This window comes from Haliotis rufescens, unplaced genomic scaffold (assembly GCF_023055435.1).
Source record: "Haliotis rufescens isolate VD_foot unplaced genomic scaffold, xgHalRufe1.0.p SCAF_172, whole genome shotgun sequence".
Classification (NCBI taxonomy): domain Eukaryota; kingdom Metazoa; phylum Mollusca; class Gastropoda; order Lepetellida; family Haliotidae; genus Haliotis; species Haliotis rufescens.
The window spans coordinates 108,842-180,930 of NW_025963860.1; the positions used below are offsets into that span (position 1 = coordinate 108,842).

Sequence of the window (72,089 nt, forward strand, 5' to 3'; positions counted from 1 at the left end):
CACAGAAGAGGCTATGCGTTATGGAACAGTCTTTGTGCCTTCATTATGTGCAGGTGCGAACAAATCTCGCATTTATCTCAATCCCGCCCATAAAGTCTACAATTTAGGAGAGCAGATTCAAGTGCAAATAGATGTGAATGATTTGAATGGCAACCGCAAATTTACGGGAGGTGATTTTTTGAGAGTTTGGATTGAGAACCGAGAGACAGCAGTTTCCGTTGCCGGTCAGGTGAAGGACCTCAATAATGGAAGTTACACTGCTCTGCTGAGAGCCGTGTGGTCGGGAGGTGCTACAATTAAGGCATTCATTGCTACGAGGAAGGAGGAGATTGTTCTCAACTATATGATATACCACCAGCACAACAGTCTCTGGAAGATTGTATCTGAATTCCGGGGAAACAAGCTGACAGATGCAACAACGTGTTCAGTTAGACAAGAGGATTCTTTCAAGACGAATGAGTGGTGTAATTTTACGAATGAGAACAACGGCGCTAGTTGGTATTGTAAGAAGTCCACAATCAACCAGTTAACATGTGATACATGGTCGCGTTCATTTAGTGTCAATGTAATTGGATTTCTGCTCAACAGCACCGAGAAAAGTATTATTGGTTTGTATGTATATTTTATATTTTTCAATTTTGATCATATTAACTTCATTCACCTTCAAAATACAGCTGTGTTAGTTGAGGTTAAAGGTGAAGTAAAAAATGGTTTAACGTGGCGTTCAAGGTTATTGCACTTCTCTAGCGACGTGGATGCACGTCTGTGTGTGTCTATGCTTTTACTAGACTGGACTATGCCGATTTTATAATACTAGCCCACTGAGATACAATGTCGCAGTTTATCATGAATACCCCACTCAGACACAGTATACTGAGTCTGAGCCGACTATTTATTGCTTAACCCCTTGATGCCGAGCGCCAGACAGGGTAATAACAAATACAATATTTTAACGTCTTTTGGTATGACGCAAGCGGAAATCGAACCCGCGACCTTCCGATATCCTGACAGACGTTCCATCCCTGGACAAGGGAGGCAGTCAGTTGATTTTAAAGTTGCTTTGAGGGGTATGTTGGTAATTTCAACTAATATGAGACGAAACCCTAAAAGTCGGAGATTTGACACCTAACACCTTACACATATCCCATTGTGAATCAGATCCTCAATTGTTTCCTTATTAATAACATCCTAGGCCTTGTGATTGACCTTTCCACGGAGTATTTGTAATCAAACAAATGAATATGCTTTTTTCCGAACACAGGTCTGTGAGGGCTTCAAAAGAAGATATGTTACAGAGTCCAGTGCGGGTATATGTTGGAGTAGGTAAGCATTCTGCGTGTGTGTATCTCTCAGTGGACAAATCATCCATTCATAGTGTTAAAAGGAGGGATACAATTGTGCAAGATAGGTGCTGAAACAGTGTCTTCGGTGCTTATACCACTGGCGTCAACCAGGCTACCACTAGGCTACCACTAGGCTACCTCTGTAGCCATGTTACAACAACTTTAAACTGAAGTTGAAATGATTAGTCAATGTTGTAAATCCGGCGATATACAACGCCATCAGTTGATGGGATGAGTAATGTTCAATACCGTCGGGACAATGACCTACAAGCAGCAAGGTCAGAAATTGTTACTTATCGTTCTTCATAAGTACAAGCATTGCTCCATGAGAACCTAGTCTGACCCAGAATCCCTACGGTGACCGCGCTACAAAGTCAGTATATAGTAACAGGTAAACATATATGACTCCGAGGATATATGAACCTTTAGGAACAATGAGTGAGTGAATTAGAATATAAAGTTAGTTATGATTTAATTCCTGTCGACAAAGGACAGTAAAACAGTAAGGTAAATGTCACAGTTTAGATATAAAGCAAACCTGAGCGATATTAAAACAACGAATATTTCTGTAGATTAGTTAATATAAATTAAAACAAGGCTAAAGACCACTGGCAGCCATCTACTGGATCACTTAAAGCCGTTGAAAGAAACCTTTAAATGCTAGAACTGAATAAAGTGACGCAACAAGACTGGTGATCCTGATTATAATGGTCTTGAAATTGTCTGTTAAAAACTTTGATTTAAAGTGTGGCAAGCAGTCTCTCAGACCCAAATCAAGCTAATTCCGTAAAAAGGCCATGATTCAAGATGTCGTCTTAAGCTTTCTCAAGGCTGAAAAATATTAACACTGCATGTTGTTTGTTGACAATAGCAATTTTCACGAAAGATTCGAATCGTACAAAATGATTTAATATATAGAAACTGCATTGAATATTAATCATTAGATGTTTGGTTTCAAAGTACCTAACTAATCTGTTATTTACCATTCGATCCATGGTTTTACAGACACAGCTTGTTAAATATATAGGGCGGTAATTATAGGGATCTGTATGATCCTGACCAGGATTCGGGATAGGGACTACAATAGCACCATACATGCCACGAAGGAGGAAAATTCCCTGAAGTCCATATTTGGTCAATTATATCTAAAAGGGTTTCGAGACGTGATTAAGGCAAATAATTCAGGAGCTGATAGTGAAATATTATCAGCACATCCAGCTGCATCATGAGCTTGCCTAATGGCAGTATGTAGTTAATGTGACGAAATACTTCATTATAGCCTTTCAAGTTATCAGAGGTTTTTTTTCTCTGTTGTTTCTGATCTTTTTTAAATTCAGGGACGTAATGAGACGAGGACGAATGTTTTGCCAAAGTTTCACCAAGTGTATTGGCAATATCTGATGTAACAGTTAATAACTGAACATCTTCCTTGAGATGGTGAACAGACAAATATAATCCTTTTCCTTTTATCTGTTGTATCATGTTTCAGACCTTAAACATAGGAGTGCGTGAATTTATCTTATATACATACCTCCTCCACGATTGACACATAATATGTTGTCTTGCCTGGCCTATGCATTTGTAATATTTACTTGATCTAACTTATGAACTATAGGATGTCGGCGGAATTATTTTTCGGTTTTCTTACTGCACATGCGTGCCTGTTTATAAAACCACTGTTAACGAATATGATGATGTGCAGATAACTTGAGAACTGTGTGATAAGCTATTGTATTGAGCTGGTCTGAAAACAATCGGATCTTCAATATTTCTAAGATATTCAGGGGTAAGGTTTGCTGTACAAAATATGTCATACAATGACCAACTGGCCTTTGTAAAATTACATCTGGATGAAGATAGCTTCAACAGATGTCATCATGGACTGACCATTCAAATTCGTTAAATAGATTTTAATCTGTGAGATTATGATCAGAAATGAATTCCTCAAGTACAATTATGAGACATGGTTTAGGGATCTGATCATACAGATTTTGAAGATACAGAGGGAATATACAGGGAACAAAGAGTAAAGACAGCTGGAAGATTTGTAATGAGAGTAACGGGGCTGTGAATCACGTCCTGCCCCACCAAGATAGAAGACCCTCCAATAGCTTTATCACCTGGAGGGAGGGGGTATTATGAATGATAACAATTGTACTGCCTAATGTCAAATTTATTTAACTGAACGTTTAAGGTATGTTTCTTGAAGACATTAAATGCCATTAAAATGATTTCTGAGTCCTTTGCAATTCCATTGAATTAGGTTGGCTGATTGAGCCACGGTGGTCGAATAGGGGACCTCTCACGTGATCGTGAGGAATTAATTCTACCTGTCTTCTGTTGACTGGGCCACCTCCGTCTCGTGAGGTCCAAACGAGGTACTAAGAGGTCCAAACGAGGTACTAAGAGGTACTAAGAGGTATCTCAGGAAGTGAGGGGCTCCTAGGGTTTGGTTTCGTTTTTTCCTAATTAGAAACAATGAGCATAATGATTTCCGTTTCATTTAAGGTTACGTTCAACCATCACTCGAAGCACGAACATGTACGTAGCCAACTTTGAATTATTCATATAAATACCCGTTTCTCTTCACAGTTTCCAACAACGAAAAAATTAACGGCTCCTAATACTTCCTGCAATACACTACGGGCGGAAAAGACATGGCAACGAAAGTCCCCGAATGGTTTCTTTCACCAGAACAAGTGGCATTCGCTTCTGTGTAGTGACACACTGCCTCGCACCATTGATGCTTACAGACAATGATTGAAAGGAAGAACGCTCTGGCTTCATGGTGATTCCACGAGTAATCAGTTTAAAAGTGCTCTTCATTCAATATTACGCTTTCCTTCCCATACAGATGGTCATGTACCTGTTACTGACAAAGATTTGATACATAATTTCTCAATTTCTTGGCATGCTCACGAATTACCATTCTTTCATGGAAGTCGACACTATGAAAGGCCCACAAACCAGGCCCAGGATAGTATAATGGACCGTCTCCCGAACACCACCAAAGACATTGTAGTGTTATATATGTACGTTCATTTCACACTTGTCCATCCGGATGTGTTTAGGCGACATGTTCAAAGACTTGTTCCATCTGCAGAGAACCTCTTGGCACGCGCTCCTAATGTAACAATTGCAGTTCGTGGCCCACATGCATTTTTCAGAGCGACGCGTGGAGTGTTATCTTACTGGGGTCTTCTGTACACCGATATCTGGCATCAGGAATTTGCTCCATTGCAAGACAAGATTGTTTATTTAGATTTCTGGGACTTGACTATGGCTAGGTCATCTCGGGATTTTCACCCACAGACTGACACAGTGCATGAGATGGTACACAACATGATGTCATTGTTGTGCTTTAGAAAGTGACAGATGTGTTACTTCATGTGGACATATCCACAAGTACCTGTAGTGTAACATGAGGGTTGCATTATTTCATATAAACTGGTGTCCTTTATTTGTATACGAATTGTTCAAATTACATCAATAGGGTTAGCCTTATCGCCATATGTCGATCGACCGTTTTGAGTCATACGTTAACGTGCATTTTATTGATTGTTGGTATTCGTATCTTCCTGGAACGTATATTAAACAAAACTCGCACAACACCCTAAATATCCACATCACATGCACACGCTTGGAGTACTACCCACAAACTGTTATGAAACATGTGTCCTAACACGTGCATGGAATCTGATGAGCACAAACGTGAACATTAACCTTTCATACACTGTATGATAAAATAAAGTAAACATGTATGACTCTATTTTGCCACCCCAAAGGAATCGGCGTCAGCTAAAAATCGAAATTGGTTATTTTTTGGCGTTGATGTTTTATATTTAGTACATAGGTTTCTTCACTGATGCATTTGGGGATATATGTTTGTTTCATTAAAGTTTTATATCTATATTCACATTAATAACATGTAGATGAAAAGAGGGTTCAATATTAAGTAGAAATGTCCCACACTGTAGAAATAAGACATTTCTATCCTATTCGATGATGAAGAATTTAATAAGTTCAATATTGCATTTACATTAATGTCTTTACCTCGTTCATAAACATATACAAGAAAGGTCACGGAAATAATGAATCAGTTATACTTTGTTAAAATACTTATTCTCTAAAGCATGGCATTTTATTGTTTCCCTATAAAAGCCAATTCAAGCCACTGGAAATATATTTAAATAGTTCAAAATTTAGATGGCTATCACCCTCGTAGAAAATGGTATTCTTTGACCATATTTACGCCATAATAACTTCTACAGTTATTTATAAATAAATTCATTATTAAGTATTTGTAAGTTTAGAATCTGACACCATGGTATCAGTTCAGACTTTTTATACAATATATACGATGAAAATAACCGATATGTTATTTGTTGTTTTTCGTGATTTAAATGTGTCATAGAAGCCACAGAAGCTCAAAGGGGATCTATCGAAAGGAAGCGTTTTAATGCATGTAAAATAATATTACAAAGTACATTATTACACCCCAAAAAGAGCCATGTGTAATTTCATTGGTATCCACAAAGCAACAAACGACCGCCCTGACCTCCAATTAGCGCGTCTGCATATTGAAACTCTAGCTGAGGCCAGGCTGTAGGTGGGACGTCAAATTAGTGTCTTGGTCGCCATTTAGTTTTGTTTACACTGCATTAATATACGTGACAACAAAGTGATTTTCTGTTTTTCTTGGCCTGTTGAAGACGCAAAAATGGGTATTGTGTGGGCGTGGGGGTGTACTTGTTCATCAAACAAAAGTACCAAGTGTCATTTTTTGACATTTCCAAGAGAAAACGCCAATCTAGAGACGAAGAAAGTTTGGATAAAGCGATGTCAGCAGGAGGAATATGGAAACCTACAGGACATGCCACTTTGGCACAATTTTGGTGTACATAAATTCCGATATTTAGTTAAAGGTCTTGCGTGCTTTAAACCCTTGTCTGATTCCGCAGGAAAAGTCTCTCTTGTTTTATTCACAAAACAAGCATGATCTACTTACCTACATTTCTCACAGCGCCAACTCTGCATTCCAAAGACCATTTGATTTGTCTCAATTGCTCACCTCTGAAACCAGAATACTTCTCAACACAATTCTCGAAAGCATTAAGAAAAGGTGCGATTTCCCGTAAAATTACTGAATATATTAACAAATTAAACTGTTTAGTGGGGTTTTGTAGCTTGAAAATTTAAATTTAAGAAAATTTACTCGGCATTGGCTAACAAATGTCCAAAATATAACTTGTAAAAAAATTGTCCAGACATTTTGTCATTGGTTGTTTTGGGGAACGTCGCATGACCATCAGGTAAGAAAATGGTTAACCGAGTGAAATTATTGATGTTGTGTAATCGCTTCACGTCATATGATCCTGTGTTAGTTGTACGTCGTTAGGTGGTAATTAATCGTGTGTCAATAACTGTTTGTAAACACGTCACCTGCGTACTTCGCATATGGAAAAAGAAATTATAATATCTTACACACAAAACTGAGATACATGTGCAGTCAATTGAATTATGATTTTTATAGAATTGGTATCAAAGATCACCCGAACTGTACATCTTCAAATACATGTGAAAATGCATATCATTATCTCATGGAATGTACATTGTTTAGTCATCATCGTGAAAATATGTTTAACAACCTTAAAAAATATTGTTCATAACATACCTGTTGATGTACACCTACTGTTATACAGCAATGCGGATCACGTTGCTACAGAAAATGAAGCTATATTTAAGGCAGTACAACGTATATATGTATAACTAAAAGATTTGTGTAAAGAACAGTTCATTCAATGATGCATCTCTCCCCTTCAAACTATTTCAATCAGGCTCCTTCCCAGCGCGTGACACTCTCGGTAACATCGCTACTGTCAGTGTGGAAGCACCATGAAACGAATCTTCAAATTTGCCCTTTAACCCCGAATGTATTCACGTTAATATCTGTGTTTAATTATGTCTTTGGGAATGCCATCATAGTGAATTTTGAAAAGACTTGCGACTGACCAGGTTTCCAAAAAAAAATTAACCATTTTATTTGTTTAATGACATTGATACTAGATAGCAGACTAACAAAAAAAACACGAGACTGGGTTCCTGTCTACCAAAAAAGAATAGCACTAAGCTTGCGTCGCGAATCAACAGTTGAACCAGTTTAATAAAATCACCCAACTTCCCCCTTACATTTCTACTGTTCCAGTTATATGATAGTTGATACGAACTAGAATTCAAATTGACAAACAAAGAAATTAATTTCGCTGGGGTAGGCGTATTCGGCGTCACGGCAGTCATCACTTGTTTGTAAACATAATGGTCAGTCGGTTGGTCAGTAGAACTCCTAGCATGGTTCTGGCCACCTATCACAGTGGGGAGCTTTGACTGGTGACAGCGACAGCAGAGAGAACTCCGCGAATTGGCTAGAGGGGTTTGCATTCCAATAAAAAAATACTGATCTAAGTTTCCTATTTTTCTACGTAATCAATATGGAAGCACACGACTGTGGAAAGTAAAGCCAAGTGAGCGCTCTTAAATGAAATCTAAATGTCCCAATAATTCATACCATTGGAAAGTAACGGTGATAGACATATGGCATTTTTGTCGAAGTACGCATTCATTGAGAATTTTCCGTGATTTTTATTTGCCGACAAAAAATCCCGTTGAAATTGCCAGTGTTATTTGACGTCAAAACAAAATTGACGGAAGTGGTCGTGATTGGTTCGAACGCAGACTGTTTCAAAGACAAAATGAATGACGGTTTTGAATGTATGTCTTGAAGAAATCCCGATTACATCTATGCAGGTTTCAGTGTCCGTGCTCTTTCATTAGTGATAAAAACAACTTCGGGGTAATTGACATGGGACAAAATGTGCAACATCGCTAAACAGCCTTAACAATACTCAAATTGACATCGCTCAATATTGGACATCATTATTATTTCTTAATAATTAAGGAGATTATACTAACGTACTACCACCCAAGAGTAAGTGCACGTATAGATGCAATCAAAATCGTTGAAACGGTCAATATAAATATGCAATACTTGAACAAAACACTTCCGTTGCGGACTTAAAAGCAATATGTCTGACCCGTCTGATCAATTTCTTTTTCAAATTGGCTGTGTGATATTATAATAGTTACGTGTGTGTGGCATTGGTGCATAATAACAAATTCGCCGTCATTCGCATAAAATTCAACATGTCAGAAAAAGGTCGCGAAGAGTGGTAACCACTTCGCTAATCTCACCATATTTCGCAATCCGTAGCATTGTATAAAATATGAGTTAGACGATGTTGAAGCTGGGATGATAAGGGTGATGATGGTAATAATTTTAATTCACAGTTGAAAAGCGACATTTTAAGGGTGTGAAAAGTGAGGGACCATATATGGTCCCGTGGCACCAAAGTGTGGATTAAGCGTAAAAAGTGCTGCTAACAGCTTCAGTAGCAGAGCCATTAGTGATGTCATTTGATTGTGACGTCATGGTAACCAGTGACGTCACAATGGTCTGCAAAGCATTGTGATGTAATTTTCATTGCAGCGATATCTACAGTGTAGATATCGCTTGATCTCATCCAAACGTACGAGATGTGTCCACGTATGTTGTGCCCTTAAACCTACAATGGTCTTAAGTCTACAATATTCATGGGTGGGCGTGGCTTGTGTATGCACACGACACTTATTTCGTACGCACTGCTTCTCAATTGAACCCGGAAGTGCATCGAACTTCTGCCGTGTTGTGACAGCACACAGCGTGCAGTGAGACTGCATTGTTTGCGGTACAGCAGAACCTGAAGAAACTTTCCTTCTTTATCAATCTGTAAACTATCATTATTTTATGCAAAACTAAGAGGAAATAAATCAAAATGTTTGTAAAACGTTCGTGTATTTTGTAAGCAAGTGTGGAATTTTAAGGAATTTTATTCCCAGTATCACCTTCCACTTTGCCATTGTCTCATGGAAAATAAACACTGGGAATTGGGCATTAAAATAGGAAATATTCCTTCTCGTTAGCAGTGTGTCATAACTCCCGTATAGCAACGTATATATCAAGTTCCATACCAACTACTTCTCGTGCACTCCCTGTTTCCTTCAGCGTTTTCAGTTGTGGTGTATTTGGATGGGCTAAATATGGACACGATAACTTTCTAAATATCCAGTATAACATTAAATTCAAAATTCAAATCTTAATCCAGGCTGGTAGTGTTCATATTCATTACATTAAATATGGTTAAATGTCAGTGGTTTTCATTCCCCATCAGATAGTTTGAAAGAGGACACAAGATGATTGATCAATATCAGTATTGTATATTCATAAAAATTATATTGAATTCGTTTTTGTTTTGTTTGCAGGTCTTACCAGTTGGAACTGGTGTTTATATTGGTGTTCATGTTAGGGTCAGATAAAGTATAATTTTTTTTAATCAATAAACTGGAATTTAGTTTTGCATTTTTGGTATGCATTAGAAGTATTGTATACAGGCTACTAGTATATGGCTCCTTGTAATTCTATACTCATTGTGGGCAAGTCTAGATGAATCCAACGTCAAAATGTTCTTACTCTTTACATAATCTAGAAATTCTTATTTAAAACTAATACGTTTTGCCTTCGAGACTTGTGCAAATGTAACAGGCTACCCATTGCACAGGTTCGGCAAATTAAACAGTACAAATGTCTCAGTTGGTTTATAAGACATCATTAGTATATGTAAGTGTTTGGGACATCCCGTGAAAACATAAACAAAGTAAATTGTGGCAGCAGTGAGGTAGTTTGTTTTAATGCTGCTATAAGCATAATGCCAGTCACATCACTGTAGAGGGCACCAAGTGTACACATTTGCATGTGGGTGGGGTGAAGTCACATACTAGTCAGCAGGACCTGTGCCCTACATCTGTGTATATTATTAGTTTTACACTCACATCTATACATAGGATGTGAAGCACATGTATTACCATGAATAGAACACCACCTCTTTACATCAAATTATACATGCATTTTGTCTGCTGTTAAATTGTGTGTTCAAATCTGAAGAAAGAAGAGGATACTCCTATGTAGGAACTAAATAATGTTTGTGTAATTAGAGATGGTGTAAGCTTCACACTGGCTTTTAGTTTGTGACACACGATTGGACATTCATGCAATGATAACTTAATACAAGAAAGAAGTGTATGTAGCTGAACATAGATAAGCTGTTCAAGGTACATTTGTCAAGGCTGACATTGTCCGAGAAGTCAGATTGTAGACATCCATCACCTCCTGGGGTTAGTTGTTGGTGTATTCACTTCACATGACAAAAGAAATGAAGTTCATTGAAGATGATTTATTACAAAAATACAAAACAACCTATGTATATTATTGATGACAAATCTGAGGCACATAAGAAACAAACAAACAAACATATAAGAAATTGTTAGCTAACAACAACATATGCAAACTACATGATCATATATTTTTGATACTTTTTTCACTCTTGTTTAATGCTTTATTCAGCTATGTTCCAGCCACCTGTATGCAAATTCAGACCAGACAAATCAGTCATTCCTATTATGAGCAACGATCCACACCATCGGGGTACGATGACACACAATCAATAAAGTCACCAAATCTAACAACCAGATCTATTTAGTCGCCTGTTATCACAAGAATAGATTGCTGGGGTCCTGTTCTAAACCATATTGCAACAAGGTAGACTAAATGATTATTATGTTAAATATAATCATATGTGGTATTCAAGCGCTTAATTTGGTAGACACAAATATATTTTTATGGCTGTTGAAATAAGTCAGCAAAATAATCTAACACACAAGAAATGCCAGATGAATAATGATAGCCATTGGCTCCTTAACATTAAATGAACATAAACCTGGAGGTTACATAAATATGACAAAGACCATTATACACGTCATTTTCATGGGAATTAAATGTTTCTAGAATGCAAACCAATGTAACTAGCAAATGTTTAAAAATACTTGCAAAATCAGAAACATTTCCATTTACTCAAAATGTCTTAAAAAAACTACCATGTATTTCAAGTCCAAACCATCACAATTTCTTTGTCCAAATATAACCCAGTCTCTGCATTACACAAGTAATACAGTTAATACAACCATGTGTCCCAATAACCTCAAATGTCACCTTGAACATTGACATATATAGCACTAACATTTAATGTGGCAGTATTTGTAAGGATGTACATATATAGTTTCATGTCTACAGAGAAAACCATGCCTCATACAATAATTAAAATGTGTTTTGCAAATATCAGAACACAGACCTTAACCTTTAATAATTTTAACCAAAGCCTAAACAAAGCAAGTACACATAATAAAGAAGGCATATACAATTTTGATAAATGCATGAATACCCCCTACTTGCAAAGCGTAACCACAAATGTGTTTGTCTTGTGTCATGGACATTTTTCCAAAACAACTCCCCAGGAACATTTTGAAAAACTCCTGTGAAGAATATTCCCACAAATAATTAATCATGTGTAGTGGTTTAATAGTTACTTTCATACAACCACTTGTATTACCTTCCATGTTCGTATTAAGTGTCCATGTTATTTACCAGTAAGTAATCATTTCAGAAAATGGTCCAAAGAAACAAAATACACTCTCTCAAAAAAGAAACGCAACCCCAGTCTGAAAATGTGAGAAAGACCCAAGAAGAAAAATGTTCATTGTAAATACAGTTTTTCTGATATGCACGCATACCATGTACATTGTTTATTAACGTAAGCGCCCAAACACACCAATTTTCGTGCAAAAGGGCATTTTATTGTTACTTTAAGCATAGTGAGCAAAATTTTCTCATGGCCCATGCCAAAAGCCTCATGCACGTGCAATTCATGGAAAGAGCAGTAGAAGTATGGGTTTATAAAAGTACGTGTTGATTAGCAATTCACTCTATCATTTTCACCGAAAGACAAGGTCGAATATGCCACGGTTGAGTGCTGCAGATCGAAATATCGCCATTGGTCGTATTGAGGCCGGACAAAGCTTTGGAAACGTTGCCCGGCACCTCAATATTCATAAAACAACGATTTCCCGACTTTTGAGCCAATACACCCAGTTTCATGCAACTGAAGATCGCCCCAGAAGTGGTAGGCCAAGGGTTACCACACCACCTCAGGATCGATTCATCCGGGTCACCCAACTACGTAATCGGCTAGCCACACCTACCGTCACTGCAACATAGGCGCCAGGTTTGAGAAGAGTGTCCGCACAAACAATTAGGAACCGTCTACGAGAGGCCGGTCTACGTGCAAGAAGACCACTGATTGGACCTGTTTTACGCCACGAACATCGACGCCAACGACTCAGGTGGTGCACCAATGTTCAGATATGGACCCTCAGAAACTGGAGGTGCGTCTAGTTTAGTGACGAATCACGTTTTCGCTTACAACGCCGTGACGGAAGACAGCGTGTCTATAGAAGAGGAAACTAACGTTTTGCCCCGAACTGTGTTCGGCAGGTCGACAGATTTGGTGGAGGGAGCATCATGGTGAGGGGAGCCATGTCTTACAACCAAAGATCAGACTTGGTGATCATTTGTGGCAATTTGACAGCCCAGCGCTATATCAATGAAGTTTTACAGCCTCATCTTCTGCCGATTATCGACCAACAGAGGGAGCTTTATCAACACGACAACGCCCGGCCGCACACTGCTCATGCAACAGTGAATTTTCTCCAGAATTCTGACATCAACGTGTTACCATGGCCCTCCCGATCACCAGATATCAACCCAATCGAACATCTTTGGGATTATCTGGATCGACGAGTACGTGCACGTACACCGCCTCCGCAGACGTTGGATGCACTAGCCGTTGCACTGCAGGAGGAGTGGAGAGCAATCCCTCAGGAAAGAATCCGGCGTCTAATCCGTTCTGTTCCTAGGAGGTGCAATGCTGTGATCGCAACTCGTGGCGCTCATACGAGGTACTGAGGAACACTCCCCCTTGCGTCAAGTCAATCTTAGTGAGAGAACTGTCAAAGTCTGGACTTAAACTTGCATAACTGTACTGCCACCATGCCAAATTTCATATTGTTGTCTTCAATAATAAATGTGTTATAATAACTTGAATATTGAGATAAAGATCTTGAAAATATAGGGGTTGCGTTTCTTTTTTGAGAGAGTGTATGTAAAAATGTGAGACATTATTATTACATTATTATTAAACTGACACATAACAATATGAAAATGTACAGCATAATGTCACACATCAGACATTCTGTGCATATATAACAATTACACATCAACAACTTTCTGAGTTGTGGCAGAAAGCCACAGTTTCCCACACTTCCCTTGGCAGACATGCATAGAGTTGGTGCAGTCTTCATGATCTACTGTCATGAGCAGAACTCAGACAGAGTAGAAATGTGGCATCACTTTATTATTCCAATGGTCATGACATGGCAACATCCAATATACACAAATATCAAACCATCTCTCTCAAATAATTGTACATAAATTCTAGAGCTTGGACGAGTCCAAATTTACTACCCGGGGCCCCACCCCACTATTATCTGACCTGTAAGGTCTCAAGAGATACAAAATGTCCGATTGTGATTTTTTTTACCACAGTACATGCAAAACGTATTTAGATACATGAATTAAACAATCTGGTCATGCATACACTGTAGGTGACTTAAGTTATATATCTTTATTCAACCGTATGAAAAGAAATTTGAACATTAGTGACATATAGTGTAACCATAGAGTTCTAGATAAATTTTGTTATTAAACAATATATCATGTGACTAACTAATTCTGCTCACAAGTTAGAAATAGGATTTACTATCAGTAGTCAAAACAAAATCTTAAGATTCCATTATATGTCAAGTTTATAGGCGTTATCCCATTTCTGGTCGAGGGGACATGAGTAATAATATAGTCAAAAATCTCTTAAAATTAGAAATATTGTCTCATAGCATTCAGGCTTTGCTGACAGGTTTGAAATTGTATTTACTATCAGTAGCTAAAAGAAAATCTTCAGATTCCATTATATGTCAAGTTTATAGGCGTTATCCCATTTCTGGTCGAGGGGACATGAGTGATAATATAGTCAACATGATGACAGGTTTGAAATGTTATTTACTATCAGTAGTCAAAACAAAATCTTAAGATTCCATTATTTGTCGAGTTTATAGGCGTTATCCCATTTCTGGTCGAGGGGGCATGAGCAATAATATAGTCAGAAATCTCTGAAAACTAGAAATATTGTCCCATAGCATTCATATTCTGCTCTCAAGTAACAAATGGGATTTACTATCAGTAGTCAAAACAAAATCTTAAGATTCCATTATTTGTCGAGTTTATAGGCGTTATCCCATTTCTGGTCAAGGGGACATGAGTAATAATATAGTCAGAAATCTCTTAAAATTAGAAATATTGACCCATAGCATTCATATTCTGCTCTCAACTTAGAAATGGGATTTACTATCAGTAGTCAAAACAAAATCTTAAGATTCCATTATTTGTCGAGTTTATAGGCGTTATCCCATTTCTGGTCGAGGGGACATGAGTAATAATATAGTCAGAAATCTCTTAAAATTAGAAATATTGACCCATAGCATTCATATTCTGCTCTCAAGTTAGAAATGGGATTTACTATCAGTAGTCAAAACAAAATCTTAAGATTCCATTATTTGTCGAGTTTATAGGCATTATCCCATTTCTGGTCGAGGGGACAGAGTAATAATATAGTCAGAAATCTCTTAAAATTAGAAATATTGACCCATAGCATTCATATTCTGCTCTCAACTTAGAAATGGGATTTACTATCAGTAGTCAAAACAAAATCTTAAGATTCCATTATTTGTCGAGTTTATAGGCATTATCCCATTTCTGGTCGAGGGGACAGAGTAATAATATAGTCAGAAATCTCTTAAAATTAGAAATATTGACCCATAGCATTCATATTCTGCTCTCAACTTAGAAATGGGATTTACTATCAGTAGACAAAACAAAATCTTAAGATTCCATTATATGTCAAGTTTATAGGCGTTATCCCATTTCTGGTCGAGGGGACATGAGTAATAATATAGTCAAAAATCTCTTAAAATTAGAAATATTGTCCCATAACATTCATATTCTGCTCTCAAGTTAGAAATGGGATTTACTATCAGTAGTCAAAACAAAATCTTAAGATTCCATTATTTGTCGAGTTTATAGGCATTATCCCATTTCTGGTCGAGGGGACAGAGTAATAATATAGTCAGAAATCTCTTAAAATTAGAAATATTGACCCATAGCATTCATATTCTGCTCTCAAGTTAGAAATGGGATTTACTATCAGTAGACAAAACAAAATCTTAAGATTCCATTATATGTCAAGTTTATAGGCGTTATCCCATTTCTGGTCGAGGGGACATGAGTAATAATATAGTCAAAAATCTCTTAAAATTAGAAATATTGTCCCATAACATTCAGGCTTTGCTGACAGGTTTGAAATGGGATTTACTATCAGTAGTCAAAACAAAATCTTAAGATTCCATTATTGGTCGAGTTTATAGGCGTTATCCCATTTCTGGTCGAGGGGACATGAGTAATAATAAAGTAAAAAATCTCTTAAAATTAGAAATATTGACCCATAGCATTCATATTCTGCTCTCAACTTAGAAATGGGATTTACTATCAGTAGTCAAAACAAAATCTTAAGATTCCTTTATTGGTCGAGTTTATAGGCGTTATCCCATTTCTGGTCGAGGGGACATGAGTAATAATATAGTCAAAAATCTCTTAAAATTAGAAATATTGACCCATAGCATTCATATTCTGCTCTCAACTTAGAAATGGGATTTACTATCAGTAGTCAAAACAAAATCTTAAGATTCCTTTATTGGTCGAGTTTATAGGCGTTATCCCATTTCTGGTCGAGGGGACATGAGTAATAATATAGTCAAAAATCTCTTAAAATTAGAAATATTGACCCATAGCATTCATATTCTGCTCTCAACTTAGAAATGGGATTTACTATCAGTAGTCAAAACAAAATCTTAAGATTCCTTTATTGGTCGAGTTTATAGGCGTTATCCCATTTCTGGTCGAGGGGACATGAGTAATAATATAGTCAAAAATCTCTTAAAATTAGAAATATTGACCCATAGCATTCATATTCTGCTCTCAACTTAGAAATGGGATTTACTATCAGTAGTCAAAACAAAATCTTAAGATTCCTTTATTGGTCGAGTTTATAGGCGTTATCCCATTTCTGGTCGAGGGGACATGAGTAATAATATAGTAAAAAATCTCTTAAAATTAGAAATATTGTCCCATAACATTCAGGCTTTGCTGACAGGTTTGAAATGGGATTTACTATCAGTAGACAAAACAAAATCTTAAGATTCCATTATTTGTCGAGTTTATAGGCGTTATCCCATTTCTGGTCGAGGGGACATGAGTAATAATATAGTCAAAAATCTCTTAAAATTAGAAATATTGACCCATAGCATTCATATTCTGCTCTCAAGTTAGAAATGGGATTTACTATCAGTGGCCAAAAGAAGAGCCTAAGTCAGAAGGAATGGGTGCATAGTCAGAAAGAAATGCGAACATGAGTGACTTTTAGTGTAAGCATAGAGTTCGAGATAATTTTTGTCATTAAACAATATATCACATGACTAACCACGGGTCCAGGCAGTCCTGTGGGTACCCGGGTCCTACTCAGTACCCACCCGACCCAGGTACCCGAGTTACCAGTTGCAGCCCTAATAAATTCACACATTGTCATACAAAGAAATACTAATGTTACAAAATGACATGTCACTGTGGTTCATGTACATCAAATTACTTTTCTTGTAAAGATAATATATGTGGGTGTTGATATCAGTGTGCAAGCACAATCATCACAACACATCCAGCAAGTCAGTCATCCTGTATAACAGTGGCATTTTAATCCTCCCTGTGTGAACCAAACCATCATTATTCGTCATCCACAGTGATGTGGACACCCCTCCCTGGAACTTGACTGGCATCAAATTCTGTTGATTTACATTCATAGTTGACTTCTTCATAGGGTTTATTCAGCACATCCATCAGAATATGAATTATAGCTTCCTTTACCCCAACATACATCAGGTAATCTGTGGCAGCTCTGAAGTGTGAAAAAACATATGTTTATGTAAAAACAATTGACTAAGCACCGTAGCTCACAAAGACATCAACACATGTACGCAACAGTTTGAAATATCAACAAAGCCAGTCATCCAACAGGATTTGTTGTAAGCATTGTCATTCATTCATTGTCATAGAACTATTTAAAGAAAACGCAATGAATATATCCAGAAATTGCAGCCTTGCTGAAATATTTGGTTAACACATGTGACATCATTGGAACAAGTATGTGATGTTTCAGTGTCATTGTTTATGTGGTTTCTAAGGAGAAGAGAGACATCAGAAAGGGGCTTCGCACATTGTACCCATGTGGGGAATCGAATCCGGGTCTTCAGCTTGATGAGTGAAAGCTTAACCAGTACTTACTACGGAATCTAAAGTCAAAATTCTTGACTGAATTCCTGTGTTTTTTATTTTGCCAATCCGAGCAGAAGTTCTGATTCATATGCATAAAGAAACAGATGGGCAGGGACCTGAGCACATGGCTACTACAGGAACAGATCCAACAAGAAGGTCCAATTCCAATTAACTTAGTAATTGCATGAACTAAATTATCTAAATAAAAATGGTACAGACGTTACTAGAAGTCAGACAAAACATATACTTAAAGCAGTATGCAGTATGACTTCCATGCTCTCACACTGGTTGATTACTTCCTTCTATGTCTACAGTGTTATTCATAGGAAAACAATTCTTATTATGCCACAGTTTCCAAACCTGAATGTACTAAAGTACCTATAATGAATTATTCACTCTTAAAACTATCTGACAGGTTATCTCAATGCATTGTCATAGTATCTTCTTACCTACATGAAATTTCATGTTATTGTAGTTTACCAAGTCTCGTTTTGGTGATGGAAGTAGTAATGCTTTCTCAGTAGGTGTAACTAAAAACCTTCAGGTGGGTATTTGTTCAATAATCTGTGCACTGTTCTCAACAGAATACAATGACAGATTGAACCCATTTTTATATATCAAAAGAATGGACAGCTTGACTGATATTCCTTTGAAATTGAGGTGGTATCGATTGTAGGAATCAATAAGCTGCCAGAATATATATACATGAGAATATCCCCGAAGACAACATTAGCTCTCCTATTCCACCAGATCCTTCAAGGATTCCCAAATGACAGGGCTGTAAGTTATCATGTACACAATCCTTAAAGCATGGTCTTGCATTGAAATAGCTCACAAATTTTCATGTAACGTTTTCATGAGCAATGATTGGAAGGATGTTTGTTAAAAATAATATATGAGGCAACTGTCACATTTGAGAAGGTACATACATATTGAGACAGATATCCCTCTGCAAAATTGACTCTTCGGTCTGGTGTTGGGAAGCCGCTGACAAACTCATCATGCCTTTGAAGTTGTTCCTCACTGAAAAACATATCTAAAATGAGTGTTTGTTGTTCAGTGCCCCACTCAGCAATATCAATACTATATTGTGTCTCAACAAGACCAAATAGTGTTTTGATATTATGAGCAAATTTCTCACAGTCATAATGTATGATGTCATAAATTCATCCAGGGTCACAGAGATTTACCACCTGATCCATTGAGTCTCTGGTGTGACAAGCATAGGTTGCTAGGGACTAGTTCTAACACAGTATCCATTAAGTCTCCTGGTGTGACAAGCATAGGTTGCTAGGGACTAGTTCTAACACAGTATCCATTAAGTCTCCTGGTGTGACAAGCATAGGTTGCTAGGGACTAGTTCTAACACAGTATCCATTAAGTCTCCTGGTGTGACAAGCATAGGTTGCTTGGGACTAGTTCTAACACAGTATCCATTAAGTCTCCTGGTGTGACAAGCATAGGTTGCTAGGGACTAGTTCTAACACAGTATCCATTAAGTCTCCTGGTGTGACAAGCATAGGTTGCTAGGGACTAGTTCTAACACAGTATCCATTAAGTCTCCTGGTGTGACAAGCATAGGTTGCTAGGGACTAGTTCTAACACAGTATCCATTAAGTCTCCTGGTGTGACAAGCATAGGTTGCTAGGGACTAGTTCTAACACAGTATCCATTCAGGACTTCAATTAGTGCTTCGTGTTTTAATGGTACTTCAAAAATTCATTGTTTTAGCTTGTTTCGTTTTGGTAAAACCCACAAACACAGGTTTGGAGTAAATCAAACACTATGAGAAAGCAACTGGAATAAAACCCCAGTTATTACTATATCTGGATTGAAAGTCATTCCAAGTTATCTGCCAACAAAACATCTCTTGCAGCAATTCTCTGCAGGTGTGCCACTACATTTTCTTTCTGTATAAATTTTAGTAAAGAGAAACATCATTAACACAAGTTTAAGAAAACATCTTACTGAGAGTGAATAATACCTTCTTATCAGGTATCTAATGGCAGCAACTGACATGTGCCTCTTACAATTGTTAAGCTAAACTTTCAAATAATGTATTGTGAAATATGAAGGCACCATGGCAAAAACATTTATGAAGGTAATACAAGAGTACTGTTTACTCAGATATAATTTTTAGAATTTTTTTTATTAAAACAAAAGTACATCTGAAATCATCTTTGGTTAATATTTCATACTGAAAACATTAATGGATCTATCATTAAGCAACTGACACAATAATAAGGAACTGTCTTGTTGCAGGTGTTGCACTGGGTGTGGACATACCTTGTGTTCCCATACAGCAGTGTTGATTGCATACTTGGAATCTGAATCTGATTCATCTTCTGTGTCCATTTTGGTGTCATTAGCTGCTTCTGTCTCTTTCTCTTAAAATGAAACATGATTGTATGTGAGATGTGGAACCAGTATGCGTAATCCTTGTACAAGTAACAAGCATATGAATGAACACAAGAATGTTTTTTCTGTGTATGATAAGTATGAAATGGTTAATGTCAGAAGTATACTTATATTAGCTCTCTATCCTTAATTTCCAATGAGTCTGTGAATATATGAAATGTTCAGTACCAATATAGTAATATACTGATGTCTCTGTGGACAGAGATGTCATAAATTTATATCTGATAATAGATACATGCCACGGTCTCAATGTGACGATCCAAGTGTAATTTAGTTCTTAACTTAAAGAACATGCACATGCTGGCACTTGCACAATGATAGGCTTTATTGGGCTTTGTTTCAGCGTGAAGACAGAGTCAACTGTTTTGAGTAATATGTAATGTTATAGGTATATATTGCAAAAACCTACACAAGTTCTGAATGCTTTGACATGGTGACCTGCCATAATTATTTTAACTGTACCATCAATAAAGGACAAACCTCCTTCTGTGGACACTGGTATGAGTGTCACATAATGCAGCTCCCACAAGTGGCCTATGCTTAGTACTGGCATGTCTCCTCAGTATTCAGCTGGACGAATGAATGTAGGCTCATTTGCAATTGTTGTAATGATCCTGATGGTCACCTTATAGAGGTCAGCTGTTGCCTGCAGAATGATGTTGTCTCCCCATTCCCCCAACATCTTCATCTTGATGATATAGTCTCTGAATGTTGGATAATGGTTTTTATCCACGAAGTCCTTGAACAGACACCGCTTGCCCTAAAACATGTTCAGTTAGTGTGAGACTGAGAAATGTTACTGTTCTTCTTTCTTCTTATACTACATGTAATACACATAAAATGAAAAAACAAAAAACAACAAAAAACATGACTCAATGTTGTGTTGTATAGTCATCTAAGTTCAAAGCTAAAATGGTACAAAATCTCTACAAGTGACAAACCTCACATTGTCAGAAGATACCATTTTGCATGACCCCCATGGGGAAGTACTGGTACTTGCATCTTTATGTTAAATGCAACATGCATAGATAATGAATTGAAATTGTGCAATTCATCAGGTTCCATGAATTTGGTCAAGTGTTTTTATGTTTGCCCAAAATTGGAAAAAGTTAAAATTCAAGATGAGCTAATGAAAAAAAAGTTTTCACTGGCTTGCTGTATAAGTGTATTTACCTTAAATGCAAAGTTTAGTCCCATTTCACCTCATCCCAATCTATATGCCTTTCAAAATTTACTTGAACCTATTTATTGGGGTAAACATGAAGTATCAGAAATTATTCATACAGCCCAACTGAATATAAAGTCAGTGGTTTATACTGTAACCTAAAAGAGCCACTTTGCATAATAATTTTAGACTTGCTCATTTAGAAATGTGTATACAGCCTTTCTGTACAAAATTTCAGCCATCACATTTTTTAAATGCCTTTTAAGGTCCTGATAACTCTTTATGAGGTCAAAAGTAAAACAAATTTTATAATGTAATATAAATGTGCTGCGGAAGTATGAAACCTATTAGAACTGTACATGTACATATGTGGCAGATAAAAGTGAATATTCAGCTTATTTTACACACCTTATCTGACAACTGTCATGCAATTTTGAAACTTAAATTCTCAATATTAAGAGGTGTCTCATAATATTTCCAAAACATTTGAAAGTAATATACCCTACTAAACAGGCTGACCTGAGGGATGTTTCCTTCATTGGGACAACCATTTGTTTATCTTGTTTTAAATAAAGAAGTTTAATCAATGTCAAGGGCATCACCAATAGAGCCCCATGACTCTCTAGCTCACATAACATAAGAAGAATTAATGAAAATATATTTGATGGAAAGGTTGAGAGCAAATTGTCATTGACATATTTAACATAAGATCCAAAATATGTGAGTACTTTTCAGAGACAATAATAACTAAAACTATTCAGGCAAAACTTTGCTTCATAAGCTTTGAGGTTTCGTCCTGTAAGCCAAAATTTCAGTAACACAAAAAAAGATATGTGGAATTCATTACTGGATAAAAATTGAAATTCACCAAATCAAATGTACTGCCGTTATTGTAAAAAACATTCTTACTGCATATCAATGTTCATAATGATAACAAATATAAACTTTTTAAATCCATTGAGGTGTAATAATCTGAACAAACTTGCATGCCAAATTTTCAGCTGGTCCACTGATTTCTAAGAATAACATGATTCCAAACAAATAGGACATGGCTTCAGCCCAATTAGGCTTTCACATTTTATTCACTATATCAAATTTCTACCCTAAGAAAACTGAAAGTATGCATTATTGTTTACTTACCTACACATATTGCACAACCTTTTCTCGCAGATGTTTATGGCTGGTTATGTCAATGTCATGTATTTGAAGCTGTTGAGCCAATGCAATAAACATGCAGTTACCAGCCCCTTCATTGTCCACAATGTCAAGGTCATAGAATGAGGCCTCCATCTCCAGTTCTTTCATAGTTGGCGTCTTCTTGCGTCCTGCATAGACACATTATATAAGTAACACAAATTGTCCTGTAATATATCTCTTAGTATATTGTTTTTATGGAAACAACTGTAATGTTCTGCAATACATGTACTGATGTAGTATTTTTCAGCTGAGACAATGAACCATTTCAGATGTGCATGATATACAGGAAGACATATGAGCAACTGACACAACATCATATGGAGAATTTGTGTACTCCTTCCAACAGATATAATTATGCATCTAGGATTGATCAGTCTTGCTGATCGTACCCATCTGTATTCAGATATTGCCTTTTGTTTCTGCATTGTCTCTCCTCTTGGTTTGAGCCTGTTGTTCTCCCTTTCCTTAAAAGTATAAACATACATCACCAAGTGCAAGCATACATCACCAAGTGCAAGCATACATCACCAAGTGCAAGCATATATCACCAAGTGCAAGCATACATCACCAAATGCAAGCATATACCTTCAGGATAAAATAATGCTTTACATTCATTTTATTTTGAAAACATTTATTCCGTTGAAGTGTTCAATATGTGTAAATGTACTCTGAAAGGTGGACAATTTGTACAAGTATTGATTACCCTTCTTATTGTGCATGCATGCATGCAAGTATTCATGCATATGCCTAATGTTTTGGGGACTAACCGTTCCAGAAGATTCCTATGAGGTGTCTCAAATTGTAATACCTTTTTCATCCTGTGTTTTTCCCCTTTTGAGTGGCTTTCTACCCTCTTCTCTTGCATCTGGCAGAGCATCTGTTAGAAAAATATATGAAAATTATCACATTTATGCCTTCTTCTGCACATACCAACATATCACAGAGCAACCAATTTAACTGGTTAAGGAACTGAACTGAACTGAAAATCAACAAATGCTTCAACCATTGACTGCAGTTTGATTCCAGACCCTTGATCAGTTGTGTTTTGTATACCACCTAACCTCCTGTGTCAATGTTAGCTTTCGTTCCAAGAAGACAAACCAATGAATGTCCCTTGTAAGTAATGTCTAATATCACAGGAAGTATCATATACCACATTAATAATTTAGTACAAATGACATAACAATTAATGACTACACCAAATTATTTCAATACCTTGCAAAGTCGTGAATTAGTAATTGCATGTAATTACATTTGCTATGATCCATATAATACTTTCAAAATTCTGAACCATAATTCCACAACAGCAAAAACATTAATTAATGTATGTTCCTGATTTTAAGTATGATGCTGTTCCTTCTCTTTTAATCAACACTGCAGTATTAGCAACATCCTCACTGTCTGGGTACCATGTCATAGAATAAACCAAGTTACCCGATCACCTGGTCAAATTAGTCACCTCAAGCATGTATTGCTGGAGACCTTTTTCAACCTGCAGTAGCAACATGAGTTGTATCATCTTTGATAACTGTTCTGCTTAGCTGTCCAACTTGGTATTTTCTTAGAAATGCAAAATATAAAAGTCTACCAAAGAAACTGAATAGCAGAATAACAGAACCTGCCTGATGTGTATATAAAGTTTCATGAAGAAATACGCAATGGTTTATGAATTGTGCTCTGGAAACAAACCCCACCCTCATTTGAACCAACTGTTTGCCATGAAAATGCAAATGAAATATTATAAACATTCCAGCATGGGAAAAGGCACCAATTGTGAGGGTCCATGAGGAAATATTGAATGCTCTTGATACAAAATGTGACAGATGGACACACTGATCTCGTTTCTGTATCTCCAACTGCACTTACTTTGGGTAGAGGAAATGATAAAAACAGCAAATACATTACAAACATCAAGTCTTTGCAGTCCATCAAGATAGATGATGTCATCTATTCTGTAAGAACTATTTTATTTAAAATACATTAATAAACATACTTGCTAATTACATAATATTCATAAACTACTACTGGAAATATGTACCTTCATATGTCCTCATTCTTCTCCTCTTCTCTTCTTTTCTTGTCCGAGAAGTAATGTCACACACCTGCTCCCACTGCACATGCTTGTTCGGATAGGCAACCTTGAATTGGGAGTTCTGGGAATCTATTTCGACAATAGTTCCTTCCTTGCATTTTTTCATCCCTTTTTTGGGCCCACCTCGTTTGACTCTGGTATCTTTTCCATGAACCCTCACCAGAACTTCATCCCCTATCTTGTACACTGATGTGTCCTTGTTTTCGTGGTGTTTTTTAATCATTTCTGATGATTTGGTCAGTGACGCCTGCAGCACATTTTTCCTGAGGTTTCCTGTGATTGCTTCTATTCTCTCATTAAAGCCATATTCGTCTCCAGTATCCTAAAGAATAATAAAGTATTACATTTACCATGTTTTAATGTCCACATATCTAACATAAATGTCAAATAATATCACTTCCACTTCACATGTAGTTTTACCTCATATTCTAAAGTTTAGAATCTAAACATATCATTACTTCTAATATCTTGCAGTTGAAATAGTTCTATGTACATGTCTCTACTTGTCACATCTCCTGTCATTATTGCACAGGTTTACAGGACCCGATGACAGTTATTATCCCCTGCACCTACAAATTTGTCTTTTTATTTTGTATAAAGTTTTGAAATTTTGACTTAGTCTCTGAACTGATTGGAAGCAGTGGGGTTTACCAGAGCAGAACCCGAAAACTGTTCAAGATATCTTCATGAAACTTTGTACAATATCAGTCTATGGCTATTATAGAGTCTTTTTTCTTTAAAAAACTTCAAAATATGATTTATTTTCTTATTCTAATTAAATGACACACCAGTAGACACTGCAACAAAATCCATAAAAGCATTAATTGTAGATGTATTAGAAATTCACCAGGTTTTGAGGTGTCAGCATGCTTACAACTTCTGTACCTTATCTGTACCGTGTACCTTACTCTGGTAACTACATGTACCTATAAAGGGCTGCAACAATACCTGCCTGAAAACAATGCTCTATAATACCATGCATGATATCTAAATATTCTTAGCTTACACAAACTTGAAGATGATTATAACCTTTGTTTATCATTAAAGTTTTACTAAAGCAGATGTACAAAGTTTATGGAGATGTTATATTAGCTCTTGTATTCAACCTCTTCTACAAGGAGGTGAGACAAACTGATAATTTACAATGTCACATTTGATTGCACATAGCATTGTATTTAAAACTAGACAATGGGCGGGGTATATAGATGAGTTTGTCTCTTGTTATGCGTAATGACATAAATCCTCCATACCTCATGACTCTCTGCAGATAGTTCGCATTGCTCATCTTCTTCAGAGCAAGAGTATGCATCATCTGTACTCCCAGCTCTCAACACATTCTTGAAGTGTACTGGAGGGCAGCCCAGCATGGCCTTGTATGGTGAACAACCTGTTAACATAGGAATTATGTTTAAATACAAGCCTGTGTTTCTCATGTCTTCTTCAACAATAAATGTCACAACTGCACTGTGGCAATATTGATATTTCCAGAGTTCTATAAATTTGCAGTAGCCTGAAGGGTGCATGCAACTATATTTTGGTCAATACCTGGTCAACTATGAAACTGTTGTACCTTCTGTAATGAGCCATCATCATTTAACTGTGTCATAATGGTTATTTGTTGGTCAGTGCGTAAAATAAATTCAATGTCACACATCCACATTTACCATGCTTACAGTCTGAAAAGTATATGCTTACATTATGTGCTTCACACTTTGTAACATATGCCCACATTAAATTAAAGCTATATATTCAAACTTTACCAAGTGCAGAATGAATGCTTTCATTGTGTATTCTAGCATATGCTGGCAACTTTTCCACCAAGTTGAAGCTTTCTCCATCACCATGTTTGCTGTGATAAAATTCCAAATGGCTTTTCCAATCCCGGTGTGATTGTTCACTCTGAAATAAATTAATATCTAAATAGTAAACAGATTAGGCAGGCACAAAAAGTGTGCACAAGTGTTATACCATGTATATGAAATATATGAAATATATAACAAAAACAGTTTCCATAATCATAAGAAGCCTCTTCTAAAAGCTGGGTCCACTTAATGATTCCATCAATATCATAAGCATGTGTTATGAATCAACATAAAATAGTGATAGTAGCAGGTGTTCACGAAGGTTAGTGTATCCTGCCCGACCGGTGTCATCTGTCACACACATGCAAGGGTGGCTCTGCCCTAAAGATGACATGTTCCAAATAACATCAACATTAAAGTTCTTACTATTAAGTATCTACATCTATTACCTCAACGTTTAGAGTGCGCATGTTTTGATTGAAATTTGTCACCCACCTTTCCCTGAGATTGGGGATGGTGAGCCCGACTTCGGACAATCTTCGTTCCCATTTCAATGCAGAGTTGGTTGACTGCTCCCTTAAACTCGGAGCCTTGATCGCACTGTAAGATTCTTGGATTTCCCCATCCATACTCAAAGTAGATTTTGTGGAGTTCCAATGCCACTGAACAGGCTCTTTTGTTGGAAAGAGGCCGAAGCCACAAGAATCTTGTGAAAACATCAATAACAGACAAGATGTAAATGAATGTTTCACCATCATTTTCTGCAGGCATTCCAGTTAGTTCCACAAGGTCAACCTGGTGTCGCCCCATTGGTGTTCTTGAAATCACCGGTTTTAGTTTGGCAGCATTAACAAATTTAGGATGTAACAGTTGCCTGTCATCTTGCCTGTCTATAAAGTCTTGTATGGCTTCCTGAGAAATGCCAGCATAATACTGGTTTATCAATGTTCTTATTTTCTTTGCTCCAGAACCCCGCAACTCAGTGTAAAATTTGCAGATGACATTATCAAGTTCTGACTTTGATATCACTATTTTCCTGTCCCCATCAATAATCTCCAATCTATATTCTCCTTGGACAGGGTTGTGAATTTCTGTCAAAGATAAATTGAACTTCCGTATTTTCTGGCAGACATGGTAAAACTTGACAGTCTTGCTATCCTTGGGAATGTCACCTCCTTCAAGTTTTAATCTAAGGCAGTCGTAATTCTCCTTTGAAATCACACCAATACTTCTTTTTCTTGAACATTTTACCTGAAATGCATTAAAAGCAAACCTATTACATCATGTTCAACTGTATGTCATACATGATGTCCATAATCATATTTACCAGGCTTTTCTTTCATATTACTAAATTTATTGACTATGTGCATTAGTCATCCTACAAAAACACATTACCAAAGATACAGAAACTCACCCTCATTGGGCAATGTACATGTCACATGTTAGGCTGAGCCAGAGAAGAGAAATAGTACATGATTTGTTCAAAACACATACTGTAATTCCCAATAAGTACTCGAGTGTTCATTGAAATTTTGTGATAACGTTCTTCTACATGTCCTCATATTTGGTTGCTGATGCTGACAAAAGAATGATGACTAACAATCTATTTTCCACAATCATATTTCTAGGATTCAAGGAAAATTCAAATAAACAGACACTCAGAACTATTTCTTTCTTATTGATTGTGAATGTGGTACATGGTGCTAGTCTTAAAATAAACTTCATATAGAGTAACTGTTTTGATAATGACTGCCATATCAGCCTTTCAAATCACAAGATTCACTGAAATGTGTTCATATTGTAATATATATGGTAAATAAAGCCAAAGACAATCAGGCAATGTAAACACGTAACCCTTAATTCTATGCATTATTTCAGTTTTTCAGAATACCAGGTTATCCTAATGATTGTAAAGAAAGAAAGGAAAACCTTCCCATAATCACATCTTGGAAAAGAACTTTTCAAAATGTTTACTACTTGCAGAAATGGCCCCTATTTTAGTGTCAAGTATTCATACTTAAAACACTAGATTACGATATACAGAACTGTAATGGAATGTCATGCTCACTATAAAAAGTACACATCATAGGCTCATGGTAATGGGAAAATCATAAAAATTAACAAGTTATTTAGCATATGTTGTAGAAGTAGAAGGACCCTCAATATACAAGAACAGATTGTCATGTAGGGAAATGTCTGAGTAGGGAAATGTCTGAGTAGGGAAATGTCTGAGTATGGAAATGTCAGTGTTGGGAACTGTCTGTGTGGGGAAATGTCCATGTGGTTTGTAGCTAATTACATGCAGAATGTGTTATATAGATCAGTAGCAGACACACAGCCTAACCCCAGGGTGAGCTAATGATTATCTTCTAAGATTCCTCTTTAGTTTGTGTCTTTATTTGGGTATACATACTCACAGTATGGTATAATGGACAGATTGTCACACCATGAAGTTATCACCACATCATACAAAGGGTAAGCAATATTACTTCAGAAAAATAGATGAACATGAGATGTATGAGTACCTGTTCTGTTCTAATGATTATTGAACAAACTAATTATACCATTCTTAACAAACATATCAAGATGTCATCATGACACAATAGTTCAGCTATTGCCGAATTTTAAATATTGCTGTGTACGAAGTAAACTAGTGTCCAAAAGAAACGATACCACCTGTTTGCAACGACATAAAAGAAAAACCAAACAATGCAGAAGTTTAGGATTGGTGTTATGCTTTTGAGAAATCCTTTCACAACATCTGTACAAAAATGTCATTTCAATAAAATCTGTACAACCAATATGACAAGCCTTTAAAGATGGGTGGGGTCGAAAAATAAACATTTCGTTAGAGCACTGATCACAGAAACAACGGGAAATGTCACACCACACGTCTCAAAGTCAAGTCAGTAGCGGGTATGTCCACCGTGAGCATCAATACATGCCGGAACACGCCTACGGACTGATGACGTCAAACGTCTGATGACGTTGGGAGTGATGCGTTGCCATTTCTCGAGGAGACATCGTTCCAAGTCCTGGACGTTGACTGGAGGCACACGGCGACGTCGGATTTGCCGATCGAGGTGGTCCCATAAGTGCTCGATGGGATTCATGTCCGGTGAACATGCGGGCCATGGCAAAACCTGTACGTTGGCGTTGGCAAGGAAGTTCTGTGTCAATCTTGCTGTGTGTGGCCTTGCATTGTCATGTTGGAAAAGGAGTCCACGAGGCTGTTGCTGAATAAAGGGCACCACAACAGGCCGTAGGATGTCATCAAGATAACGCTGTGCATTCAGGTTTCCATGAATTACGACAAGCATCGTTTTGACGTCACCACATATGCCACCCCAAACCATTAACCCTCCACCTCCAAACGGCCGGACCTGTTGGATACAGTTAGGCGCCAAAGGTTCACCAAATCGTCGGTATACAAGCTGCCGTCCATCGTTTCTGAAGATGAGGAATCTGCTCTCACCAGAGAACATAACACGTGCCCAGTCCCGCCGTTGCCAACGTCGAACTCGCCTGGCCCAGATCAGTCTGTTGTTCCGGTGTCGAGGCGTCAGGAGCCGTCCGCGATAGGGATGACGTGGCCGGATACCATACTGCCGTAGTCTCCTGTAGACAGTCTGTCGACTGATCCTGTGTCCCAGTGCTGTAGCCGCCGTGGACGTCGCTGTTACGGTGCGGTTCCTCAGGTGTATTACACGGATGTAACGATCTTCACGGGGCGTGGTTACTCGTGGTCTTCCACTCCTGGGCCTGTCTGACGTCTGACCTGTCTGACGTAACCGCTGCATCAACCTGGTGATAGTGATGCGTGCGCAGCCCAACCTTCTGGCGACGTCGACGTGTGACGCTCCTTGTTGGACCATTCCAACGGCTCTCTCTCTCTCTCGATGGCTGTCAAACGTGGCATATCTTGTGTTCTTTTTGTTGCTGTGATATCAACGTGTCTGATCAGCCGTTTTATACAGTTTTTCTGCACGTGCAGAACATGCTAGAGAGGGAAATGTCACTTTCACGAAATTTACGTTTTTTCCCGGAAGTGATCATGTGTTCCCGGTATTTTTTATCGACTATGCTGTGTTTGGGATGTGCAATACAAATTGGCATGTTTTCATACTTGACAACTCACTTAGTAAAAAACAATTTTGAAAATAAGTTGGTATCGTTTCTTTTGGACACTAGTTTAGTTACATGAAACAATTAAGTTATCACTTTTCTTCAGACTAAGAAATAAAGGCCTGGTTCCACCATGCACTTTGCATTACTTGTTTTAGTTACATTGCATGTCAGTTCTAATAATATTGAACAAACAAACCGGTGGGAACTGAAGTAAATGATGTATTGACAGTAATCATTACAAGGCCTTACAAAATGGAAAGGAATATATTTTATTCTGGACCTACAAATCCTATCTTACAATAATGACCAAAACATTAGATATCTAATGTAAGTAGAACTTGTAAACATAAGTACCTAATCAAATTAACTTTGATCTAAACAAAGAGTTAAAAAAAGTAACATATACATATCATTGTATGAATTCATAGTGTTGGTACTTACTCTTGCCATTGGTTGGGATGTACTGGACTCTGTCTGTTTCCTCAAATCATCTGACATTCTGACAGATATTCAGGAATCTCATCTGCAAACAAATGATACTACATGAAACTAGTTTTCCTAAATTGTTGACAATTGTTGAATATGTGTGCTTTGTGTTTTTTGCCCAGACCCAGGGAGAACATTTGTAATGTGATCGCCATTTATCAGTTGCTGGGGTCCCCATCCTGCCATAGTCTCTGGCAGTACCTCTCTTCAGTGTGGACATATCAGTATGAAGTATACAAGTCTTATGAATATTGGTTTTTACAATCTGCCAGCTCTCTGTATTAATGAGATCAAAAGCATGCTGTGTATTGAATGAAAGAACACATTGCCCCCATGTGAGAGCACCATACAAACATAAAGGGGTGGAAATATACAGGTATCTGTGTGAGAAGGAGGTAGAGGACCTTAATTATCAACCTTAGGTATGGGTAATTTATAATGGGATTGAGGTTAGGACCATATTTAGATGAGCCCCTCACCCCCTCACCCAACCCCCCCCAACCCCATCCCTCCACACACTTTATGTGCATTTATTATGTCCCCAATATATACAGATTGCATTTTCAGTCTTACGAATATTTGTTTTTAAAAACTGTTCATTTATAAATAGCAAACACTCTGTTCAGTAAACTTAATACAATCTTGATGTACCAAGATAAGTTATATCAAACTAGAAATGATGCAGTTGTTTACTTTACCCCTGCTATCCATTATTACATAACTATGTGTGACTACATATTGACTGTTAGTGTAATACTGACTCTTATGACATAATGACATGCATAAAATATATAAACTGTATAGTGAGCAAGGTTAAGAATTTTTGGATGAACAACTTCTTTATTACATTTAAGAGCGACGTTTCAGTGTAGGTTCTAACACCGTTATCAATCAAATGATATCACTTGCTGGATACAACAATAAAAAGTAAAGAACCCCTTAATCCACAGATCATATCGAAAAGAAATTTGGACTAGTATTTGAACAGTTTCATTTTCATTACTAATTTTTTACAATAAAAGACAATTATTTCTCTACATAATGTGACCCCCTAAATTGTTCTACAAATCCTTCAAATAGGAACAATTTGAAACATTGGAAAATATGATACTTTCATATTTTTTTAACAAATGAAGAATACAGGTCCAAATTGCGAAACCGCATTTTATTTCTATCCCATGAACATGGTGCTGCAAATACTCAGGTTTGGAGGTCTTCTCTTTTAGACTTTCAAAATATGTATTATTACCAAAACAAGAATTATTTGATATGAGGAAGTTAGTATCATACATGGCAATTATCACTGCTAATTACCTGAGATATGTCAATCATTAAAGATATGCTGAAACGTATGTGCCTAAAGCAATGATATTACTAACCTGCAATGTTTAACTGTCATCAGGACAGATAATTGTAGCGCCAATCCAACAGAGAAATATAACAAGGAGATATGATTCAAAGTTACACACATGGATTGTTGATACAGACTAGTACCTGGCACAGGTGAAAAGTCATTCACATTCCATAAACAACCACATACGACAATCTTATATTCTTAGCTACTAACTTCAGGAAGCGATGGTCATTGGCCTTTTCAATGAAACATAAGTTTTCATTGGCTAATTCATCATGATTGACAGAAACAAGGAATGAACAGTACCAGATCAGTGACCATAAACCATGGTACTGAGGATTGCATAATATTGCATCCTACATACACCAACATGCCAGCTCTCTGTATTAATTAGATCAAAAGCATGTTGTGTATTGAATGAAAGAACACATTGCCCCCATGTGAGAGCACCATACAAACATAAAGGGGTGGAAATATACAGGTATCTGTGTGAGAAGGAGGTAGAGGACCTTAATTATCAACCTGGTTAGGACCATATTTAGATGAGACCCTCCCCCCCCCCAACCACAGACACACACATTTTATGTGCATTTATTATGTCCCTAATATATACAGATTGCATTTTTATTGACATTTATAACATATAACAAATGAAATATTTAACCTTTTTATTCAAAATAATACAGAACCATGTCATTTATGTTGTACGTACCCACGTTCAAAATAATACAGAACCATGTCATTTATGTTGTACGTACCCACTCCCCCAAATATACTTGTGATAAATTTTGGTGACCCCCTACATGTTGTCATTAAAACGCCCCTCCCCAACCCCATCCTTTATTTGCTGTGTAATTTCTTCATGATCACCCCCCAATAAATATATAAATTACCAGTCCTTAGGACATTCTACAATATTCTGCAATGGCATGCAAGATATAAAGTCGTGTTTTTAATTACATTTTTAAATCTAAATATATTTTAACCAAGTCTGTCAGGATTTGACAAAATTGGTAAATAGTGAAAAGGAAGTAACTTTTTCATGTGTCATATTCACAAATGCATTTATAATGGCATTTATTTATTTTTGAAATTTAAAGTTTATTTCTATTTCTACATTTACCCTGTAGTTTTGAATATAAGAATTTAGAGAAACCACACGAAATAAGGCATAATATATTCATGTAAAGATAAAAAGATACTTTCCACAATAATTAACATGAAAAAGTTATTTCATAATTTCTAGTTCTGAGTGAGTAATTAGCATGTAATGTTATGCTTAATGTTAACTGCCTCACAATTAAGTTCTCTACTAGGAAGTCATTCTTGGTGCAGACACTTAGCATACTACTACACAATGTGTTTCACCCAATACTGACAGAACATAATAGCACAGGAAACAGGTATTCCAGGTTGGGTATCAAGCAGGCTATGCTGGTCATGTAACTTTATTTCTGTAACTTTCTTTCCTGTAACATTTCTTCCTACAATCAGGGTAAGATCTAATAATACCTCCACTGACAAATACAGGTTATGATAGGGTGGGGGGTGTACATGAAGTACGAAATCAGACTACCAGTTGTTGGACTTTCATTTTGTGGAAGACTCAGTGGGTTAGATCGCTGACTCTGTGCTTGCGATAAGGTGGCTCACTCTGGGTGTAATACTCTGCAAAAATTTTCACCATACTACATGCATAAAAGATGTACATGCACAATTAATAAAAAATCAATCTGTCGGAGAAATTGGGACAAAGAAACATCATACATAAGTGGAGGGATTGTAAAAGAGTAGGGGATCCATTCTAATATGTGGTTGATGTCAGCCTCTGCTACACACCCAACTTTGATATTAATAGAGCCAAGGTTCAACCACACAGATAAAGCAAATGGAGCATGTCTTTCAGATATAAAGGTTGCTCTATCCTCATATATAGTTTAATAAAGTATAGTTTAACCTGAACCATTATAAGGCACAAGGACAAAATTTGCGTTTAATATCCATTCAGTCTGCAGTAAATCCATAATCAAACACAGAAATAACTAACATTAAAACTTTTAGTTTAAATATTAATTTCCTTTCGATTTAATCACATCACATGGAGATGAAGGTGAGGTGAAATTGGGTTTAACGTCGCGTCCAAGATTATTGCACTTATATAGCGACGTGCATGCACGTGTATGTGTTTGTGTGGCTGCTTGTACTAGTCCGGACTGATGCCGATGTATAGTGCTAGCTCACTGAGACACCATGCCGCAGTTTGACATGAATATCCCACTCAGACACAGTATACTGACTCCGAGCCGACCAGTCCTTGTTTTAGCCTCATAATGCCGAGCGCCAGACAGGGTAACAACAAGTACCATCTTTTAACGTCTTTTGGTATGACGCGGCCGGGGATCGAACCCGGGCCTTCCGCTCTCCGGGCGGACGCTCTACCACTAGACCTCGGAGGCGGTCACATCACATGGAGAACTAAACATAGACATGTACAATGACTGTCCGGCTTGATGCTGCCCATTTTTTTTCTCTCGCCCATTTTTTCTGAAATGGGAGAGAGTGAATGAAATTGTTCAGTCTAGATGGGGTTTTGCATGGTCAAAGGGATCAGGAGGGGCCTTTGCAACAGCCCATGACTGCCTGGGGGTTCCAGGAAGGGGCCACCCCATCATTGTAGACTTAAGACTTTCAGCAGGTTTAAGGGCTCCTATAGCTGCCCTTAAACCTGCTGAAAGTCTTAAGTCTACACAAGCTCTTTAAAAAAAGACAGAGAGAAAAAGAAGGTGGATTTGATTTTTGACCAGTTTCCTAGGGTGCCTTGGGCTGTTTGAAGCTCACCTGGCAAGCTGGAAGAACCTCTGAGGTGTACACTGGCTGTCGCCTTGACGCGCCGAGGAAGCTGCCCATTTTTTCTGAAATGGGAGAGAGAGTGAATGAAATTTTTCAGCCTAGATGGGGTTTTGCATGGTCAAAGGGATCAGGAGGGGCCTTTTTTCAACAGCCCATGACTGGGTCATGGTGGGTCCACTAAGGGGCCACCCCATCATGGTAGACTTTAGACCTTCTTTAGCTTCAAGGGTTTCCGTTGATACGCCAAGGAAGCCACCATTTTTTGCTGAAATGGGAGAGAGAGTGAATGTCATAATAACAATTTAGATGAAAAAATTGCACCTTTACAAAAATAGTAGTCTTGACTGGGACTAAACTTATGTCAAAGCATTTCAAGTTACTTGAGACTTAGAAAGTTCCAGTAAAGACTTCTGCAATGATTAATACCAACAAATCTGTTTTTATTTCTGATGAAAACGTCAGATCATGATCAATGCGGTTATGTCTATTTTACCTGGGTTTTTTTTAATTTCATGTTGTTCATACTTTTGGACGGATCTTCCATCTGAGTAACATTACACTGCATGTACTCATATCTAATTAGATCCAATTAGATGCTCATCTTGTATTATCTGGAATAATGGAAAATATCATCACTGATCAAGTATTTTATCTAAGTATGAGCAACACTTCATAGAGCCAGTTCCTCCTTGGAATTCAAGTATCAACAATCTCCTGAGCAGTAAGAGATCTGAACAGACAACTAGTCAGTAGTAATTAGGGAATCATCTTGTGACATGTTTATGGCTAGTGTGTCAGGTCAGTGCTAGCGGTAGCTCGCCTGTATTCAGTTCTTTGAGCCCTCAACAGACCAATGAACCCTTCTGTATAAACTATCAATTTCCACTTTCCCCAGTTTGGCTTTAGCAAGTCTAGAAATAGACAAATACACACTTCCATGGAAGGTGGTAATACATCAATCTATACAGATGTTCACAGGTCATAATCAACCTATGACATTTTATACATAATATCATCATACAATCTACACTTAATGGAATGTTAAGATTTCTTCTTGGCTGATGACAGTAAATCACATTTCAAACTTGTGAGCAGAACCTGAGTGCTATGGGTCAATATTTCTAATTTTAAGAGATTTTTTGCTATTTTATTACTCATATCCCCTCGACCAGAAATGGGATAACACCTATAAAATCTACAGTTAACGGAATCTTAAGATTTTCTTTTGGCTGCGGATAGTAAATAACATTTGAAACTTGTGAGCAGGATCTGAATGCTAGGGGTCAATATTTCTATTTTTAAGAAATTTTCTACTATATTATTACTCATATCCACTCAACCAGAAATGGGATAGAGTCTATAAACTCGACAAATAATGGAATCTTAAGATTTATTCTTGGTTGTTGATAGTAAATTACATTTCTAGCCCCTGAGCAAAGCCTGAATACTTTGAGTCAAGATTTCTAATTTTAAGAGATTTTTTACTATTTTATAACTCATATCCCCTAGACCAGAAATGGGATAACGCCTTTAAACTCTACAATTAATGGAATCTTAAGATTTCTTCATGACTACTGATAGTAAATAACATTTTAAACTTGTGAGCAGGATCTGAATGCTAGGGGTCAATATTTCTATTTTTAAGAAATTTTCTACTATATTATTACTCATATCCACTCAACCAGAAATGGGATAAAGTCTATAAACTCGACAAATAATTGAATCTTAAGATTTTCTCTTGGCTGCTGATAGCAAAGCACATTTCTAGCTTGTGAGCAGAATCTGAATGCAATGGGTCAATATTTCTAATTTTTAAGTGAGTTGGGTTTAACACCGCTTTTAACATTATTCCAGTTATATCAGGGTGTGTCAGCTTAATGTGGGAGGAAAGCCTGAAGTGATGGTGCTGACAAGCCTAGAAGCATTATTGGGGCGAACCAGGATTCAAACCCACAATCATAGGTTGCTGGCGGATCCAAGGGACACAACACTGCACAGTGAACCGCGGCACCTTAGACGACTGGGCCACCCGTGCCCCCTCTAATTTTAAGAGATTTTTGACTTTATCATCACTCATCTGCCCTTGACCAGAAATGGGATAACACCTTTAAAATCTACAATTAATGAAATCTTAAGATTTCTTTTTGGCTGATGACAGTAAATCACATTTCAAACTTGTGAGCAGAATTTGAGTGCTATGGGTCAATATTTCTAATTTTAAGAGATTTAATACTATATTCCTACTCATCTTGCCTTGACCAGAAATTGGATAACACCTTTAAACTCTACAATTAAGGTAATCTGAATATTTTCTTTTGGCTACTGATGGTAAATCACATTTCTAACTTGTGAGCAGAATGTGAGTGCTATAAGTCAATATTTCTAATTTTAAGAAAAAAATTTACTATATTATTACTCATCTGCCCTTGACCAGAAATGGGATAACACCTTTAAAATCTACAATTAATGAAATCTTAAGATTTCTTTTTGGCTGATGACAGTAAATCACATTTCAAACTTGTGAGCAGAATTTGAGTGCTATGGGTCAATATTTCTAATTTTAAGAGATTTAATACTATATTCCTACTCATCTTGCCTTGACCAGAAATTGGATAACACCTTTAAACTCTACAATTAAGGTAATCTGAATATTTTCTTTTGGCTACTGATGGTAAATCACATTTCTAACTTGTGAGCAGAATGTGAGTGCTATAAGTCAATATTTCTAATTTTAAGAAAAAAATTTACTATATTATTACTCATCTGCCCTTGACCAGAAATGGGATAACACCTTTAAAATCTACAATTAATGAAATCTTAAGATTTCTTTTTGGCTGATGACAGTAAATCACATTTCAAACTTGTGAGCAGAATTTGAGTGCTATGGGTCAATATTTCTAATTTTAAGAGATTTAATACTATATTCCTACTCATCTTGCCTTGACCAGAAATTGGATAACACCTTTAAACTCTACAATTAAGGTAATCTGAATATTTTCTTTTGGCTACTGATGGTAAATCACATTTCTAACTTGTGAGCAGAATGTGAGTGCTATAAGTCAATATTTCTAATTTTAAGAAAAAAATTTACTATATTATTACTCATCTGCCCTTGACCAGAAATGGGATAACGCCTTTAAAATCTACAATTAATGAAATCTTAAGATTTCTTCTTGGCTGATGACAGTAAATCACATTTCAAACCTGTGAGCAAAGCCTGAACACTATGAGTCAAGATTTCTAATTTTAAAAGATTATTTTTACTATATTATTATTCATATAACCTTGACCAGAAATGGGATAACACCTTTAAAATCTACAATTAATGAAATCTTAAGATTTCTTTTTGGCTGATGATAGTAAATAACATTTCAAACTTGTGAGGAGAATCTGAATGCTATGGGTCAATATTGCTAATGTTAAGAGATTGTTGACTATATTATTACTCACATCCCCCTCAACTAGAAGTGGCATAAATGTGATGCTTTCAAGAATGAAAGGAATCTTGAGAGTTTTGTTTTCTGAACATTGTCATTCACATTTACAACCTTTGAGAAACATGTACTTTGACAATATGCTTTGCATATGAAACTACATAGTTTAAAAAAAGCTTTGTCCCCTTCACAGCTGTAATAGGCTAACTGATCATCATGGAGGGACTGACTGCACAATGCATGACATTGAAAAAAAAGTATAAACGAAAGGTATAATGACTTACCTACACATTCTCGTCTTTCAAAGAAATATTATCTTAGAAACTTCAGCCACTTGGCCTTCAACAGCAAGGACCAGACGACCATTTTGATCAAGTTGTAAAGGGAGGATAACTCTTACTGTTGCTTTGTCTTGCAAATATTAATGTCAATGATGACAGAGCTTGAGATAACAAGTTCAGTTCTCAATTAGTAATGGGTTTATTAAATATATGTTATCTGTCTTAAGAAATATGAGGACATTTTGCTGGCAAAATGGTTATGAAAGCTTCAACGTATATATGTCAATAAGCTACCAGGAATGGTTCAATGAGTTTCCCAGTTATTTTAACGCTGACCAGGAAGGAGATTTTGTCATACCGGGTATTACATATGGTATTTTTCCCTTTAAAACAATGAGAAAAAGAATAGGGTGGTGGGTGAATCAAAGGAACATTAAAGAAATCTTTTTCAACAAGAGAAATCTTTTTCAACAATTTCTACTCTAATATTTCTATATGTAATTAGTTTCTTTTATTTTTTAAGTTAGACTTCTAAGATGAAGCACAAACTCTCTCACAACAAGCATCTGCTATGCCTGGTAGCAGTTACATGCACCTCCAACATTAATTAAAAAATAGTTGCTTTTATCATCATGTACATAATTATCAAATGGAGTGATTTTGAATAATTGTTACCACTAAAATCTAACATTATAGTAATAGTAATATTAAAAAAAAATGACTTAGGGACTTGAGAATACAAACAAAAATACACACATCAGTTGCCAGAGGGCTGTGAGGTATTGGGGCTTAGAAATCCCTTGAATAGTACAAATGTAATTGTACCCCTTTTAACTCTGACATGTTGAGTATTCATTGTTTGATGTTTAATGACACACTTAGTTATATTCAAAATAATTAATATTATTATATTAATGTACATACCCTCCCACATATTTATTGTGCACATCATCGCCTGTTGTACAATGGCATGAGTGTATTCTCCTAGGCATAAACCTCCTGTGTTACTGTGTATGAGAAGAAATATGTCCAACTCTTATAACTCTTGAAAAATAGCATAACACAAACATCCTAGGAACTTGAATTATTACTCTTGTATCCGCACCAATGAGTGGCATAACATCTTTAAAATACATAAATTAGAGAATAGTTTTATTTTCATTTGGCTTTTGCTCTGTTGTAGGAAAATACTGTGTTCAGAAGTGGCCAAGATAGCTATTTAACAGAAAATTGACTGTTATTAAACATGTCACCACCTCACGAAGGTTATGATATGATAGACAATCAAATAATACATTTGGGAGTTATATCATGGTTAGAAAGTAAACATTGGCAATGGGCAGTAATTACAGATAATAAGCAACATGACTATTTTTATAGAAATGGCAGTTTTTCATAAGCGATAAGCATAAAAATAAGAAATTGTAATCCGCTTTAGCTCCGCATTACCACTTTTATACGCTGCCATTTTTAGCTGCAAATGGTGGATATCGAGTCAGTAGCATTGCCATTTGCCCTTTGCAGAACGGAGTAAAAATACAAAACACACGAAGTGCAGATGATTTTGCTCTTATTAAATGTTTGTCAGTTAAACACATAGTTGCATGCCACAGATATATTTCTCTATAGTGTTTATCCCAGTTCTGGTCGCTCCAGGCGTCGACCACAGGCGTCAACCATATCCGCCGCATCATATGCCAGGGGATAACAAAAGGTACAGATCATGTTGTTTTAGTTTCACTTCTCTTCACTTGCATCTCCAGTATTTTGATGGCAATTTAGAGTCAAGTTTGAGATATTTCATGAGAAATAAGAATTTCTTTTTCTTTACTCAAAATGGAAAAGGAAATGTATAGTTATAAAATGCTTATCATGGAATCTTTAAACTATGACAAATCCAAAGAAAGTTGAATACTTCACGTGGCAGAAAGGCGGTAGGCAAGTCCTCCTCCATGGCTTCAGATACAGACTCAACAACCAGCGACTGACTTGTGTACACTGGAAATATGTACAGAACCAAGGATTAGTCAGCACTGCAGTGTCAACTCAATGCAGTTTATTCTGCAACCATAACATTGACAGAAAAACCCGGAAGGCCCGGTTCAACCAAAAGTTGGAATAAACAAAAGCGAACGCGGATGCGTGTAATGGCACAGGGTGGCTGCCTGGGCAAGTGTACCACAGTGGGTCTTTAAAGATAGGTATTAAAGTGATAATACAGTGAGACATATTTTATATAATATTACATAATATATATCTTCATTTTTAACTTGTAACCATAACTTAATACTAAGAACCATAACAATTTGAAATGTTGTGAACACACAATGATATTTAGAATGTGGTCTCATGTAACAAATGGTATATTTGGGATCACACTTTCTAAGCCTCGGTGGCTGAGTGGGTCAGATCGCTGAGTTTGTGAGCTTGAGATTAGGGGCCTCACTCTGGCAGTGCGGGTTTGAATCCTTCATGGGACTCAACCAAAACAAGTACTAGAATCTGTACTTTACTAAGAAAGTGTTATCCCAAAAAACATTTGTTAACTTTGAAATGTTGTTGCAAATATTGCATATTTGTTATTGAATGTCTGAAAGTGTGACAGAATTTTTAAAAAATAATAAAATATGGGCTTAGTATGTTCGTTTGTGTCCACAATAACATGGAGGGCTATACCACTTTATGTCAAGGTAGAAGCCAGTAGCTGAGACAGTCACTGATGCAATAAGATGTTTCTATAACACTGTAGGCTGAGTAGACCATGTGTCCTGTCTGCTGGTGGATGGGAACAGACATTTAACCTGAACCAAAATACATGGAAATATGAGTGAATGAAGTTCATGCATATGATTAGGAAGTAGGAAACATCTCATTGTTCACACAAAGGTAAAATCTAACAAATGATGGTGTGAATAAATCTAGTATCACTATCACCCATGTTTTGTTCTACTATTGGGCCCCCATGTAACCCCTTAAGAATTCAGGAGGGGGCTCTTCCATACCCACATCACCTGATTGATGAACCCAGTCTAGCATAGAGCACCTAATTACTTGGTAAATTATGTGAAGTGGGCGAATAACGATGAGTAGAGGGGTTCGTCATGCACAATGGTTCAGCAGAGTAACTCTCAGCAATTGTTAAAACAAGTTTAAACTTAAGTAATTAATCTGTGTTTAGTGGGGCCAATATAAGACATTTGAATCTGTAAATTATCCCTGTCTCCCATAGATATTCATGGGAATGAAACAGCAGACAGACTGGCAAAGCTAGTTCCGGACAAAGCGGAGATACACCCTATTCCCTTCAGAAAACTGGAGAAAATGCAAAATCAAAGCACAAATGGCCTGGCAAGCCCAATGGACGCAAGTGAAGGTTGCAGATGGCTTTACAAAATACAAAATTCCAACCCAAATAGGACAAAAAGCCATACCCCTACGGATCTGTAAAGATGGTCAGCTCCTCCAATGTATCTTTACAGAGCAGCCAAAGTAATTACATCCATTTCTGAACAAACAAATTTGTATCAGTTAAAAAATAAAAACCATATCAAAATAAAAACAGAAAGATGGTCCAGAGTAACAAACTGTTCAACAGTTCAACCACATGAAACAGACATGTTCTGTACAAACAATTATATATATTATTTTTTGTCAATATAATTATGATCTCTAGAAGGGAATTACTGCCATTAATCATCTAATCTGTGACTTGACTTTCAGTGCATATCTTTATTTATTATGATTATTTATTCTGAACTTTATTTTGTCATGGTCACTGGACAAATGCCTTATGGGTGAACTCTATTGTGCTGACATGTCTTGTGTGAGAGGTTAACATGCAGATTATATACAGATGATGTGAAAACCTTTGATTTTACTATAGTTATTATGCCTGTTGGGAATTATTTTTTTTAACATTTGAAAATCTATACTGCATCCACATTTCATACAACACAAGTGCATTTGTTAGGCGCTGTTTTCCATCCACTATAAGGTTGCTCAAAGCATACTTATTACCCCGTTCAATGGATCAACGTGCACTTAACAATCATTCTCAGCTCCCTGGGGAGTATACAACCCACACTGCTTTGAGGCAGTAGCAGGTTAACAGTCACATTGACATCTCATCCTACCGGGTACCCATTCACTGCTGGGTGAAGAAAGGCACATTTCAAACAGTCACTTGCCCATTGGGACACCACATTTGTTAAATGTGCTTCAGTGTGGGGCAAAGCCAAAGAAAATCTCAGCAGCCTAGCTGCTGCACACAGTCCCACACTCCCCACAACCAGTGTAGCTCAACTTGACAGATATGTGACTTGTGCGCTGTGCGCTGTGCACAGGACCACATGCCACCAGCTCATGCATTCTGATACAGATATGATAAATGATCAATAATTCTTATATTAAAACAACTATCTTGACACCTTACTTTGCAGACTATGAGTTTCTATCCAAATTGATCCTATGAAAGTTTTTGATGGGACTAAGTATTGTACAGTATCAACAGAGAATCAGGGCATTTGATTGTAGGTTCTTTGTACAAAGAGCAGAAATTATTTAAACACAGACTACATCTATATTATGTTATTTAGTTCATCTGTACTTCCAGCACGAGGGGGATACAGCAGCCTAGTATAGGAAGTCCCAATTACAAGATTCATATCATTAACATCAAATTTAAGGATATAATGTAATATATATTACAAAAACATGGTTACACTCTCATATTTTAAATGAAGAAATTACTACCAGGTTTCCGCAGTGCATTTACTCAACATAGATCTACAAGGGTCTTAATGCCAACTTTTTTACTAAATGCATGGATAACTTATTAATAGGACTCAAGACATTTTGGATGAAAATCACTTGTAAGATGGAACACCTGTTGATCTGTGATAGGGATGTTGTAACATACTTAAAGTAGTCAATGCTGGGGCTTGATTGATATGTTAATAGGTATTGATTCAATAGTAGCAGGTCATATTAATATAGATTGATTACCTTAGTATCTTTAAACCACTAGAATATTTGCAGGCAACTTTTGGTCTTCATCAAATTATTATTGAAACCACAAGGATTACTCAGCACCCCTAAACATTTAACTAGTATTATACTCTTCAGGTGTTCTTGACCCTGTGAGTGGCGACCGTTGTCTCGTACATGTTAATCTGAGTAACTCTAAACCCCTTGACATAAGTTTTACAAGAAAGATGTATTATTAGTTTGCTTGACAAGGTGAAATTAATGTGGTATTTGTTTAAGTATAACTGTATTCTCCCCCTACTGAAAGTGCGTCAGTCAGTCAGTCAGTCAGTCAGTCAGTCAGTCAGTCAGTCAGTCAGTCAGTCAGTCAGTCAGTCAGAGTCAGTCAGTCAGTCAGTCAGTCAGTCAGTCAGTCAGTCACTCAGTCAGTCAGTCAGTCAGTCAGTCAGTCAGTCAGTGGTTTAATGTGACTTTTGACAACACTACATTAATATCATGGTGGAGGAAACCAGAAATGGGCTTTACACATTATACTCAGTTGAACCTGTACCTGGCATGACAAGTGAACACTTTAACCCTGAGGCTAACAGGAGACACTGAGGCTGACTACTACTATTTTCATGAGGAAGACAACCACATCAGATTCAAGTTCAACTCATTACCTTTTCAGTGACATAAACTGTTGGACAAAACAAAGAGTGCACATGAAATCATATACCAAATGCAGCACCAGTTTATTGTAGTCCTCCACAGTTGCAGGGTTTAATAAAAACCAAATAAAAGGTACCCAGAAAGGCTTGCCTCATTCTCTGTGACTATCCAATCATCTTAGGGTGACTGCTGTATGTCAGGTCCATAGAACCCACGTAGTCAGTCAACTGTAGCCAGGTGGTCGGGATGTGTGAGCTGGCTCACTGAGTGTCACTTTACCCAGTACACAGTGCTGACCTATACTGCTGGATATACCTATTGGTCATTGCTCTACACTGCAACCCCCCTAGTTCTATCCTCAGATTATCCAACAGGCTTGTCTTACCATACTAGCTGTGACATAATGGCTACAGTGAGCATCTATGTGCAAATCTGTCAGCATCCAAGCTGAGTGCATGCTGCTACTCAGTTCAATAAACATGATAAAACAAAACATGAAAGATTCAAATCATATTTTGTATGCATGTATTCAAAATCCCACCTGTCCAAAACATACATTTACCCACAATTAAGATGTAACCATTATCATTTTCATGTCAATATGCACATCATTAGCCTCACGATATCTCAACATCTCCACTGGATAAGATATGAACTGCACCAAGTCATGGCAACAAGTAAAGAATATTACTGACTGACTGACTGACTGACTGACTAACTGACTGACTAACTAAAGAATATCAGTGAAGTACCAATCCAGTTAAATCAGAACAGAGCTGTTAAGTCTTATGAACTGTGGAATAACTGAGTTAAAGCCTTGGCAGGTTTACTTACAGTGCAACATTGTTTCTACAGTGAAGAACATTTAAGAGTCTCCAAACAGTGAGTTGGTATGAACTTGTTTCTCTGTGGAACACTGTAGCAGTTAGGACCACTATGAGCAGTTCAACACAGGGTTGTTGTTGTTGTTGTTGTTGTTGTTGTTGTTGTTGTGCAATAGGTAGTTGACAATGGCCCAAAAGCCGCAGATGTGCTGCCTCCTTTAAATGATTGCATCTTACAAGAAGGCATAATATGACATTGACATTGAACAAGAGGACAAATGGTAGTGGTTGGTTCCATGATGGTGTGTTATATATTTAAAAAAAATCCACAACATTATATTTGATAAATGGTGGTGAAATATTAATTTATTTTTTATCTCTTTGTAATGACGTGTCAATGTTGTTTTATTCCAGTGTGGACGACATTCTGAATAAATGTTTGTGACATGCCGACAACACCGTTGTTTAATTGGGCGTGGCAGAAAGAGTGAACAGAAACTGAAGCTCTCTCGTGGACAGAGCTTTTTTTTCGATTTTCTGTTGCTGCAAAGACAATTTACCTTTGCACGTGCTGCTCAATGCAACCTAAATATAACTTACCTACACAATGTGAAAAGAACTCTTCATATTCCTCTCTGGGGTGATAAGCAATCGGCGACTTTAGGTGACAGGCGCAAGGGAGCAATGGCTGCAATGGCTGCATGGAAGTCGTACAATTCTGAATGGAAGGAAATGAACGCAAGAGGACGTAGGCAGCGTTAAGATGGTCCCCGAGGAGACAAATACATATGTGTTAGGAACAAAAGCTAAGGACCCAGACCAATGTAAATAGCACGCAAGCTAGTAGTAAAGCTTTTTCGTGAAATTTTGTGAAAGGAATTCTCCCAGACGTGGCGTATTCGTGGGCCGTCGTTGATAAAAACTAGTTCCAAAAAAATTAAAACGATGGTTGCCAATTTTTGGATCGTCAGTAGTGTGTGGAACATTCTGTTGAACTATCCAGCGGTGGTTATTTGTCCAAACTGTCTTTAGTCGCGACGCGGTGCTGTGCGAAAGTTTGCACTATTTTCTCTTTTCTGGGGACCATCACCAACATTCTCTTGACTTTTTGTTTGTTCCAATAAATGTTTCAAGGTGTATACTGAGGGCCATTTAAAGTGAAATACATTGTTTGTGTGAGACGGTGGTAAGACATAAGGGCGGGGACGAACTAAAGAGCAAGGTGTGATAAAATCCATAAAGAAAGCAAACGTTTCATTTCTTGTTTTGTCTTCGAGTTTAGAACATTTGACGTATGAAACACAAGGTCCAAAGTTCATCTGTTGCCGAAGTTATCAGGTCTTTCTTCTAATAAGGTATACCTCATACACGGGCGCAGCATAGCAAGTGTGTTTGATTGGTGTAAATGCATATCGGGCATAGACATACAGAAACACATACACATACATTTATTTCAGTAATGTAAAGTCTCAGGCCCATACTACAATTGAATTGTTTTTTCCCCAAGCATTCTAGTATACGAAGAGTTGGTACAATATGTTTTACAAAGTTCAGGAATATTGTTCACAGATATACAGTATTCAGATAAGCGCATTGAAACTTTGCATGCGGGTAGACCTTGACCTGGAGGTCACGTTTTCACCGTCCTTGACCCCCGCTCACCCCTGGGAGTGGAGCTATGGGCGATCAAAGACGATCTCAACATTGGCTCCAAAGTGAAAAATGTTCAGTTCAGTATGTCCCAAATGACCTGAGGAGTCGACCAGCCAAGTCTGAGACTCCTACCATGATATGACCTTTTTGGTCAAAAATGCTGTAAAAAGACTATAAGTCTAACACCCAGTACTCCAATGACACCAAAAATTAAAAATTCTCGCAGCGATTTGAAACTTTGCATGCGGGTAGACCTTGACCTGGAGGTCACGTTTTCACCGTCCTTGACCCCCGCTCACCCCTGGGAGTGGAGCTATGGGCGATCAAAGACGATCTCAACATTGGCTCCAAAGTGAAAAATGTTCAGTTCAGTATGTCCCAAATGACCTGAGGAGTCGACCAGCCAAGTCTGAGACTCCTACCATGATATGACCTTTTTGGTCAAAAATGCTGTAAAAAGACTATAAGTCTAACACCTAGTACTCCAATGACACCAAAAATTAAAAATTCTCGCAGCGATTTGAAACTTTGCATGCGGGTAGACCTTGACCTGGAGGTCACGTTTTCACCGTCCTTGACCCCCGCTCACCCCTGGGAGTGGAGCTATGGGCGATCAAAGACGATCTCAACATTGGCTCCAAAGTGAAAAATGTTCAGTTCAGTATGTCCCAAATGACCTGAGGAGTCGACCAGCCAAGTCTGAGACTCCTACCATGATATGACCTTTTTGGTCAAAAATGCTGTAAAAAGACTATAAGTCTAACACCTAGTACTCCAATGACACCAAAAATTAAAAATTCTCGCAGCGATTTGAAACTTTGCATGCGGGTAGACCTTGACCTGGAGGTCACGTTTTCACCGTCCTTGACCCCCGCTCACCCCTGGGAGTGGAGCTATGGGCGATCAAAGACGATCTCAACATTGGCTCCAAAGTGAAAAATGTTCAGTTCAGTATGTCCCAAATGACCTGAGGAGTCGACCAGCCAAGTCTGAGACTCCTACCATGATATGACCTTTTTGGTCAAAAATGCTGTAAAAAGACTATAAGTCTAACACCTAGTACTCCAATGACACCAAAAATTAAAAATTCTCGCAGCGATTTGAAACTTTGCATGCGGGTAGACCTTGACCTGGAGGTCACGTTTTCACCGTCCTTGACCCCCGCTCACCCCTGGGAGTGGAGCTATGGGCGATCAAAGACGATCTCAACATTGGCTCCAAAGTGAAAAATGTTCAGTTCAGTATGTCCCAAATGACCTGAGGAGTCGACCAGCCAAGTCTGAGACTCCTACCATGATATGACCTTTTTGGTCAAAAATGCTGTAAAAAGACTATAAGTCTAACACCTAGTACTCCAATGACACCAAAAATTAAAAATTCTCGCAGCGATTTGAAACTTTGCATGCGGGTAGACCTTGACCTGGAGGTCACGTTTTCACCGTCCTTGACCCCCGCTCACCCCTGGGAGTGGAGCTATGGGCGATCAAAGACGATCTCAACATTGGCTCCAAAGTGAAAAATGTTCAGTTCAGTATGTCCCAAATGACCTGAGGAGTCGACCAGCCAAGTCTGAGACTCCTACCATGATATGACCTTTTTGGTCAAAAATGCTGTAAAAAGACTATAAGTCTAACACCTAGTACTCCAATGACACCAAAAATTAAAAATTCTCGCAGCGATTTGAAACTTTGCATGCGGGTAGACCTTGACCTGGAGGTCACGTTTTCACCGTCCTTGACCCCCGCTCACCCCTGGGAGTGGAGCTATGGGCGATCAAAGACGATCTCAACATTGGCTCCAAAGTGAAAAATGTTCAGTTCAGTATGTCCCAAATGACCTGAGGAGTCGACCAGCCAAGTCTGAGACTCCTACCATGATATGACCTTTTTGGTCAAAAATGCTGTAAAAAGACTATAAGTCTAACACCTAGTACTCCAATGACACCAAAAATTAAAAATTCTCGCAGCGATTTGAAACTTTGCATGCGGGTAGACCTTGACCTGGAGGTCACGTTTTCACCGTCCTTGACCCCCGCTCACCCCTGGGAGTGGAGCTATGGGCGATCAAAGACGATCTCAACATTGGCTCCAAAGTGAAAAATGTTCAGTTCAGTATGTCCCAAATGACCTGAGGAGTCGACCAGCCAAGTCTGAGACTCCTACCATGATATGACCTTTTTGGTCAAAAATGCTGTAAAAAGACTATAAGTCTAACACCTAGTACTCCAATGACACCAAAAATTAAAAATTCTCGCAGCGATTTGAAACTTTGCATGCGGGTAGACCTTGACCTGGAGGTCACGTTTTCACCGTCCTTGACCCCCGCTCACCCCTGGGAGTGGAGCTATGGGCGATCAAAGACGATCTCAACATTGGCTCCAAAGTGAAAAATGTTCAGTTCAGTATGTCCCAAATGACCTGAGGAGTCGACCAGCCAAGTCTGAGACTCCTACCATGATATGACCTTTTTGGTCAAAAATGCTGTAAAAAGACTATAAGTCTAACACCTAGTACTCCAATGACACCAAAAATTAAAAATTCTCGCAGCGATTTGAAACTTTGCATGCGGGTAGACCTTGACCTGGAGGTCACGTTTTCACCGTCCTTGACCCCCGCTCACCCCTGGGAGTGGAGCTATGGGCGATCAAAGACGATCTCAACATTGGCTCCAAAGTGAAAAATGTTCAGTTCAGTATGTCCCAAATGACCTGAGGAGTCGACCAGCCAAGTCTGAGACTCCTACCATGATATGACCTTTTTGGTCAAAAATGCTGTAAAAAGACTATAAGTCTAACACCTAGTACTCCAATGACACCAAAAATTAAAAATTCTCGCAGCGATTTGAAACTTTGCATGCGGGTAGACCTTGACCTGGAGGTCACGTTTTCACCGTCCTTGACCCCCGCTCACCCCTGGGAGTGGAGCTATGGGCGATCAAAGACGATCTCAACATTGGCTCCAAAGTGAAAAATGTTCAGTTCAGTATGTCCCAAATGACCTGAGGAGTCGACCAGCCAAGTCTGAGACTCCTACCATGATATGACCTTTTTGGTCAAAAATGCTGTAAAAAGACTATAAGTCTAACACCTAGTACTCCAATGACACCAAAAATTAAAAATTCTCGCAGCGATTTGAAACTTTGCATGCGGGTAGACCTTGACCTGGAGGTCACGTTTTCACCGTCCTTGACCCCCGCTCACCCCTGGGAGTGGAGCTATGGGCGATCAAAGACGATCTCAACATTGGCTCCAAAGTGAAAAATGTTCAGTTCAGTATGTCCCAAATGACCTGAGGAGTCGACCAGCCAAGTCTGAGACTCCTACCATGATATGACCTTTTTGGTCAAAAATGCTGTAAAAAGACTATAAGTCTAACACCTAGTACTCCAATGACACCAAAAATTAAAAATTCTCGCAGCGATTTGAAACTTTGCATGCGGGTAGACCTTGACCTGGAGGTCACGTTTTCACCGTCCTTGACCCCCGCTCACCCCTGGGAGTGGAGCTATGGGCGATCAAAGACGATCTCAACATTGGCTCCAAAGTGAAAAATGTTCAGTTCAGTATGTCCCAAATGACCTGAGGAGTCGACCAGCCAAGTCTGAGACTCCTACCATGATATGACCTTTTTGGTCAAAAATGCTGTAAAAAGACTATAAGTCTAACACCTAGTACTCCAATGACACCAAAAATTAAAAATTCTCGCAGCGATTTGAAACTTTGCATGCGGGTAGACCTTGACCTGGAGGTCACGTTTTCACCGTCCTTGACCCCCGCTCACCCCTGGGAGTGGAGCTATGGGCGATCAAAGACGATCTCAACATTGGCTCCAAAGTGAAAAATGTTCAGTTCAGTATGTCCCAAATGACCTGAGGAGTCGACCAGCCAAGTCTGAGACTCCTACCATGATATGACCTTTTTGGTCAAAAATGCTGTAAAAAGACTATAAGTCTAACACCTAGTACTCCAATGACACCAAAAATTAAAAATTCTCGCAGCGATTTGAAACTTTGCATGCGGGTAGACCTTGACCTGGAGGTCACGTTTTCACCGTCCTTGACCCCCGCTCACCCCTGGGAGTGGAGCTATGGGCGATCAAAGACGATCTCAACATTGGCTCCAAAGTGAAAAATGTTCAGTTCAGTATGTCCCAAATGACCTGAGGAGTCGACCAGCCAAGTCTGAGACTCCTACCATGATATGACCTTTTTGGTCAAAAATGCTGTAAAAAGACTATAAGTCTAACACCTAGTACTCCAATGACACCAAAAATTAAAAATTCTCGCAGCGATTTGAAACTTTGCATGCGGGTAGACCTTGACCTGGAGGTCACGTTTTCACCGTCCTTGACCCCCGCTCACACCCTGGGAGTGGAGCTATGGGCGATCAAAGACGATCTCAACATTGGCTCCAAAGTGAAAAATGTTCAGTTCAGTATGTCCCAAATGACCTGAGGAGTCGACCAGCCAAGTCTGAGACTCCTACCATGATATGACCTTTTTGGTCAAAAATGCTGTAAAAAGACTATAAGTCTAACACCTAGTACTCCAATGACACCAAAAATTAAAAATTCTCGCAGCGATTTGAAACTTTGCATGCGGGTAGACCTTGACCTGGAGGTCACGTTTTCACCGTCCTTGACCCCCGCTCACCCCTGGGAGTGGAGCTATGGGCGATCAAAGACGATCTCAACATTGGCTCCAAAGTGAAAAATGTTCAGTTCAGTATGTCCCAAATGACCTGAGGAGTCGACCAGCCAAGTCTGAGACTCCTACCATGATATGACCTTTTTGGTCAAAAATGCTGTAAAAAGACTATAAGTCTAACACCTAGTACTCCAATGACACCAAAAATTAAAAATTCTCGCAGCGATTTGAAACTTTGCATGCGGGTAGACCTTGACCTGGAGGTCACGTTTTCACCGTCCTTGACCCCCGCTCACCCCTGGGAGTGGAGCTATGGGCGATCAAAGACGATCTCAACATTGGCTCCAAAGTGAAAAATGTTCAGTTCAGTATGTCCCAAATGACCTGAGGAGTCGACCAGCCAAGTCTGAGACTCCTACCATGATATGACCTTTTTGGTCAAAAATGCTGTAAAAAGACTATAAGTCTAACACCTAGTACTCCAATGACACCAAAAATTAAAAATTCTCGCAGCGATTTGAAACTTTGCATGCGGGTAGACCTTGACCTGGAGGTCACGTTTTCACCGTCCTTGACCCCCGCTCACCCCTGGGAGTGGAGCTATGGGCGATCAAAGACGATCTCAACATTGGCTCCAAAGTGAAAAATGTTCAGTTCAGTATGTCCCAAATGACCTGAGGAGTCGACCAGCCAAGTCTGAGACTCCTACCATGATATGACCTTTTTGGTCAAAAATGCTGTAAAAAGACTATAAGTCTAACACCTAGTACTCCAATGACACCAAAAATTAAAAATTCTCGCAGCGATTTGAAACTTTGCATGCGGGTAGACCTTGACCTGGAGGTCACGTTTTCACCGTCCTTGACCCCCGCTCACCCCTGGGAGTGGAGCTATGGGCGATCAAAGACGATCTCAACATTGGCTCCAAAGTGAAAAATGTTCAGTTCAGTATGTCCCAAATGACCTGAGGAGTCGACCAGCCAAGTCTGAGACTCCTACCATGATATGACCTTTTTGGTCAAAAATGCTGTAAAAAGACTATAAGTCTAACACCTAGTACTCCAATGACACCAAAAATTAAAAATTCTCGCAGCGATTTGAAACTTTGCATGCGGGTAGACCTTGACCTGGAGGTCACGTTTTCACCGTCCTTGACCCCCGCTCACCCCTGGGAGTGGAGCTATGGGCGATCAAAGACGATCTCAACATTGGCTCCAAAGTGAAAAATGTTCAGTTCAGTATGTCCCAAATGACCTGAGGAGTCGACCAGCCAAGTCTGAGACTCCTACCATGATATGACCTTTTTGGTCAAAAATGCTGTAAAAAGACTATAAGTCTAACACCTAGTACTCCAATGACACCAAAAATTAAAAATTCTCGCAGCGATTTGAAACTTTGCATGCGGGTAGACCTTGACCTGGAGGTCACGTTTTCACCGTCCTTGACCCCCGCTCACCCCTGGGAGTGGAGCTATGGGCGATCAAAGACGATCTCAACATTGGCTCCAAAGTGAAAAATGTTCAGTTCAGTATGTCCCAAATGACCTGAGGAGTCGACCAGCCAAGTCTGAGACTCCTACCATGATATGACCTTTTTGGTCAAAAATGCTGTAAAAAGACTATAAGTCTAACACCTAGTACTCCAATGACACCAAAAATTAAAAATTCTCGCAGCGATTTGAAACTTTGCATGCGGGTAGACCTTGACCTGGAGGTCACGTTTTCACCGTCCTTGACCCCCGCTCACCCCTGGGAGTGGAGCTATGGGCGATCAAAGACGATCTCAACATTGGCTCCAAAGTGAAAAATGTTCAGTTCAGTATGTCCCAAATGACCTGAGGAGTCGACCAGCCAAGTCTGAGACTCCTACCATGATATGACCTTTTTGGTCAAAAATGCTGTAAAAAGACTATAAGTCTAACACCTAGTACTCCAATGACACCAAAAATTAAAAATTCTCGCAGCGATTTGAAACTTTGCATGCGGGTAGACCTTGACCTGGAGGTCACGTTTTCACCGTCCTTGACCCCCGCTCACCCCTGGGAGTGGAGCTATGGGCGATCAAAGACGATCTCAACATTGGCTCCAAAGTGAAAAATGTTCAGTTCAGTATGTCCCAAATGACCTGAGGAGTCGACCAGCCAAGTCTGAGACTCCTACCATGATATGACCTTTTTGGTCAAAAATGCTGTAAAAAGACTATAAGTCTAACACCTAGTACTCCAATGACACCAAAAATTAAAAATTCTCGCAGCGATTTGAAACTTTGCATGCGGGTAGACCTTGACCTGGAGGTCACGTTTTCACCGTCCTTGACCCCCGCTCACCCCTGGGAGTGGAGCTATGGGCGATCAAAGACGATCTCAACATTGGCTCCAAAGTGAAAAATGTTCAGTTCAGTATGTCCCAAATGACCTGAGGAGTCGACCAGCCAAGTCTGAGACTCCTACCATGATATGACCTTTTTGGTCAAAAATGCTGTAAAAAGACTATAAGTCTAACACCTAGTACTCCAATGACACCAAAAATTAAAAATTCTCGCAGCGATTTGAAACTTTGCATGCGGGTAGACCTTGACCTGGAGGTCACGTTTTCACCGTCCTTGACCCCCGCTCACCCCTGGGAGTGGAGCTATGGGCGATCAAAGACGATCTCAACATTGGCTCCAAAGTGAAAAATGTTCAGTTCAGTATGTCCCAAATGACCTGAGGAGTCGACCAGCCAAGTCTGAGACTCCTACCATGATATGACCTTTTTGGTCAAAAATGCTGTAAAAAGACTATAAGTCTAACACCTAGTACTCCAATGACACCAAAAATTAAAAATTCTCGCAGCGATTTGAAACTTTGCATGCGGGTAGACCTTGACCTGGAGGTCACGTTTTCACCGTCCTTGACCCCCGCTCACCCCTGGGAGTGGAGCTATGGGCGATCAAAGACGATCTCAACATTGGCTCCAAAGTGAAAAATGTTCAGTTCAGTATGTCCCAAATGACCTGAGGAGTCGACCAGCCAAGTCTGAGACTCCTACCATGATATGACCTTTTTGGTCAAAAATGCTGTAAAAAGACTATAAGTCTAACACCTAGTACTCCAATGACACCAAAAATTAAAAATTCTCGCAGCGATTTGAAACTTTGCATGCGGGTAGACCTTGACCTGGAGGTCACGTTTTCACCGTCCTTGACCCCCGCTCACCCCTGGGAGTGGAGCTATGGGCGATCAAAGACGATCTCAACATTGGCTCCAAAGTGAAAAATGTTCAGTTCAGTATGTCCCAAATGACCTGAGGAGTCGACCAGCCAAGTCTGAGACTCCTACCATGATATGACCTTTTTGGTCAAAAATGCTGTAAAAAGACTATAAGTCTAACACCTAGTACTCCAATGACACCAAAAATTAAAAATTCTCGCAGCGATTTGAAACTTTGCATGCGGGTAGACCTTGACCTGGAGGTCACGTTTTCACCGTCCTTGACCCCCGCTCACCCCTGGGAGTGGAGCTATGGGCGATCAAAGACGATCTCAACATTGGCTCCAAAGTGAAAAATGTTCAGTTCAGTATGTCCCAAATGACCTGAGGAGTCGACCAGCCAAGTCTGAGACTCCTACCATGATATGACCTTTTTGGTCAAAAATGCTGTAAAAAGACTATAAGTCTAACACCTAGTACTCCAATGACACCAAAAATTAAAAATTCTCGCAGCGATTTGAAACTTTGCATGCGGGTAGACCTTGACCTGGAGGTCACGTTTTCACCGTCCTTGACCCCCGCTCACCCCTGGGAGTGGAGCTATGGGCGATCAAAGACGATCTCAACATTGGCTCCAAAGTGAAAAATGTTCAGTTCAGTATGTCCCAAATGACCTGAGGAGTCGACCAGCCAAGTCTGAGACTCCTACCATGATATGACCTTTTTGGTCAAAAATGCTGTAAAAAGACTATAAGTCTAACACCTAGTACTCCAATGACACCAAAAATTAAAAATTCTCGCAGCGATTTGAAACTTTGCATGCGGGTAGACCTTGACCTGGAGGTCACGTTTTCACCGTCCTTGACCCCCGCTCACCCCTGGGAGTGGAGCTATGGGCGATCAAAGACGATCTCAACATTGGCTCCAAAGTGAAAAATGTTCAGTTCAGTATGTCCCAAATGACCTGAGGAGTCGACCAGCCAAGTCTGAGACTCCTACCATGATATGACCTTTTTGGTCAAAAATGCTGTAAAAAGACTATAAGTCTAACACCTAGTACTCCAATGACACCAAAAATTAAAAATTCTCGCAGCGATTTGAAACTTTGCATGCGGGTAGACCTTGACCTGGAGGTCACGTTTTCACCGTCCTTGACCCCCGCTCACCCCTGGGAGTGGAGCTATGGGCGATCAAAGACGATCTCAACATTGGCTCCAAAGTGAAAAATGTTCAGTTCAGTATGTCCCAAATGACCTGAGGAGTCGACCAGCCAAGTCTGAGACTCCTACCATGATATGACCTTTTTGGTCAAAAATGCTGTAAAAAGACTATAAGTCTAACACCTAGTACTCCAATGACACCAAAAATTAAAAATTCTCGCAGCGATTTGAAACTTTGCATGCGGGTAGACCTTGACCTGGAGGTCACGTTTTCACCGTCCTTGACCCCCGCTCACCCCTGGGAGTGGAGCTATGGGCGATCAAAGACGATCTCAACATTGGCTCCAAAGTGAAAAATGTTCAGTTCAGTATGTCCCAAATGACCTGAGGAGTCGACCAGCCAAGTCTGAGACTCCTACCATGATATGACCTTTTTGGTCAAAAATGCTGTAAAAAGACTATAAGTCTAACACCTAGTACTCCAATGACACCAAAAATTAAAAATTCTCGCAGCGATTTGAAACTTTGCATGCGGGTAGACCTTGACCTGGAGGTCACGTTTTCACCGTCCTTGACCCCCGCTCACCCCTGGGAGTGGAGCTATGGGCGATCAAAGACGATCTCAACATTGGCTCCAAAGTGAAAAATGTTCAGTTCAGTATGTCCCAAATGACCTGAGGAGTCGACCAGCCAAGTCTGAGACTCCTACCATGATATGACCTTTTTGGTCAAAAATGCTGTAAAAAGACTATAAGTCTAACACCTAGTACTCCAATGACACCAAAAATTAAAAATTCTCGCAGCGATTTGAAACTTTGCATGCGGGTAGACCTTGACCTGGAGGTCACGTTTTCACCGTCCTTGACCCCCGCTCACCCCTGGGAGTGGAGCTATGGGCGATCAAAGACGATCTCAACATTGGCTCCAAAGTGAAAAATGTTCAGTTCAGTATGTCCCAAATGACCTGAGGAGTCGACCAGCCAAGTCTGAGACTCCTACCATGATATGACCTTTTTGGTCAAAAATGCTGTAAAAAGACTATAAGTCTAACACCTAGTACTCCAATGACACCAAAAATTAAAAATTCTCGCAGCGATTTGAAACTTTGCATGCGGGTAGACCTTGACCTGGAGGTCACGTTTTCACCGTCCTTGACCCCCGCTCACCCCTGGGAGTGGAGCTATGGGCGATCAAAGACGATCTCAACATTGGCTCCAAAGTGAAAAATGTTCAGTTCAGTATGTCCCAAATGACCTGAGGAGTCGACCAGCCAAGTCTGAGACTCCTACCATGATATGACCTTTTTGGTCAAAAATGCTGTAAAAAGACTATAAGTCTAACACCTAGTACTCCAATGACACCAAAAATTAAAAATTCTCGCAGCGATTTGAAACTTTGCATGCGGGTAGACCTTGACCTGGAGGTCACGTTTTCACCGTCCTTGACCCCCGCTCACCCCTGGGAGTGGAGCTATGGGCGATCAAAGACGATCTCAACATTGGCTCCAAAGTGAAAAATGTTCAGTTCAGTATGTCCCAAATGACCTGAGGAGTCGACCAGCCAAGTCTGAGACTCCTACCATGATATGACCTTTTTGGTCAAAAATGCTGTAAAAAGACTATAAGTCTAACACCTAGTACTCCAATGACACCAAAAATTAAAAATTCTCGCAGCGATTTGAAACTTTGCATGCGGGTAGACCTTGACCTGGAGGTCACGTTTTCACCGTCCTTGACCCCCGCTCACCCCTGGGAGTGGAGCTATGGGCGATCAAAGACGATCTCAACATTGGCTCCAAAGTGAAAAATGTTCAGTTCAGTATGTCCCAAATGACCTGAGGAGTCGACCAGCCAAGTCTGAGACTCCTACCATGATATGACCTTTTTGGTCAAAAATGCTGTAAAAAGACTATAAGTCTAACACCTAGTACTCCAATGACACCAAAAATTAAAAATTCTCGCAGCGATTTGAAACTTTGCATGCGGGTAGACCTTGACCTGGAGGTCACGTTTTCACCGTCCTTGACCCCCGCTCACCCCTGGGAGTGGAGCTATGGGCGATCAAAGACGATCTCAACATTGGCTCCAAAGTGAAAAATGTTCAGTTCAGTATGTCCCAAATGACCTGAGGAGTCGACCAGCCAAGTCTGAGACTCCTACCATGATATGACCTTTTTGGTCAAAAATGCTGTAAAAAGACTATAAGTCTAACACCTAGTACTCCAATGACACCAAAAATTAAAAATTCTCGCAGCGATTTGAAACTTTGCATGCGGGTAGACCTTGACCTGGAGGTCACGTTTTCACCGTCCTTGACCCCCGCTCACCCCTGGGAGTGGAGCTATGGGCGATCAAAGACGATCTCAACATTGGCTCCAAAGTGAAAAATGTTCAGTTCAGTATGTCCCAAATGACCTGAGGAGTCGACCAGCCAAGTCTGAGACTCCTACCATGATATGACCTTTTTGGTCAAAAATGCTGTAAAAAGACTATAAGTCTAACACCTAGTACTCCAATGACACCAAAAATTAAAAATTCTCGCAGCGATTTGAAACTTTGCATGCGGGTAGACCTTGACCTGGAGGTCACGTTTTCACCGTCCTTGACCCCCGCTCACCCCTGGGAGTGGAGCTATGGGCGATCAAAGACGATCTCAACATTGGCTCCAAAGTGAAAAATGTTCAGTTCAGTATGTCCCAAATGACCTGAGGAGTCGACCAGCCAAGTCTGAGACTCCTACCATGATATGACCTTTTTGGTCAAAAATGCTGTAAAAAGACTATAAGTCTAACACCTAGTACTCCAATGACACCAAAAATTAAAAATTCTCGCAGCGATTTGAAACTTTGCATGCGGGTAGACCTTGACCTGGAGGTCACGTTTTCACCGTCCTTGACCCCCGCTCACCCCTGGGAGTGGAGCTATGGGCGATCAAAGACGATCTCAACATTGGCTCCAAAGTGAAAAATGTTCAGTTCAGTATGTCCCAAATGACCTGAGGAGTCGACCAGCCAAGTCTGAGACTCCTACCATGATATGACCTTTTTGGTCAAAAATGCTGTAAAAAGACTATAAGTCTAACACCTAGTACTCCAATGACACCAAAAATTAAAAATTCTCGCAGCGATTTGAAACTTTGCATGCGGGTAGACCTTGACCTGGAGGTCACGTTTTCACCGTCCTTGACCCCCGCTCACCCCTGGGAGTGGAGCTATGGGCGATCAAAGACGATCTCAACATTGGCTCCAAAGTGAAAAATGTTCAGTTCAGTATGTCCCAAATGACCTGAGGAGTCGACCAGCCAAGTCTGAGACTCCTACCATGATATGACCTTTTTGGTCAAAAATGCTGTAAAAAGACTATAAGTCTAACACCTAGTACTCCAATGACACCAAAAATTAAAAATTCTCGCAGCGATTTGAAACTTTGCATGCGGGTAGACCTTGACCTGGAGGTCACGTTTTCACCGTCCTTGACCCCCGCTCACCCCTGGGAGTGGAGCTATGGGCGATCAAAGACGATCTCAACATTGGCTCCAAAGTGAAAAATGTTCAGTTCAGTATGTCCCAAATGACCTGAGGAGTCGACCAGCCAAGTCTGAGACTCCTACCATGATATGACCTTTTTGGTCAAAAATGCTGTAAAAAGACTATAAGTCTAACACCTAGTACTCCAATGACACCAAAAATTAAAAATTCTCGCAGCGATTTGAAACTTTGCATGCGGGTAGACCTTGACCTGGAGGTCACGTTTTCACCGTCCTTGACCCCCGCTCACCCCTGGGAGTGGAGCTATGGGCGATCAAAGACGATCTCAACATTGGCTCCAAAGTGAAAAATGTTCAGTTCAGTATGTCCCAAATGACCTGAGGAGTCGACCAGCCAAGTCTGAGACTCCTACCATGATATGACCTTTTTGGTCAAAAATGCTGTAAAAAGACTATAAGTCTAACACCTAGTACTCCAATGACACCAAAAATTAAAAATTCTCGCAGCGATTTGAAACTTTGCATGCGGGTAGACCTTGACCTGGAGGTCACGTTTTCACCGTCCTTGACCCCCGCTCACCCCTGGGAGTGGAGCTATGGGCGATCAAAGACGATCTCAACATTGGCTCCAAAGTGAAAAATGTTCAGTTCAGTATGTCCCAAATGACCTGAGGAGTCGACCAGCCAAGTCTGAGACTCCTACCATGATATGACCTTTTTGGTCAAAAATGCTGTAAAAAGACTATAAGTCTAACACCTAGTACTCCAATGACACCAAAAATTAAAAATTCTCGCAGCGATTTGAAACTTTGCATGCGGGTAGACCTTGACCTGGAGGTCACGTTTTCACCGTCCTTGACCCCCGCTCACCCCTGGGAGTGGAGCTATGGGCGATCAAAGACGATCTCAACATTGGCTCCAAAGTGAAAAATGTTCAGTTCAGTATGTCCCAAATGACCTGAGGAGTCGACCAGCCAAGTCTGAGACTCCTACCATGATATGACCTTTTTGGTCAAAAATGCTGTAAAAAGACTATAAGTCTAACACCTAGTACTCCAATGACACCAAAAATTAAAAATTCTCGCAGCGATTTGAAACTTTGCATGCGGGTAGACCTTGACCTGGAGGTCACGTTTTCACCGTCCTTGACCCCCGCTCACCCCTGGGAGTGGAGCTATGGGCGATCAAAGACGATCTCAACATTGGCTCCAAAGTGAAAAATGTTCAGTTCAGTATGCCAAATGACCTGAGGAGTCGACCAGCCAAGTCTGAGACTCCTACCATGATATGACCTTTTTGGTCAAAAATGCTGTAAAAAGACTATAAGTCTAACACACCAGTACTCCAATGACACCAAAAATTAAAAATTCTCGCAGCGATTTGAAACTTTGCATGCGGGTAGACCTTGACCTGGAGGTCACGTTTTCACCGTCCTTGACCCCCGCTCACCCCTGGGAGTGGAGCTATGGGCGATCAAAGACGATCTCAACATTGGCTCCAAAGTGAAAAATGTTCAGTTCAGTATGTCCCAAATGACCTGAGGAGTCGACCAGCCAAGTCTGAGACTCCTACCATGATATGACCTTTTTGGTCAAAAATGCTGTAAAAAGACTATAAGTCTAACACCCAGTACTCCAATGACACCAAAAATTAAAAATTCTCGCAGCGATTTGAAACTTTGCATGCGGGTAGACCTTGACCTGGAGGTCACGTTTTCACCGTCCTTGACCCCCGCTCACCCCTGGGAGTGGAGCTATGGGCGATCAAAGACGATCTCAACATTGGCTCCAAAGTGAAAAATGTTCAGTTCAGTATGTCCCAAATGACCTGAGGAGTCGACCAGCCAAGTCTGAGACTCCTACCATGATATGACCTTTTTGGTCAAAAATGCTGTAAAAAGACTATAAGTCTAACACCCAGTACTCCAATGACACCAAAAATTAAAAATTCTCGCAGCGATTTGAAACTTTGCATGCGGGTAGACCTTGACCTGGAGGTCACGTTTTCACCGTCCTTGACCCCCGCTCACCCCTGGGAGTGGAGCTATGGGCGATCAAAGACGATCTCAACATTGGCTCCAAAGTGAAAAATGTTCAGTTCAGTATGTCCCAAATGACCTGAGGAGTCGACCAGCCAAGTCTGAGACTCCTACCATGATATGACCTTTTTGGTCAAAAATGCTGTAAAAAGACTATAAGTCTAACACCCAGTACTCCAATGACACCAAAAATTAAAAATTCTCGCAGCGATTTGAAACTTTGCATGCGGGTAGACCTTGACCTGGAGGTCACGTTTTCACCGTCCTTGACCCCCGCTCACCCCTGGGAGTGGAGCTATGGGCGATCAAAGACGATCTCAACATGGCTCCAAAGTGAAAAATGTTCAGTTCAGTATGTCCCAAATGACCTGAGGAGTCGACCAGCCAAGTCTGAGACTCCTACCATGATATGACCTTTTTGGTCAAAAATGCTGTAAAAAGACTATAAGTCTAACACCCAGTACTCCAATGACACCAAAAATTAAAAATTCTCGCAGCGATTTGAAACTTTGCATGCGGGTAGACCTTGACCTGGAGGTCACGTTTTCACCGTCCTTGACCCCCGCTCACCCCTGGGAGTGGAGCTATGGGCGATCAAAGACGATCTCAACATTGGCTCCAAAGTGAAAAATGTTCAGTTCAGTATGTCCCAAATGACCTGAGGAGTCGACCAGCCAAGTCTGAGACTCCTACCATGATATGACCTTTTTGGTCAAAAATGCTTGTAAAAAGACTATAAGTCTAACACCCAGTACTCCAATGACACCAAAAATTAAAAATTCTCGCAGCGATTTGAAACTTTGCATGCGGGTAGACCTTGACCTGGAGGTCACGTTTTCACCGTCCTTGACCCCCGCTCACCCCTGGGAGTGGAGCTATGGGCGATCAAGACGAACTCAACATTGGCTCCAAAGTGAAAAATGTTCATTCAGTATGTCCCAAATGACCTGAGGAGTCGACCAGCCAAGTCTGAGACTCCTACCATGATATGACCTTTTTGGTCAAAAAATGCTGTAAAAAGACTATAAGTCTAACACCCAGTACTCCAATGACACCAAAAATTAAAAATTCTCGCAGCGATTTGAAACTTTTGCATGCGGGTAGACCTTGACCTGGAGGTCACGTTTTTCACCGTCCTTGACCCCCGCTCACCCCTGGAGTGGAGCTATGGGCGATCAAAGACGATCTCAACATTGGCTCCAAAGTGAAAAATGTTCAGTTCAGTATGTCCCAAATGACCTGAGGAGTCGACCAGCCAAGTCTGAGACTCCTACCATGATATGACCTTTTTGGTCAAAAATGCTGTAAAAAGACTATAAGTCTAACACCCAGTACTCCAATGACACCAAAAATTAAAAATTCTCGCAGCGATTTGAAACTTTGCATGCGGGTAGACCTTGACCTGGAGGTCACGTTTTCACCGTCCTTGACCCCCGCTCACCCCTGGGAGTGGAGCTATGGGCGATCAAAGACGATCTCAACATTGGCTCCAAAGTGAAAAATGTTCAGTTCAGTATGTCCCAAATGACCTGAGGAGTCGACCAGCCAAGTCTGAGACTCCTACCATGATATGACCTTTTTGGTCAAAAATGCTGTAAAAAGACTATAAGTCTAACACCCAGTACTCCAATGACACCAAAAATTAAAAATTCTGCAGCGATTTGAAACTTTGCATGCGGGTAGACCTTGACCTGGAGGTCACGTTTCACCGTCCTTGACCCCCGCTCACCCCTGGGAGTGGAGCTATGGGCGATCAAAGACGATCTCAACATTGGCTCCAAAGTGAAAAATGTTCAGTTCAGTATGTCCCCAAATGACCTGAGGAGTCGACCAGCCAAGTCTGAGACTCCTACCATGATATGACCTTTTTGGTCAAAAATGCTGTAAAAAGACATAAGTCTAACACCCAGTACTCCAATGACACCAAAAATTAAAAATTCTCGCAGCGATTTGAAAACTTTGCATGCGGGTAGACCTTGACCCTGGAGGTCACGTTTTCACCGTCCTTGACCCCCGCTCACCACCCTGGGAGTGGAAGCTATGGGCGATCAAAGACGATCTCAACATTGGCTCCAAAGTGAAAAATGTTCAGTTCAGTATGTCCCAAATGACCTGAGGAGTCGACCAGCCAAGCCTGAGACTCCTACCATGATATGACCTTTTTGGTCAAAAATGCTGTAAAAAGACTATAAGTCTAACACCCAGTACTCCAATGACACCAAAAATTAAAAATTCTCGCAGCGATTTGAAACTTTGCATGCGGGTAGACCTTGACCTGGAGGTCACGTTTTCACCGTCCTTGACCCCCGCTCACCCCTGGGAGTGGAGCTATGGGCGATCAAAGACGATCTCAACATTGGCTCCAAAGTGAAAAATGTTCAGTTCAGTATGTCCCAAATGACCTGAGGAGTCGACCAGCCAAGTCTGAGACTCCTACCATGATATGACCTTTTTGGTCAAAAATGCTGTTAAAAAGACTATAAGTCTAACACCCAGTACTCCAATGACACCAAAAATTAAAAATTCTCGCAGCGATTTGAAACTTTGCATGCGGGTAGACCTTGACCTGGAGGTCACGTTTTCACCGTCCTTGACCCCCGCTCACCCCTGGGAGTGGAGCTATGGGCGATCAAAGACGATCTCAACATTGGCTCCAAAGTGAAAAATGTTCAGTTCAGTATGTCCCAAATGACCTGAGGAGTCGACCAGCCAAGTCTGAGACTCCTACCATGATATGACCTTTTTGGTCAAAAATGCTGTAAAAAGACTATAAGTCTAACACCCAGTACTCCAATGACACCAAAAATTAAAAATTCTCGCAGCGATTTGAAACTTTGCATGCGGGTAGACCTTGACCTGGAGGTCACGTTTTCACCGTCCTTGACCCCCGCTCACCCCTGGGAGTGGAGCTATGGGCGATCAAAGACGATCTCAACATTGGCTCCAAAGTGAAAAATGTTCAGTTCAGTATGTCCCAAATGACCTGAGGAGTCGACCAGCCAAGGTCTGAGACTCCTACCATGATATGACCTTTTTGGTCAAAAATGCTGTAAAAAGACTATAAGTCTAACACCCAGTACTCCAATGACACCAAAAATTAAAAATTCTCGCAGCGATTTGAAACTTTGCATGCGGGTAGACCTTGACCTGGAGGTCACGTTTTCACCGTCCTTGACCCCCGCTCACCCCTGGGAGTGAGCTATGGGCGATCAAAGACGATCTCAACATTGGCTCCAAAGTGAAAAATGTTCAGTTCAGTATGTCCCAAATGACCTGAGGAGTCGACCAGCCAAGTCTGAGACTCCTACCATGATATGACCTTTTTGGTCAAAAATGCTGTAAAAAGACTATAAGTCTAACACCTAGTACTCCAATGACACCAAAAATTAAAAATTCTCGCAGCGATTTGAAACTTTGCATGCGGGTAGACCTTGACCTGGAGGTCACGTTTTCACCGTCCTTGACCCCCGCTCACCCCTGGGAGTGGAGCTATGGGCGATCAAAGACGATCTCAACATTGGCTCCAAAGTGAAAAATGTTCAGTTCAGTATGTCCCAAATGACCTGAGGAGTCGACCAGCCAAGTCTGAGACTCCTACCATGATATGACCTTTTTGGTCAAAAATGCTGTAAAAAGACTATAAGTCTAACACCCAGTACTCCAATGACACCAAAAATTAAAAATTCTCGCAGCGATTTGAAACTTTGCATGCGGGTAGACCTTGACCTGGAGGTCACGTTTTCACCGTCCTTGACCCCCGCTCACCCCTGGGAGTGGAGCTATGGGCGATCAAAGACGATCTCAACATTGGCTCCAAAGTGAAAAATGTTCAGTTCAGTATGTCCCAAATGACCTGAGGAGTCGACCAGCCAAGTCTGAGACTCCTACCATGATATGACCTTTTTGGTCAAAAATGCTGTAAAAAGACTATAAGTCTAACACCCAGTACTCCAATGACACCAAAAATTAAAAATTCTCGCAGCGATTTGAAACTTTGCATGCGGGTAGACCTTGACCTGGAGGTCACGTTTTCACCGTCCTTGACCCCCGCTCACCCCTGGGAGTGGAGCTATGGGCGATCAAAGACGATCTCAACATTGGCTCCAAAGTGAAAAATGTTCAGTTCAGTATGTCCCAAATGACCTGAGGAGTCGACCAGCCAAGTCTGAGACTCCTACCATGATATGACCTTTTTGGTCAAAAATGCTGTAAAAAGACTATAAGTCTAACACCTAGTACTCCAATGACACCAAAAATTAAAAATTCTCGCAGCGATTTGAAACTTTGCATGCGGGTAGACCTTGACCTGGAGGTCACGTTTTCACCGTCCTTGACCCCCGCTCACCCCTGGGAGTGGAGCTATGGGCGATCAAAGACGATCTCAACATTGGCTCCAAAGTGAAAAATGTTCAGTTCAGTATGTCCCAAATGACCTGAGGAGTCGACCAGCCAAGTCTGAGACTCCTACCATGATATGACCTTTTTGGTCAAAAATGCTGTAAAAAGACTATAAGTCTAACACCTAGTACTCCAATGACACCAAAAATTAAAAATTCTCGCAGCGATTTGAAACTTTGCATGCGGGTAGACCTTGACCTGGAGGTCACGTTTTCACCGTCCTTGACCCCCGCTCACCCCTGGGAGTGGAGCTATGGGCGATCAAAGACGATCTCAACATTGGCTCCAAAGTGAAAAATGTTCAGTTCATAGTATGTCCCAAATGACCTGAGGAGTCGACCAGCCAAGTCTGAGACTCCTACCATGATATGACCTTTTTGGTCAAAAATGCTGTAAAAAGACTATAAGTCTAACACCTAGTACTCCAATGACACCAAAAATTAAAAATTCTCGCAGCGATTTGAAACTTTGCATGCGGGTAGACCTTGACCTGGAGGTCACGTTTTCACCGTCCTTGACCCCCGCTCACCCCTGGGAGTGGAGCTATGGGCGATCAAAGACGATCTCAACATTGGCTCCAAAGTGAAAAATGTTCAGTTCAGTATGTCCCAAATGACCTGAGGAGTCGACCAGCCAAGTCTGAGACTCCTACCATGATATGACCTTTTTGGTCAAAAATGCTGTAAAAAGACTATAAGTCTAACACCTAGTACTCCAATGACACCAAAAATTAAAAATTCTCGCAGCGATTTGAAACTTTGCATGCGGGTAGACCTTGACCTGGAGGTCACGTTTTCACCGTCCTTGACCCCCGCTCACCCCTGGGAGTGGAGCTATGGGCGATCAAAGACGATCTCAACATTGGCTCCAAAGTGAAAAATGTTCAGTTCAGTATGTCCCAAATGACCTGAGGAGTCGACCAGCCAAGTCTGAGACTCCTACCATGATATGACCTTTTTGGTCAAAAATGCTGTAAAAAGACTATAAGTCTAACACCTAGTACTCCAATGACACCAAAAATTAAAAATTCTCGCAGCGATTTGAAACTTTGCATGCGGGTAGACCTTGACCTGGAGGTCACGTTTTCACCGTCCTTGACCCCCGCTCACCCCTGGGAGTGGAGCTATGGGCGATCAAAGACGATCTCAACATTGGCTCCAAAGTGAAAAATGTTCAGTTCAGTATGTCCCAAATGACCTGAGGAGTCGACCAGCCAAGTCTGAGACTCCTACCATGATATGACCTTTTTGGTCAAAAATGCTGTAAAAAGACTATAAGTCTAACACCTAGTACTCCAATGACACCAAAAATTAAAAATTCTCGCAGCGATTTGAAACTTTGCATGCGGGTAGACCTTGACCTGGAGGTCACGTTTTCACCGTCCTTGACCCCCGCTCACCCCTGGGAGTGGAGCTATGGGCGATCAAAGACGATCTCAACATTGGCTCCAAAGTGAAAAATGTTCAGTTCAGTATGTCCCAAATGACCTGAGGAGTCGACCAGCCAAGTCTGAGACTCCTACCATGATATGACCTTTTTGGTCAAAAATGCTGTAAAAAGACTATAAGTCTAACACCTAGTACTCCAATGACACCAAAAATTAAAAATTCTCGCAGCGATTTGAAACTTTGCATGCGGGTAGACCTTGACCTGGAGGTCACGTTTTCACCGTCCTTGACCCCCGCTCACCCCTGGGAGTGGAGCTATGGGCGATCAAAGACGATCTCAACATTGGCTCCAAAGTGAAAAATGTTCAGTTCAGTATGTCCCAAATGACCTGAGGAGTCGACCAGCCAAGTCTGAGACTCCTACCATGATATGACCTTTTTGGTCAAAAATGCTGTAAAAAGACTATAAGTCTAACACCTAGTACTCCAATGACACCAAAAATTAAAAATTCTCGCAGCGATTTGAAACTTTGCATGCGGGTAGACCTTGACCTGGAGGTCACGTTTTCACCGTCCTTGACCCCCGCTCACCCCTGGGAGTGGAGCTATGGGCGATCAAAGACGATCTCAACATTGGCTCCAAAGTGAAAAATGTTCAGTTCAGTATGTCCCAAATGACCTGAGGAGTCGACCAGCCAAGTCTGAGACTCCTACCATGATATGACCTTTTTGGTCAAAAATGCTGTAAAAAGACTATAAGTCTAACACCTAGTACTCCAATGACACCAAAAATTAAAAATTCTCGCAGCGATTTGAAACTTTGCATGCGGGTAGACCTTGACCTGGAGGTCACGTTTTCACCGTCCTTGACCCCCGCTCACCCCTGGGAGTGGAGCTATGGGCGATCAAAGACGATCTCAACATTGGCTCCAAAGTGAAAAATGTTCAGTTCAGTATGTCCCAAATGACCTGAGGAGTCGACCAGCCAAGTCTGAGACTCCTACCATGATATGACCTTTTTGGTCAAAAATGCTGTAAAAAGACTATAAGTCTAACACCTAGTACTCCAATGACACCAAAAATTAAAAATTCTCGCAGCGATTTGAAACTTTGCATGCGGGTAGACCTTGACCTGGAGGTCACGTTTTCACCGTCCTTGACCCCCGCTCACCCCTGGGAGTGGAGCTATGGGCGATCAAAGACGATCTCAACATTGGCTCCAAAGTGAAAAATGTTCAGTTCAGTATGTCCCAAATGACCTGAGGAGTCGACCAGCCAAGTCTGAGACTCCTACCATGATATGACCTTTTTGGTCAAAAATGCTGTAAAAAGACTATAAGTCTAACACCTAGTACTCCAATGACACCAAAAATTAAAAATTCTCGCAGCGATTTGAAACTTTGCATGCGGGTAGACCTTGACCTGGAGGTCACGTTTTCACCGTCCTTGACCCCCGCTCACCCCTGGGAGTGGAGCTATGGGCGATCAAAGACGATCTCAACATTGGCTCCAAAGTGAAAAATGTTCAGTTCAGTATGTCCCAAATGACCATGAGGAGTCGACCAGCCAAGTCTGAGACTCCTACCATGATATGACCTTTTTGGTCAAAAATGCTGTAAAAAGACTATAAGTCTAACACCTAGTACTCCAATGACACCAAAAATTAAAAATTCTCGCAGCGATTTGAAACTTTGCATGCGGGTAGACCTTGACCTGGAGGTCACGTTTTCACCGTCCTTGACCCCCGCTCACCCCTGGGAGTGGAGCTATGGGCGATCAAAGACGATCTCAACATTGGCTCCAAAGTGAAAAATGTTCAGTTCAGTATGTCCCAAATGACCTGAGGAGTCGACCAGCCAAGTCTGAGACTCCTACCATGATATGACCTTTTTGGTCAAAAATGCTGTAAAAAGACTATAAGTCTAACACCTAGTACTCCAATGACACCAAAAATTAAAAATTCTCGCAGCGATTTGAAACTTTGCATGCGGGTAGACCTTGACCTGGAGGTCACGTTTTCACCGTCCTTGACCCCCGCTCACCCCTGGGAGTGGAGCTATGGGCGATCAAAGACGATCTCAACATTGGCTCCAAAGTGAAAAATGTTCAGTTCAGTATGTCCCAAATGACCTGAGGAGTCGACCAGCCAAGTCTGAGACTCCTACCATGATATGACCTTTTTGGTCAAAAATGCTGTAAAAAGACTATAAGTCTAACACCTAGTACTCCAATGACACCAAAAATTAAAAATTCTCGCAGCGATTTGAAACTTTGCATGCGGGTAGACCTTGACCTGGAGGTCACGTTTTCACCGTCCTTGACCCCCGCTCACCCCTGGGAGTGGAGCTATGGGCGATCAAAGACGATCTCAACATTGGCTCCAAAGTGAAAAATGTTCAGTTCAGTATGTCCCAAATGACCTGAGGAGTCGACCAGCCAAGTCTGAGACTCCTACCATGATATGACCTTTTTGGTCAAAAATGCTGTAAAAAGACTATAAGTCTAACACCTAGTACTCCAATGACACCAAAAATTAAAAATTCTCGCAGCGATTTGAAACTTTGCATGCGGGTAGACCTTGACCTGGAGGTCACGTTTTCACCGTCCTTGACCCCCGCTCACCCCTGGGAGTGGAGCTATGGGCGATCAAAGACGATCTCAACATTGGCTCCAAAGTGAAAAATGTTCAGTTCAGTATGTCCCAAATGACCTGAGGAGTCGACCAGCCAAGTCTGAGACTCCTACCATGATATGACCTTTTTGGTCAAAAATGCTGTAAAAAGACTATAAGTCTAACACCTAGTACTCCAATGACACCAAAAATTAAAAATTCTCGCAGCGATTTGAAACTTTGCATGCGGGTAGACCTTGACCTGGAGGTCACGTTTTCACCGTCCTTGACCCCCGCTCACCCCTGGGAGTGGAGCTATGGGCGATCAAAGACGATCTCAACATTGGCTCCAAAGTGAAAAATGTTCAGTTCAGTATGTCCCAAATGACCTGAGGAGTCGACCAGCCAAGTCTGAGACTCCTACCATGATATGACCTTTTTGGTCAAAAATGCTGTAAAAAGACTATAAGTCTAACACCTAGTACTCCAATGACACCAAAAATTAAAAATTCTCGCAGCGATTTGAAACTTTGCATGCGGGTAGACCTTGACCTGGAGGTCACGTTTTCACCGTCCTTGACCCCCGCTCACCCCTGGGAGTGGAGCTATGGGCGATCAAAGACGATCTCAACATTGGCTCCAAAGTGAAAAATGTTCAGTTCAGTATGTCCCAAATGACCTGAGGAGTCGACCAGCCAAGTCTGAGACTCCTACCATGATATGACCTTTTTGGTCAAAAATGCTGTAAAAAGACTATAAGTCTAACACCTAGTACTCCAATGACACCAAAAATTAAAAATTCTCGCAGCGATTTGAAACTTTGCATGCGGGTAGACCTTGACCTGGAGGTCACGTTTTCACCGTCCTTGACCCCCGCTCACCCCTGGGAGTGGAGCTATGGGCGATCAAAGACGATCTCAACATTGGCTCCAAAGTGAAAAATGTTCAGTTCAGTATGTCCCAAATGACCTGAGGAGTCGACCAGCCAAGTCTGAGACTCCTACCATGATATGACCTTTTTGGTCAAAAATGCTGTAAAAAGACTATAAGTCTAACACCTAGTACTCCAATGACACCAAAAATTAAAAATTCTCGCAGCGATTTGAAACTTTGCATGCGGGTAGACCTTGACCTGGAGGTCACGTTTTCACCGTCCTTGACCCCCGCTCACCCCTGGGAGTGGAGCTATGGGCGATCAAAGACGATCTCAACATTGGCTCCAAAGTGAAAAATGTTCAGTTCAGTATGTCCCAAATGACCTGAGGAGTCGACCAGCCAAGTCTGAGACTCCTACCATGATATGACCTTTTTGGTCAAAAATGCTGTAAAAAGACTATAAGTCTAACACCTAGTACTCCAATGACACCAAAAATTAAAAATTCTCGCAGCGATTTGAAACTTTGCATGCGGGTAGACCTTGACCTGGAGGTCACGTTTTCACCGTCCTTGACCCCCGCTCACCCCTGGGAGTGGAGCTATGGGCGATCAAAGACGATCTCAACATTGGCTCCAAAGTGAAAAATGTTCAGTTCAGTATGTCCCAAATGACCTGAGGAGTCGACCAGCCAAGTCTGAGACTCCTACCATGATATGACCTTTTTGGTCAAAAATGCTGTAAAAAGACTATAAGTCTAACACCTAGTACTCCAATGACACCAAAAATTAAAAATTCTCGCAGCGATTTGAAACTTTGCATGCGGGTAGACCTTGACCTGGAGGTCACGTTTTCACCGTCCTTGACCCCCGCTCACCCCTGGGAGTGGAGCTATGGGCGATCAAAGACGATCTCAACATTGGCTCCAAAGTGAAAAATGTTCAGTTCAGTATGTCCCAAATGACCTGAGGAGTCGACCAGCCAAGTCTGAGACTCCTACCATGATATGACCTTTTTGGTCAAAAATGCTGTAAAAAGACTATAAGTCTAACACCTAGTACTCCAATGACACCAAAAATTAAAAATTCTCGCAGCGATTTGAAACTTTGCATGCGGGTAGACCTTGACCTGGAGGTCACGTTTTCACCGTCCTTGACCCCCG

The 72,089-nt window shown here is 40.0% G+C and overlaps 1 protein-coding gene across 6 annotated transcripts; it reads right to left on the reverse strand.

Annotated features, from left to right (window-relative positions):
* Positions 1–18,746: 18,746 nt before the first annotated feature.
* On the reverse strand, positions 18,747–46,178 carry LOC124128851. 6 transcript variants are annotated; one of them, XM_048397908.1, is made up of 15 exons: positions 46,086–46,178; positions 40,940–41,022; positions 35,803–35,920; positions 35,298–35,574; positions 31,061–31,142; positions 26,987–27,742; positions 26,450–26,588; positions 25,940–26,076; positions 24,636–25,011; positions 23,406–23,474; positions 23,008–23,061; positions 22,541–22,725; positions 20,716–20,995; positions 20,104–20,204; positions 18,747–18,840 (listed from the first exon to the last, which is right to left on the reverse strand). In XM_048397908.1, the coding sequence occupies exons 5-12, from the start codon at positions 31,115–31,117 to the stop codon at positions 22,541–22,543; spliced, it is 1,773 nt and encodes a 590-aa protein (XP_048253865.1). In that variant the 5' UTR covers positions 31,118–31,142; positions 35,298–35,574; positions 35,803–35,920; positions 40,940–41,022; positions 46,086–46,178; the 3' UTR covers positions 18,747–18,840; positions 20,104–20,204; positions 20,716–20,995. The 6 variants fall into 6 exon arrangements, with proteins under 6 accessions (XP_048253865.1, XP_048253863.1, XP_048253864.1 ...); XM_048397906.1 differs by adding an exon at positions 42,456–42,529 and having other exon boundaries at positions 35,298–35,920; XM_048397907.1 differs by having other exon boundaries at positions 35,298–35,920; positions 46,090–46,178.
* Positions 46,179–72,089: the final 25,911 nt, after the last annotated feature.

What these genes read in the sequence shown, in the direction of transcription:
- LOC124128851 (XM_048397907.1), bottom strand. Translation starts at nt 31,117, where the DNA reads ATGTCAGATGATTTGAGGAAACAGACAGAGTCCAGTACATCCCAACCA. An exon ending in CATCCCAACCAATGGCAAGA is followed by an intron (nt 27,743 to 31,060) that starts GTAAGTACCAAC and finishes AATGCATTTCAG; the next exon opens with GTAAAATGTTCAAGAAAAAG. An exon ending in AGACAATGCAGAAACAAAAG is followed by an intron (nt 22,726 to 23,007) that starts GCAATATCTGAA and finishes GTGTCTATGCAG; the next exon opens with GACGCAAGAAGACGCCAACT.